General features: G+C 43.8%; 2 protein-coding genes and 1 gene segment (V, D, J or C); 2 read left to right on the forward strand and 1 right to left on the reverse strand.

Moving 5' to 3' along the window:
• Window positions 1-4,759: 4,759 nt before the first annotated feature.
• LOC115175813 (zinc finger protein 516) lies at window positions 4,760-41,716 on the reverse strand. Of its 4 annotated transcripts, none has more exons than XM_029735342.1 (6): window positions 41,613-41,716; window positions 41,027-41,305; window positions 13,146-14,845; window positions 10,460-11,848; window positions 8,126-8,190; window positions 4,760-7,321 (listed from the first exon to the last, which is right to left on the reverse strand). In XM_029735342.1, exons 3-6 carry the CDS (start codon window positions 14,647-14,649, stop codon window positions 7,271-7,273), a joined length of 3,009 nt encoding a protein of 1,002 aa, XP_029591202.1. In that variant the 5' UTR covers window positions 14,650-14,845; window positions 41,027-41,305; window positions 41,613-41,716; the 3' UTR covers window positions 4,760-7,270. The 4 variants fall into 4 exon arrangements, with proteins under 4 accessions (XP_029591202.1, XP_029591204.1, XP_029591205.1 ...); XM_029735344.1 differs by lacking the exon at window positions 41,613-41,716 and having other exon boundaries at window positions 41,027-41,075; window positions 41,188-41,405; XM_029735345.1 differs by lacking the exon at window positions 41,613-41,716 and having other exon boundaries at window positions 41,188-41,405.
• Window positions 41,717-59,660: 17,944 nt separating this feature from the next.
• Window positions 59,661-62,182, forward strand: LOC115175814 (zinc-binding protein A33). The gene is made up of 6 exons (XM_029735346.1): window positions 59,661-60,160; window positions 60,388-60,483; window positions 60,584-60,814; window positions 60,930-60,952; window positions 61,037-61,155; window positions 61,425-62,182. Exons 1-6 carry the CDS (start codon window positions 59,759-59,761, stop codon window positions 61,952-61,954), a joined length of 1,401 nt encoding a protein of 466 aa, XP_029591206.1. The 5' UTR covers window positions 59,661-59,758; the 3' UTR covers window positions 61,955-62,182.
• Window positions 62,183-71,775: 9,593 nt separating this feature from the next.
• The window catches only part of LOC115175815 (Ig kappa-b4 chain C region-like), a 2,461-nt gene continuing 2,147 nt past the window's right edge, over window positions 71,776-72,089 (forward strand). Inside the window, exon 1 of the C gene segment in view lies at window positions 71,776-71,916.

Below are 72,089 nucleotides of genomic sequence, written 5' to 3' on the forward strand. Positions count from 1 at the left end.
TTGACATTCCACACTTAACAATCTGTACTTCTATTAACATTGTTATGGCATTTATATTCCTTGTATTATGTATGTGGTGTGGTGACGTCATCTACATTGTGTCTATAATTATAATTGTGTCATTATTTCTCCTAAATGGACAGTAATACTATTTGATGTGTTTCATCCTTTGCAGCTGAACTCTTCTCCACCCAATCCTTGGTATTGTGCGCCATCTCCTGATAGAAATTGTACTTACACTATGACTACGTTTAGCAGTTTAGTATTGAACTGGGATGTGGACATGGAAGGTAGGGTTAAGGTTGAGGCTAGGGTTAGGGTTGAACTGGGAGCTGGACATGAAGTTAGGGTTAGGGTAGGATCCAACTGCACACAAATTAAAACAATTCCATATAGCTTAGTAGCTTAGACAGGGCGTAGACTCTTATGGGTTAACACACTACTCTCTCTTTGACAAGGTCTGACTTATTTGTGGATTTTGATGAGTGCTTGGGGTTATTGTCTTGCTGGAAGATCCACTTGCAGCTAGTTTCAGTCTCCTCGAATGGGCAACAAGGTTTTTGGATAAACTGTCCTAGTACTAGGTAAAGTTAATTATGCCGTTGATCTTAGAAAGGGCCCCAGGACCAGTGGAAGCAAAATATCCCCATAACATCAAAGATCCACCACCATATTTTACAGTAGGTACAGTGCCTCGCAAAATTATTCATCCTCCTTGGCGTTTTTCCTTTTTTGTTGCATTACAACCTGTAATTTAAATTGATTTTTATTTGGATTTCATGTGATGGACATACACAAAATAGTCCAAATTGGTGAAGTGAAATGAAAAAAAGAACTTGTTTAAAAATATATATATATATATATTTTAAAACAGAAAAGTAGTGCGTGCATATGTAATCACCCCTCTTTGCTATGAAGCCCCTAAATAAGATCTGGTGCAACCAATTATCTTCAGAAGTCACATAATTAGTTAAATAAAGTACACCTGTGTGCAATCTAATTGTCACATGATCTGTCACATGATCTCAGTATATATACACCTGTTCTGAAAGGCCCCCAGAGTCTGCAACATCACTAAGCAAGGGGCACCACAAAGCAAGCGGCACCATGAAGACCAAGGAGCTCTCCAAACAGGTCAGGGACAAAGTTGTGGAGAAGTACAGATCAGGGTTGGGTTATAAAAAAATATACAAAATGTTGAATAACCCACGGAGCACCATTAAATCCATTATTAAAAAATGGAAAGAATAACAACAAACCTGCCAAGAGTGGGCCGCCCACCAAAACTCACAGACCAGGCAAGGAGGGCATTAACCAGAGAGGCAACAAAGAGACCAAAGATAACCCTGAAGGAGCTGCAAAGCTCCACAGCTGAGATTGGAGTATCTGTCCATAGGACCACTTTAAGCCGTACACTCCACAGAGCAGGGCTTTACGGAAGAGTGACCAGAAAACATAAATTACTTCAAGAAAGAAATAACCAAACATGTTTGGTGTTCACCAAAAGGCATGTGGGAGACTCCCCAAACATATGGAAGAAGGTACTCTGGTCAGATGAGACTAAAATTGAGCTTATTAGCCATTAAGGAAAACGCTATGTCTGGTGCAAACCCAACACCTTTCATCACCCCAAGAACACCCTCCCCACAGTGAAGCATGGTGGTGGCAGCATCATGCTGTGGGGATGTTTTTCATCGGCAGGGACTGGGAAGCTGGTCAGAATTGAAGGAATGATGGATGGAGCTAAATACAGGGAAATTCTTGAGGGAAACCTGTTTCAGTCTTCCAGAGATTTGAGACTGGGACGAAGGTTCACCTTCCAGCAGGACAATGACCCTAAGCATACTGCTAAAGCAACACTTGAGTGGTATAGGGGGAAACATTTAAATGTCTTGGAATGGTCTAGTCAAAGCCCAGACCTCAATCCAATTGAAAATCTGTGGTATGACTTAAAGATTGCTGTACACCAGCGGAACCCATCCAACTTGAAGGAGCTGGAGCAGTTTTGCCTTGAAGGATGGGCAAAAATCCCAGTGGCTAGATGTGCCAAGCTTATAGAGACAAAACCCAAGAGACTTGCAGCTGTAATTGCTGCAAAAGGTGGCTCTACAAAGTATTGACTCTGGGGGGGTGAATAGTTATGCACGCTCAAGTTTTCCGTTTTCTTGTCTTATTTCTTGTTTGTTTCACAATAAATTATATTTTGTATCTTCGAAGTGGTAGGCATGTTGTGTAAATCAAATAATACAAACCCCCCAAAAATATATTTTAATTCCAGGTTGTGAGGCAACAAAATAGGAAAAATGCCAAGGGGGGTGAAAACTTTCAAGCCACTGTATTTGAGTTCTATTCTGCTCATGCATTCTCATTTCCACGCCAATCCCACAAGTGGTGTGTGTGACCAAAGAGCCACGCATACCAGTTCCATGGGATATATTTCAGATACACCGTGGGATTGATTGAAGTATTCCTTGTGCGCCCTGGTTGCCAAGACAGCTCAGATATGGGTGGACGGGGAGTTATCCCAGGCAGGGTGACGGCGGTTTCCAACCCAATAATTGTCCATAGACAGGATCAAGACACCTACGGCGCTGGATTTGAAGAGAAAAGTTGCTTCATGGTAAAACTCCCTGACGTGCACATGTGGAAATTTGTGCTCTCCCCTTGTGAAATCAATGCCTTCATGTTTGACTCCAGCTTTAAGCCAGGGAATATTATCAGCTGGCACAACCTCCAGCACACAATGGCAGGGAATGTGGTGTTAGAGAACATTGTGAAGTGTCATAGTGATAGTGGTGTGACCTGTGTAAAAGGTTAAATCCTTGCTGAATGCCATATGATTTTATCGCCAATGTATTTCTCTTCTTTTATGAAATTATGTTAATTATGTTAATTGTTAATGATTACCGGGGGTTGTTCCGATTATGATTATGACTTTTTAAATTAATTTGAACATGTTTTATCTTGGAACAAAGTATTCTCAGAAAGTATTCACAACCCTTACCTTTTTCCACATTTGGTTGTGTTACAACCTGATTTAAAAATTTGATTAACAAGACAGATAATACATTTCATGGACTAACATTGTAGTTACAATATTAACCTAAATGACAGTGAAAAAAGTAAGCCTATACAGACAAAAAATATTCCAAAACATGCATCATGTTTGCAATAAGGCACTAAATTAATACTTCAAAAAATGTGGCAAAGAAATTACTTTTTTTGTCTTAAATACAAAGCATTGTGTTTGGGGGAAATCCAACAAAACACGTCACTGAATACCACTCTTCATATTTTCAAGCATGGTGGCGGCTGCATCATGTTATTTTATTTTATTTAACCTTTATTTAACTAGGCAAGTCAGTTAAAAACAAATGATTGTTTACAATGATGCCCTCCCCTAACCCGGACACCGCTGAGCCTATTGTGCGCCGCCCTATGGGACTCCCGATCACGGCCAGTTGTGATACAGCCCGGGATCGAACCAGGGTCTGTAGTGACACCTCTAGCACTGAGATGAAATGCCTTAGACTGCTTCTCCAGTCGGGAGCCCATGTTATGGGTATGCTTGTCATTGGCAAGGACTAGGGAGTTTTTTAGGATAAAATGAAAAGGAATAGAGCTAAGCACAGGCAAAGTCCTTGAGGAAAATCTAGTTCAGACTGCTTCATGGCCAAATATACACTGGTTACTTACCAAGACGATATTGAATGTTCCTGAGTGGCCAAGATACAGTTTTGACTTAAAATCGTCTTGAAAATCTATGGCAAGACTTGAAAATGGCTGTCTAGCAATGATCAAAAACCAACTTGACAGAGCTTGAGGAATCATTTTTTTTGCAAAGCACTTGGAGACTTACCCAGAAAGACTCACAGCAGTAATCATTGCCAAAGGTGATTGTAACATGTATTGACTCAGGGGGTTGAATACTTATCTAATCAAAACATATCAATTTTATTTTCCATTCATTTATTTTTGATTTGATTTATTTTTTACTTTGACATTACAGAGTATTATGCATAGACTTACCAGGTGCATACATAGACTTACCAGGTGAAAGCTATAATCCCTTATTGATGTCAATTGTTATAGCCACTTGAATCAGTGTAGATGAAGGGGAGGAGACAAGTTAAAGAGGGATTTTTAAGCCTTGAGACATGGATTGTATGTGTGCCATTCAGAGGGTAAATGGGAAAATCTAAAGATTTCAGTGCCTTTGAACGGGGTACGGTAGTATGTGCCAGGCGCACCGGTTTTAGTGTGTCAAGAACTGCAACGCTGCTGCATTTTTCACGCTCAACAGTTTCCTGTGTGTATCAAGAAAGGTCCACCACCCAAAGAACATCCAGCCAACTTGACAACTATGGGAAGCATTGGAGTCAACATGGGCCAGCATCCCTGTGGAACACTTTTGACACCTTGTAGAGTCCATACCGCGACGAATTGAAGCTGTTCTGAGGGCAAAAGGAGGTGCAACTCAATTTAGGAAGGTGTCCCTAATGTTTTGTACACCTGGATTCTCTTCTCAAAAAAGGAATGTCAAATTCCTTCCATATTGCTTGGTAACACTTTTTACTTTCTAATAAAACAGCTAAATTAGAAATAATAATTGGTGTAAGGGCTTTACTAAGCCCTGTTAAACAATTATTGGATTAACTTTTCATGTTACATAATCACAATCATGTGTGTTTTGTCATAAACATATCACCTCAAAGGCTGATGAAAAAGCCTCAAGGATAACAAAATGACCAAAACCATGCCCATGTAAATATATCAAGTTTTATTTGTACTAACAGGTATTATGCAATAGAAATACTTTGAAAATACAACCCCATCATCTACAGTCCTAAAAGAATATCTGAGCACTTGCCATTAGCAAACATGAAGCATTCTGAGAAATACATCCCTCTAAGAACCAAATTGTTCTTATTACAAAAGTTTACTGTTTTATAATTCTGACTTCAAATCATGAATTATATATCTATTTTTTTACATACAACAATTGATCAAGGTGGATAACTATCATATACAATTCAATAAATAACGTAGTAATAACATCAGATTGGTACTGTTTAACATGGCTTTCTTTCCTTGTGGGCAGCTAAAATAACTTTAAAACACTGCAGAAGCCATTTCTAAGACAGAGATACCCAGTGATTCAGCAAAACACCAAAATAAAACACTGCAAAAAGAAACTAAACACAGACAAACCAAGACCGAACCCACAATCCTCCTCCATGAAGAGTAGTGATTTTCATCAAACTGCACATCTACCTTCTAAGGGACATTTTCTGTTCTCAAACCTCAAAAGTGGCCTTCTGTTCAAGTTCACAACCATTGGTTGTGTCGATCCAACTATATGTATGAAGCACTGCCAATCTGTAAGTTACATAGTGCTTTTCTTTTCCATTCATTCTGGATTCATTTTCAGTTCCAACTGGATCAGATGGCCTGGGACGTGGAATTATCTCAACAGAACACCATTTTCTGAGGTCTGAGAAATGTGTTCCGCATCGTCAGTGTTCCCTAGCGATGGAATCTCTTTCAGTTCAACACGGAGAAGCCAGTCTTTCAACGTTGGGATATCAACTTGAGTGGACATACAGACTTAACGCAACAGAACTAAAATAGAACATACATACTCCATCTAGGTGCTATTCAGAAGCTGTGATGTAGAGGTAAAAAAAGATGGTTAAACTATGAACTCCAGTGGGCGATCGAGATAAGACGAACAACCACCTATATAAACTATAACGTATGATATTTTTATAACTGTATTGTTTGCATTTTGATGGCATTTTAATGTAGGCCTATAGGGAAGGTAGGACATAGGGAAATATTGAACAATATATTTTTTGTTTTTAAATTTGTTTAATAAGATTAGTACAGATTTTCTCAGGGGACGCCACATAGGGCCCGGACCCCAAGTTTGGCAAACACTGTACTAACCTCTCTCTGCTTGCGTCCCCTGTTACTGGCCCAACAGTCTAACCTCGAGGCTACCTGCCGAGGCGACCTGCCGAGGCGACCTGTCGAGGCTACCTGCCGACGTTTACGTGCATTTACCCTCCACTACATCCCAGGTCAGCAGAGTCTAGCATGCTTGTTGTTCATGTAAACATGGCTGGAGATGGCTGGTAAGTCACAAACAGCTGCTTCATTATTGTCGCCCCACATCCTTTGTTATAGTTGTATTTTTTGGGGGACGAAGCACAGCCTGGGGAGCATCGCGCAATGATGTCCGAGGGAAAACTTCTTTGCTGTTTTAATATCACAAACGGACGTGGCTGTTTCACCATTAAGGATTCCAGCTTTAAAGGTAGGTGGTAACTTTGCTTGTGTGAGCTGGCTGACTTGACCAATTCAAACCGTTTCCAAATACCACAAAAAAGCGTCAAAAGCTCAAATAAACAGATGACTAAAGCACTAACACACATTCACAGTAAATACACATACCAATCCGATTACTTCACCATTTTCTAACAATTCTCTGGAGGGCCATAACATGAAAGTTTCAGTCTTTTCTTTTTTTCTCTGACATGGATTTAAAGGGTTTAAAGTTGACATAAAACATCCTGGGGGATCCTGGTTTCCTGCCCTTTAACAACTGATTTAGGATCAGTTATCTAACCCAACCTGACCTCAATCATCACGAGCTAAACAACTGCACCATCTCTAGATCAGTATACTACATAAACATCTAAGCTAGTGGAGGCTGCTGAGGGGAGGAGAGCTCATAATAAGGACTGGAGCAGAGCGAACAGAATGGCATCAAACACATGGAAATCATGTATTTGATGCATTTGATACCATTTCACTTATACTGCTCCAGCCATTACCACGAACCAGTCCATCTCAATTAAGGTGCCACCAACCTCCTGTGATCTAAGCCCAGTGTGTGATGTAGCAGATGGTTCAGTGCATCGCTACTGCCTTCCTGAGAAGTTCTGTCGCTCTGAATGCAGAAATGCCTTGGCCTTTCTGGGTCCGACGTATTGACGGTGCTTGTTGAGTTACAGTGCAGATGGTTGTGAGTTTACACTCCGGTTGGGGAAGAATTTCCACTCTGTCACATCCACATGTTATGGTAACTTCTTTAGTCCGGGTGGATTAGTTAGTTAGTTGTAAACAAAGAGTGTCCCTTGAGACAATTGGGCCCCTAAAGTGAAGAGCTCCTGTAGTCATGGCTTGGTTCCTGTGAGAGACTGCAGGCCTTTCATCTTGCAACAGTGCATTTTGGGAATTCGAGTTTTCAGGGCATGTGGCGTTTTCATGTCCCCTTCCTGAGAGAGGCTGTTGAAGTAGCAGAACAGCCGATCACCTGCAGAGGACAGAGACAAGGAGCAAAATGGAGTCAGATCACACGCTTGTGTGTGTGCGTGTTGCTGAGTGTCCGTTGTCTTTCTGTGAGTGTATTTGTGTGTGTGCAAGTATAACTCCGACCGTGTGTTTCTGAATGTGCAAAAATGTCAGTTTGTGCGAGAGTGCGTGAGTTCATCTTTCGGTGTGTGTCAGTGTGTCCTCACGTCTCACGCGTTACAAAGGCAACAGAAGAAGAAGAAAGTAAAGAGAACAGACAGGCAGGTAGAGAGTGTCCAGGAGGGCCTGCGTGTGGTCATGATTGGCAGGATGTTGACATGCCATATGGAGACGCACGACTGTTTACCCCGAGGGGGACGTCAAGAGGTTTTTATTTGTTGTTTTCCTGTCAGCTCCTCGTACCAAGCAGAGAAAGAGCCGTCTGACACAGACGCCCAAGTATCACTGCCTCGCCTTTAGTGTTTCAAACACTGATTTCTCTTTTGGATTCTCGGAGCTGGGAGCAGAAAGGAGTGGCGAGAGATTTTTTTTAAAGGTCTAAATACCTTTTAGTATTTTGTTATTGACAGGATAGGGGGAATGCAAAGAGAGAGAAAACACATAAAAAAGAAGCACAGACAGTAAGGAGACAGATTATATTTCTATGCATTGAATCCTATCCGATAGCTGAAAGCCAGATAGATAAATTGGGCCAGGGGGCATATAGGGGAGAATTAGCACTCAACCAGACTCTGGCACAGGTGAGGAATTATAAGGGGGAGAACGGTCACAGCAAAACAAAACCCAAACAAGGAAAGTACCATACTTGTTTGGAGGTGTCTGTGGAGGAATGGACTTCATTTTCAAAATGTCCGTTGTACTGCAGTATCCCTGTAGAAACAAGAGACAGAGCAACACTTTAGAACCCCAAGACCTTCACAACCAAAAAACTGAACCTGATAATATAACCATCAGTTAAGGTACTGTTCTATATTTCTAGGGCAATATTCCGTTTGGATTTCGGGGTAATATTGCCTTGGAGTGACATGCAGGGGAAAAAGTGATGGCTTTTCTGCTTGTTCTATTTTTTGGTCTCCCATTGAATTGTGGTCAAATTATAATATACGCCATTTAGCAGACACTTTTATCCAAAGCGACTTACAGTCATGCGTGCATACGTTTTACATATGGGTGGTCACGGGAATCAAACCCACTATCTCAGCTTTGCGAGCACCATGCTCTACCAACTGAGCTACAGAGGACCAATGGTCACTGTGCTGGTGGCCACACACCAATTACATCCCCATAACTGACATCTGATTAATAATGTATAAAACATTTCACAGGTCAGTGTCACAAGCAAATGTGTTTGTTCAAAGTTGAAGGGCAGACATGCATGCAAACACACACACAAAAAAAGCACTTCGTAAAGAAATGTAAATGACTTTTTTTATGGTTTTTCATCATTAGTGTGCGTGTGCAAATCTGTACTCGCACCAGGCCATTCAGCCTATGCTTGCACAAATCCAATTATTTGGAATTTGGGGGAGTGAATGAGTATAGACCAAATCAGAATGTTTATAAACAAAGCTGTCTGGTAGTTCAAGACCAGTCTCTTGCCTCTATTTTTCTAGGTTGATAGCTAGCTAGGTAGTTTACTTCATTTATGAAGGAAATGCTAGCTAGCTAGCTGACCTACATTGCAGCTGACCTGCTACAGTATGTTACAGATAACGAGCCAGCTAGCTCTAATTGCAGTGTTTGATAGGTAGCTAACCTGTTCCATTCATGAAAATAGTGACAATTATCTCACACTATTTTACGTTATCCAATCTTTACACACCGGCACTGTGCAGCGGGGATGTATTATGCAAAAAAAGTAGCTGGCTAGCTAGTTCATTGTGTTTTTCTTCCAGATTTGTATTGAACAGAATTAAGTCATATCGTGATAGCGTGGAAAGAATAGAAGTCAGTGTCAAGGGGCTGTGGGTCAGATTTGAATCCGCGCAGACACAGGTATACATGTGTGCTGGAAGCGGCGACGCCAACCGCTAGAACACCTAAGCCACAAAGTACAGGGCTCATTAGTACATCTGATGTGCCATTAAGATGGCGGGGCGGAGCTTCCTTCAGGGCAGTGGATGGCAACTTTCGTACCAAATCGTGGTGGCGTGCCTCCGACAGCCCTGACCCACCCCCTGGCTGCCTGGGAAGTAGCGCATAAATTACTGCAAATTAAATTGCCGGGCCTCTTTGATGTGCCCTTGGCCAGCGCTCCCGTGTCACATGTCAGGTGTACTCCTCTCGCTCTTTCTCTCTCTCTGTCTGTATATCTCTCTCACTAGGTCACTCTTTCACTGCCTGTTTTTCCCTGTCTTTCCCTGTACTTGCTTGCTGAGCTTCCCCCCGCTGTCACTCCAATTGTGTCAGGTCTCTCTGATGTCCTGGCCATGGAATTTACTGTGTGTGTGTGGACTTGCCACCTCTATCATTCTCTCTTTCTCTCTCTCAGACATGCACACACACACACACACACACACACACCCTTATCCTTGTCACACAGCACTGGGTGCCCCCTGCCCATCTGTGTCACTGTGATCCATGCATGCACATACTGACACACGCACACACACACACACACACACACACACACACACACACGCACACACACACACACACACACACACACACACACACACACACCACCCCAGGACCTACACACAGGTCAACACTAGACAGAGACCTATTCCTTGACTGGTACTATCACCGGCAGAAACATGTCCTTCTGTCGGCCTTGGTAAACATGTTTCCCCAAGCTATTAGCATTCATGCCAAAACACTCATAGAAAAAGAGAAAAGGTGGAGGACAAATATATATAAATATTTTTAAAGGTCACGTTATTAAATGTGACTCAAAGGGCTAAAGAGGACGATGATGATATCTACGACGACAAGCTGCAGGTTAGAGTTGCTACTCTCAAAATGACCTTAGTGTACAGTGTAAAGGACATGGTCAGTTTTGTGAATGTCTGTCTATCTTTCTCTCCCTCTCAGTGTGTCTGTGTACATGCTGAATTATGTAAGGCTGTGGTGAACATTATAAAACCATTTTCACTGCCAATTAATGGACTACATTACCCAACACTCAATCCCTCCTTACCTTGTGGGTCAAGCCTGGGATCTACAAAGCCCCAGTGCTGGTAGAGAGCTGCCAGGTCGTGGGGGTTGTAGTTCTTCAACAGACCCAGGATGCCCATGTCCATCGAGGTGTCTCTGCTGTCCCCAGCAGTCGACTCCCTCTTCCCGTGGCCGAGGAGGGTGGTGGGTGCCAGGTACCCGCTGCTGCCCTGCGCCCCAAACATGTTTGTGACTGACCAAAGGTCTTGACCTTTCAGGGCTGCAGGTGGATCCTGTGGATGGCTGTGCGGGTGTGGATGGGGCTGGGGGTGGAGGTGAGTTCTGTCTGGGGTAAGATGGGGCGCGTGGTCGGCCCTGCCATGGTTCCTGGCGAGAATAAAGCCGAGGCCCTCTTGTGGAAGCAGGCTTCCCTCGGCAGCCGCCCGATAATGTCCGGTTTTGGGGCTGCTTGTCGACTGCTGGGAGAAGCCTTGAATGCTGGTTGAGGCGGTGGTGGTGGCGGCAGGAGCTTTGGGGTGGGCTTTCGTTTTAGATCGGACGCTCTTATTTGCCACCTCCTCCGTATGGGTTGGGCGGCTCGACTTCTTTTTTTGAGGTAGGAGTGACTTCCCACCACCAGGGGGAGACCTTGTGGAGGTACGCGACGCTGACACCATGGCCTGGCTGGTGTTGGGCTGGGAAGTAGTAGTTGTGCTGCTTGTGTGGGTCTTTGGCCTCTTGGTGCCTCCACCTGAAGGTTGTGTGGCGGTGGAACCTGGGGCTTGTGTGCGCTGGGCCCGGGGGACTGAGAGTGCCGGGCAGTCTTTGCCCTCTAGAAAGGGCGGAGGCCCCGTGCGTCGCCCAGCAGCCTTGGGGCCCTTGAAGCCAGTGACGTAGGGGGCCCACTTGGGGGCCAGGGAGCTGCCACTATCCACCCTGTGGGCCACACGCTGGTGGATCCACAGCACCTCCAGGTAATGGGTTGTGTGGGCGCAGAACGGACACTGGTGTCTGACCAGCTTACCCTCAGACGCTGCTGCCACAGGGTTCACACCGCCATCCTCCTCCTGGCCCTCGGGCGGTGCAGACAGGTTGAGGAGGCTGGCGTAGATGATGGCATCCTGAGAGGATTGCCCTTTGACTTTTAGGCTCCTCGACTTCTCCGACTGGCAGCTCGATGCCGCCCTCTCCTCGCCAGGAGGACAGACGTAGGGATTTGTGTAGGGCTGGCTGAGCAGTGTGCTCTTCAGCCGGAGATATTCCACATAACCTGAGGCCTTGGGAGCGCCGTGGCTCGGGTCTTCCATAATAGCTCCCAGTATGTGATGATGTGCATCCCTGACGTCCTTGTGCTGCTTGTGCATGTGGGATGTGAAGGAAGAGGGGTCACTGGTGTGGAAGTCACAGTGCTCGCAGAAGTATGGCTTGGTATCTGTGGATTGCAGAGTACAGGTAGACTAAGCTCATATTGAAAAACAGACATTTTAAGAAAATGAGCTTCAGCAAAGTATGAAGATTTAATAAGTGCTAACATGATTTAACAAACACGTGGATGAGAGAGGAGGACATTGTCATGCTACTCTCCATTAGTCCTTTTTCAGTCATTTACCCTAACAACTAAACTATTTACCATATATGCTAAATTCAACTGTGTTCACATCCAACATACCTTTTAAGGTTTAAGGAAGTCATACAGAATAGTCCAGAAAACATTAATAAACAAATGTCAAGCTATATGAATGGTACCTTCATACCTGAATGGTTATGCTTCATTTAGCAAAGTACCAGACGTAAAGGCCTTTCATATTTCTTTATGTAGGATGAAGGGTGTAATGGGCAATCCATGCCACACGACAGTGCCATAACACCATTTAATTTGCAGTGGCAACCAAAAGGCAACTGCCAAACACACATTTTACCTGTATGAGTACTGCTCCATGGCAACTGAAGACCAGCTTTTAACTGGAAGACTGAACTAAAAGTGCTACAGAATTCATAATTATATCTATCACTTTTGCTTGTCAATGTCATGAGTGCAATTTCAAACATTAAAAGCCTATTACAAACTTCTGAGTTGCTCGATATGGGCATATTTACCATGTACTTACGGTTCTTGGTTAGTACTGTTATCTAGAGGACTCGGAAGGGAACCATTTATTATCCTATCACAGAGTTTAACAGTCAAAGCAGCATCACTTTTCAGACTTTCTTGTCTCCAATAATCAGTTGATGTACAAGAATACAGACAATTAAACCATAACATAAGGACAGGTCCCTGTTTGACATACTTCTCAATCTGCAGTCTACTATGTTAAGTGTGCTACAGCTCGGTAGAGACGTGCCCACATACACAGAGGCGTTTAGTTATGCTAAGATGTGTAAATTGATGAATCAACACATGAGGTGAGGTCTCCCTTTTACCATGTGAAAATAGATTGACCATAACTCAGGACTGAGTAGCAATAGAGACCAAAACAAACATGACTGAATCACTCTGAAAACTATGATTTACATCAAAGAATATAGTATGGGAATGAAATTTGGTATGGTAATGTCTGAACTTTGGGGGATATTCTTTCGTTGTTATTGCTGTAGTGGCAGTCTTTGCCCTCCAAAATGTTCCCTTTTCAATCAGGATTTTAAGTGTGAATACGACCAAGATGCCTTTTGTCATGTCATTTAAAGAAAATCTAATTCTTGTTGCTAATCTAGGTGTTTTTTTGTCTTACCTTCACAGGTTGGGTCCTTGATACTATTCCTCTTTATGGAAGAGGAAGATAGAGAATATTCTTGTCTTGGTGTGCTGGGCTGACTGGCAGAGTTTGATTTAGTGGCTTGCTTGCTGGACTGATGACCATCTTTCACCTTCTTTTTCTGCAATATCCCAAACGTCTCTGGGCTGAGCCCATTCAATAAGGTGCGGCTATTTCTACTGTCACCCTGCTGGTGGGAGATCCCACCGCTGCCACCATTAATGACAACATCCTGGGCCCCTTTCTTCTTCTTGCTTTGGGAGGAGTCCAGCTGCCTCTTCCGCTTCTCCTGTTTCAGAGGCACATACTCGCCCTTCTCCTGGTCAAACGCCACCTCGCCATCCACCAGCCTCTCCTCCCAGCCTAGGCTTTTATCTGTCACCTCCACCACACACCCTCTGGTGACCAACTGCCAGGCCTGGTAACTGCATACCGGGTCCAGCTCGGGGATCCGTCTTCCAAGACTCCCCTCCATAGCTGCCTCTCCAGCCCCGGTTGCCCTGAGGTTAAGGCATTCCAGGAAGCGCCTCTTGGCGGCAGGTGACGGCGAGCTGTTGTCGGGGTCTTGCTGCGGCGGCTTGCTGGGGGTGTGGCTCTGCTTGTGGACCCTCTCGTGCAGCCGGAGGGTCTTGCGGTCGTAGAAGAAGTTGCCGCAGCCGGCACACAGCTCGTAGAGACAGTCATTGTTCACCAGGGACGCCGGCTCCCGGGGGACCCCGTTGAGGGTGGTCTGGGACTCGCTGCTGTCGCCACTCCCACCCCGCAGCTGGCTCTTGGCCCGATGAATCCGCATGTGGCTCTGGAGGAACCAGGCCTGGCGGAAACGCCGGCCGCAGATGCGGCAACCGTGGTCCAGGGAGCCGCGGTGCTTCTTCATGTGGGCCTTGAGGAGCAGGGCCTGGGTGAAGACCTGGCTGCAAGAGCCGCAGGGAAAGGAACCCGCACCGTCCCCATTGTCCACCCAGAAGGTCCCTCCCGGAAGTGAGTCGCCCTCAGTCGTGGTTTGCGGCTCGTCCTCCTTGCCGTCATCCCGGACGACTGCTTCTTCGCCTTTCTTCTTGGAGCTTTTATTTTTTGTCTTGCCGTTGACTTTGTGCTTCTTAGCCGAGGTGCCATTGGCGAGGCTGTCGGCGGAACTATCCAGTTTCTTAGGGTCCCCCTGTGTTTGTCCTTGCTCCCCAACCCCCTCCTCACCGTCCAACTTGCCCAGGCTCCGGCTGAGCAGGCCCAGCTTGTGGCTGCGGATGTGGGCTTTCAGGCTGCCCTTCTGAGCAGCCCGGTGTTCACAGTAGGGACACTTGTAGGGCTTCTCCCCAGTGTGCCTGCGCATGTGCTGGGACAGCGAGCTCAGGAGAGGGAAGCCCCGTCCACAGAGGCCACAGGTGTGGCCAGAGGCCGTCGCATCGTCCTCCTCCTGGTCACTCTCGACAGCGTCGGCCTTGCTTTGGCCCGCCTGCTCCTGCTTCGGCTCCACCTCCATTTCCGGCCCCAGGGCTGTGGTAGCTCAAGTGTCTGTTGATCCCTGATGAAGAAAACTGACCCGTGTGTTCCAAAGTCATAAGGTTCTCATAGTGATTGCGATGGGGGACATGTTTGTAGATGTTGCTTTACTTCTGTTGTTGGAGGGATTGTCTTTAACCGTCATTAAGACTGAAGAGATGATCATTGAAAAACACCTGAAAACACAACAACAAAAAAGGATTAGAAAACATTTAGAATGTAATAATAGGTGATATGATAATCACACAACCAATGCAGTAACTGACATCTGGTAGGCTATATTTTCAACCCAGAGACAGAAAGAACCCAGTTGGCACAGTCACCAGGAGGTCAAGCAGAGAGGAAATGCTATCATGCCGCAGTCATCAACAACAAAGCAACTTTGTTTAAAAGACTAGCCTCTTTAGAATGATGGTTGCTAATAAATAGAAAATACACATCCCGTTCCCTGGTATGCTCCGTTAATAAAATCGTTTTTACCACACCCTAAACACAGTTTGCAATCATTTGAAAGAGCTTCTCCCACTGTTCCCCAGTGCAACGTGTTTAAGTATGAGCATTATTACTCAAAATCCTACTTTCTACATAGTCCGTTTCTCACTGTGTATGTTTCACTGTCACAATGTAAGAGGGTGTTACGTCTGTGCATATTTCAGTTTTATAAATGTAACAGTGTGTGTAAGAAAGAGGAGAGGGAGATAATTTGCATGACACTGATTTTGGAATGGCTATTGTCCCGAACAGGATGATTGACAGTTGTCCTTAAAAGAAGCTTTATACTGAAAGTGTGTGTGTGTGTGTGTGCGCTCGTGTTCTCTGTTCCCCATGCCTTAATTGAGTGTGTTTAGTGAAGCATGAAGAGGTGCATTCAGTCCTGACCAGTCAGGATGAGACCTCAGGGCCAGTCCATTCCAAACCCCATCAATACGCCATTATCAACAAACTACATTTATTTCTCTCCATCTCATACACACACACACACACACACACACACACACACACACACACACAGGCAGACTGAGACTCACACACACATACACACACACTCACACAATCCCAATACTGACAGTGAATGCCAAGGTCACATTGAGAGTGGTAGTAATATGAAGGGAAATGACTAAATGTGCCATCATCAACAAACAGTAGTTAACCTCACTCCTACAAGACACCCTGAGAGAAAAGCAAAGATAAAAAATAATGAAAAGGGGCAGGGGGCGTCAGTATAATCACGAGAATATATGATAAACCTGTTTTCGTAATCAACCTCCAGCACAATAGATACCCTAAAGTCAAATAAAACAAAATGTGTTCCTATATCAAACATCTTCAGAAAAAGTATTATTCATGTCAAAGATAAGTATTTATCTTTGTGAAGGGGCATCGGTTCCAAGCTGTTTTTTATTTTTGTGGATGATATACACACATCCATTACAGCCAAGTAATTGGCAGCAGGGAGGTGGTTTCCAGACCACAGCAGAAGATGTTGGTTTCCTTCTCGAAAACTACAACAGTGAGAAAAGTGCCCAGGCTCTCTTATAGCCAACGCAGGGCAGGCAGCCGCGGGAAAGAAACATCACTGTGTCAGCTGCACCAGAACTGTCACATTTCCTCACGTCTCGCTCTCCACCTATCACCAGGGGGTCCTTGGGGTCCTACGGTGGCCATTGTTGGACAATGGGCCCAGCGCCCTACACATCAGCGCCCTGCAAAAGATGTCTGGGGGTTGGAGGGCAGTGGAGTTGGGGGGGACGATGACAAAAGAGACCGTGTGCGTGCATGTATGTGTGTGTACCTGTGTGCGTGCGTGCATGCGTTCATGTGTGTGAGTCTCAGCATGTGTGTGTGTGTGCGCGCCACTTTGGCCTTTTTTCGCTGTGCGTGCTCTACCAGCGAAATAGAGAAGAAACTGGCATGGGCTCCAGAATGGGAGTTGAGTTAGACGAGTGTGGCGGCAGGTGTTAAGAGGGCAGACGCTGACAGATTAGTGCACAGGCCGAGTGGCACAGTGTCTCTGGGTGGGGGGGACAGGGAGGGGGGTGGTTAGTGGTAATTAAGAGGTTAAGGTGAAGGCCGGGTGATGAGGGGTTAACACAATAGGGGGATGGTGGGATGATGTCAGAGCGAAAGGAGGCAACAGATGGTAGTGGAGGCCATCAGTCCTGTGTGTGTTGGTTCTTCTACCCTTGTGGGGACCTAAAATCCCCAAAAGTCCACACAAGTATCGTAAAACAAGAAGAATTCTCCCTCGTCGGGACATTTCCCACGTCCCCATGAGGACAAAGGCTATTTTAAGCTTAGGGTTTAGGGTTAGGTTTACAATTAGGGTTAGAATTATGGTTAGGGTAAGGGGTTAGGTTTAGGGTTACGGGTTAGAGAAAATAGGATTTTGAATGGAAATACATTTAGGTCCCCACGAGGATAAAAGAACATAACGAGTGTGTGTATGTAGTATTTCCAACTAGGCACTCTTGAGGGAATTGTCAGGTCATGGATCTTAAAAATCCATATAGCAACCTCGACTAGCCTAATTGCTTCATCTTTTTTGAAACTCTCAAATTCAATTCGGCATAGTGCTCCCATCATTTTGGACCAATGAGAACAAGCTACAGAAATGTAAGACAGACATCTAGACATACTTAGAAACTAAACAACTCCACCAAACCTTCCTGAATAGAACACACACACACACTCAAACACCCACAAATACACACACACAAAACAAAAAAGGCTTTCTTTGAGGGGGTTTAAACACATGCTGTGTCATTTAGTGAGAAGGCTTCTGACAGAGTGTGATGTGTGTCCTGACCTCTGACATCTGGCTGTTCCTTTATTAGTCACTGTTCGTATGAATCTCTGTGTTCTTCAAAAGCCCAAACTAAACAGAAATGGGCCTCATACAGAAGACCATGATCTTGAATGATCATTGATTTGTGCAATAGACAACATGCCAATAGAAACTATGGGCAAAAAGTACAATCGGCAGTATTTACAATTCAAAACAAATGTAAGTGTGCCTCTAAAAATCTATTAACTCTATGTTGAACCTTTCAAAGAGGTAAGTTCTATTGAAGATGAGAGGGGCAGTGTTCCCTCAATTGGTCTACATGAAGGAAGGCAACATAGGCTAGGGGTTTCCAACCCTGTACCTGGAGAGCTACCCTCCTGTAGGTTTTCACTCCAACCCTGTCCCTGGAGAGCTACCCTCCTGTAGGTTTTCACTCCAACCCTGTACCTGGAGAGCTACCCTCCTGTAGGTTTTCACTCCAACCCTGTCCCTGGAGAGCTACCCTCCTGTAGGTTTTCACTCCAACCCTGTCCCTGGAGAGCTACCCTCCTGTAGGTTTTCACTCCAACCCTGTCCCTGGAGAGCTACCCTCCTGTAGGTTTTCACTCCAACCCTGTCCCTGGAGAGCTACCCTCCTGTAGGTTTTCACTCCAACCCTGTACCTGGAGAGCTACCCTCCTGTAGGTTTTCACTCCAACCCTGTCCCTGGAGAGCTACCCTCCTGTAGGTTTTCACTCCAACCCTGTCCCTGGAGAGCTACCCTCCTGTAGGTTTTCACTCCAACCCTGTCCCTGGAGAGCTACCCTCCTGTAGGTTTTCACTCCAACCCTGTACCTGGAGAGCCACCCTCCTGTAGGTTTTCACTCCAACCCTGTACCTGGAGAGCCACCCTCCTGTAGGTTTTCACTCCAACCCTGTACCTGGAGAGCCACCCTCCTGTAGGTTTTCACTCCAACCCTGTCCCTGGAGAGCTACCCTCCTGTAGGTTTTCACTCCAACCCTGTCCCTGGAGAGCTACCCTCCTGTAGGTTTTCACTCCAACCCTGTACCTGGAGAGCCACCCTCCTGTAGGTTTTCACTCCAACCCTGTACCTGGAGAGCCACCCTCCTGTAGGTTTTCACTCCAACCCTGTACCTGGAGAGCTACCCTCCTGTAGGTTTTCACTCCAACCCTGTCCCTGGAGAGCTACCCTCCTGTAGGTTTTCACTCCAACCCTGTACCTGGAGAGCTACCCTCCTGTAGGTTTTCACTCCAACCCTGTCCCTGGAGAGCTACCCTCCTGTAGGTTTTCACTCCAACCCTGTACCTGGAAAGCTACCCTCCTGTAGGTTTTCACTCCAACCCTGTCCCTGGAGAGCCACCCTCCTGTAGGTTTTCACTCCAACCCTGTACCTGGAGAGCTACCCTCCTGTAGGTTTTCACTCCAACCCTGTACCTGGAGAGCTACCCTCCTGTAGGTGTTCACTCCAACCCTGTCCCTGGAGAGCTACCCTCCTGTAGGTTTTCACTCCAACCCTGTCCCTGGAGAGCTACCCTCCTGTAGGTTTTCACTCCAACCCTGTCCCTGGAGAGCTACCCTCCTGTAGGTTTTCACTCCAACCCTGTCCCTGGAGAGCTACCCTCCTGTAGGTTTTCACTCCAACCCTGTCCCTGGAGAGCTACCCTCCTGTAGGTTTTCACTCCAACCCTGTCCCTGGAGAGCTACCCTCCTGTAGGTTTTCACTCCAACCCTGTCCCTGGAGAGCTACCCTCCTGTAGGTTTTCACTCCAACCCTAATCTAGCACACCTGATTCTAATAATTACCTGGTTGATAAACTGAATCAGGTTAGTTACAACTGGGGTTGGAGTGAAAACCTACAGCAGGGTAGTTCTCCAGGAACAGGGTTGGAGACCCCTGATATAGGCTATAGCTTAGCTAGATAACACATTCAATACAAAAATACTGGAAGTGTGATGCTTTAGACACACACACACACACACACACACACACACACACACACACACAGGAACAAAAAACAGGATAAACCGATGGAGGATACACACACAGGCGCAGATAGCCAAACATGTTGCTCTGGGCTGAATTTGTTCTTTACAGACCCTCTCTCCCTCTTTTTTTCTCCCCCTCTTTTCTTTGACAGATGAATAGCCATGTCCAGTCAGCTGTACTCACGTCCAAACCAGCTCAGCACAAACTCCCCATGGCCAGGGCTCTGCTGCTGAGCTAAGAGCCTGTGTATGTGTGTGTGTGTGTGTGTGGTGAGTGAGAGAAAGAGAGCGACAGTAAGTGAATACATGTATGTGTGTGGCTGTGTGCACGCACCAGTGTACCCATGTCTGAGTATGTGAGTACGTGATGAAGTCATCCACATATGCTCTCTCAACCAACCGCAAACTGTGCCAACGTAGACACTAGTGCTAGCATGTGACAGTTCCTATGCTAATGTTATGCTATACAGTGTGCTTCGGTCAGTGTTCCAAATGAGTGTTTTGCCCAATCCCAAATCAACCTCTAGCCCCCTACTCCAGGGTTTCCCAAACTCGGTCCTCGGGACCCCACGGGGTGCACGTTTTGGTTTTTGCCCTAGCACTACACAGCTGATTCAAATAATCAACTAAATATCAACCTTTGATCATTTGAATCAGCTGTGTAGTGCAAGGGCAAAAACCAAAACGGTCACCCCTTGGGGTCCCGAGGACCGAGTTTGGGAAACTCTGCCCTACTCCCTCCTAGATCTGTAAGGATTGGATAGGCGTACACAATGAGGTGGACATTCCTGTGAGTTTATCAAAGGGCAAGGTGCAGTTGTTATGATATTGCTTACACCTATCTAATTGTTTCGTTTCATAGAGGGTAGGGGTCAATCTGGGATTGGGTGAATGCATCCCAGTGTTACAATGTTTTTATTTGACCTTTATTTAACTAGGCAAGTCTGTTTAGAACAATTTCTTTTTTTTTTCTTCTTTTTTTTATCCACCTTTATTTAACCAGTTGAGAACAAGTTCTCATTTACAACTGTGACCTGGCCAAGATAAAGCAAAGCAGTGCGACAATAAACAACACAGAGTTACACATGGAATAAACAAAAGTACAGTCAATAACACAATATAAAAATCTATATACAGTGTGTGCAAATGGAGAAAGGAGGTAAGGCAATAAATAGGCCATAGTAGCGAAGTAATTACAATTTAGCAAATTAACACTGGAGTGATAGATGTGCAGATGATGATGTGCAAGTAGAAAAGAGCAACAAAAAAAGTAAATAAAAACAATATGGGGATGAGGTAGGTAGTTGGATGGGCAATTTACAGATGGGCTGTGTACAGCTGCAGCGATCGGTAAGCTGCTCAGACAGCTGATGCTTAAAGTTAGTGAGGGAGATATAAGTCTACCCTGGACGATGCTGGCCCAATTGGGACTCCCAATCATGGCCAGATGTGATGCAGCCTGGATTCAAACCAGGGACTGCAGTGACGCCTCTTGCACTAAGATGCAGTGTCTTAGACCGCTGCGCCCCTCGGGAGCCCAAGGTTTCACCATGATTGTTTTGTAGGTGGAAGGTATAGAATAGCAGACAAAACAGGAGACAAGACAACTTAAAATACAACAGAGAGCGATAGTAAATGAAGCAACAAGAGAGAGGCTGGGGGATGCCTCCACTTTGATAACCAAGGGAGCCTCTTTGGTCCCAAAATGCCCCTATTTTGTCTACAGAAGCGACGAGGGTGACAGACGTCTGTTGCGGTTAGGTCACAGTGTAGAGGCCGTTTAAATGAGGCTTTGTTTAGCAGGCCAGACTGCAGCTCGAGCGTCCGCCACACTGACTAATCCACATACCAGAGGCCCACTGTGTGAAGACGTGTCAGAAACACTATGTTATAGATGTATACAAAACACAGACTCGCTGTGTGTAGACGTGAAAGAAACACAGACTCGCTGTGTGTAGACGTGTAAGAAACACAGACTCGCTGTGTGTAGACGTGTAAGAAACACAGACTCGCTGTGTGTAGACGTGTAAGAAACACAGACTCGCTGTGTGTAGACGTGTAAGAAACACAGACTCACTGTGTGTAGACGTGTAAGAAACACAGACTCACTGTGTAGACGTGTAAGAAACACAGACTCACTGTGTGTAGACGTGTAAGAAACACAGACTCGCTGTGTGTAGACGTGTAAGAAACACAGACTCGCTGTGTGTAGACGTGTAAGAAACAGACTCACTGTGTGTAGACGTGTAAGAAACACAGACTCACTGTGTGTAGACGTGTAAGAAACACAGACTCACTGTGTGTAGACGTGTAAGAAACACAGACTCACTGTGTGTAGACGTGTAAGAAACACAGACTCACTGTGTAGACGTGTAAGAAACACAGACTCGCTGTGTGTAGACGTGTAAGAAACACAGACTCACTGTGTAGACGTGTAAGAAACACAGACTCACTGTGTGTAGACGTGTAAGAAACACAGACTCGCTGTGTGTAGACGTGTAAGAAACACAGACTCGCTGTGTGTAGACGTGTAAGAAACACAGACTCGCTGTGTGTAGACGTGTAAGAAACACAGACTCGCTGTGTGTAGACGTGTAAGAAACACAGACTCGCTGTGTGTAGACGTGTAAGAAACACAGACTCGCTGTGTGTAGACGTGTAAGAAACACAGACTCGCTGTGTGTAGACGTGTAAGAAACACAGACTCCCTGTGTGTAGACGTGTAAGAAAACATTGTGTGGAAACATGTCAGAAACACATATATGAAACACTATGTCTAGGTAAAAAAAACACTGTTTATAGATGTGTCAGAACAGTGTGTAGATATGTTACACACATTGTCTAACATCCTGCTTAATGACATAACACTGTCATGGATAGATACAGTACATAAGAAATACTGAAGAAAATACTGTAGATGTGTCTCAAACACTGTGTATACGGACGGGTAAGAAACACTTTGTACATTGGTACGAAAAACAGTGCAGTTGTGTAAGAAACGCTGTGTATAGATGTGTTACAGAAATTCACTTTGTATGGATGTGTTCCACACAATGGGAGTGTTAGAAATACTGTTTATAGATGTCAATCAGCTAAACAGAAGTCTCGTCACCATTCCCATAACACCACTCTCCCAAATCCACAAAAAAGTTCTAGTAATATATCCCACAAAAAAGGTGAAAGTAATTGTTAAAATAAGAGTAAGACATAGGATGAAGTCTCATGTTTATGCGTTGTTTAAGCATTCAGTTATGGCATAAGAGGTGACAAATGTGCACTCGTGCAAACACACAGCATGTCTGGCCCTTAAGGCTTCCGGCAGCTGGTGTGGTTATGCTGCTGCTGCCGCTGTGTGTGTGTGTGTGTGTGTGTGTGTGCGCGCACATTTTGGAGGCAAAGAAAGCAAGCACACATCATACTCCCATCGCCCTCCTTGTTCAACTCTCCCTCCCTGTTACACAACAAATACACAGGGAATACCCTTGATAGCATGTGATGAGCTGCTCAATGATCTGCCCTTTAACATTCTAGGCCTGCTACACCGCTGCAATGTGCTGGAGGTAAACCAGGGAGGGATCTTGAGCACGGAAGGTGAAGGAATGAAGAAAACACATGCAAAATGCACATTTAAAAAAATATATATATTTAACTAGGCAAGCCAGTTAAGAACAATTTCTTATTTACAATGACAGCCTACCGAAAGGCCTCCTGTGGGGACAAGGGCTGGGATTAAAACGTTTAATATAGGACAAAACATCCATCACGACAAGAGAGACAACACTACAGAAAGAGAGACCTAAGACAACAACATAGCATGGTAGCGACAACAACATGGTAGCAACACAACACAAACATTTTATTTATTGTCCCCGGTAAGTTGCCTGAGAACACATTCTCATTTGCAGCAACGACCTGGGGAATAGTTACAGGGGAAAGGGATGAACGAGCCAATTCTAAACTGGGGATGATTAGGTGACTGCAATAGTATGAGGGACAGATTGGGAATTTAGCCACAACACCAGGGTTAACACCCCTACTCTTACAATAAGTGCCATGGGATCTTTTGTGTCCACAGAGAGTCAGGACACCTGTTTAACATCCCATCCAAATGACAGCATCCTACAGAGGGCAGTATCCCCAATCACTACCCTGGGGTATTGGGATATTTTTTTAGACCAGAGGAAAGGGTGCCTCCTACTGGCCCTCCAACACCACTTCCAGCAGCATCTGGTCTCCCATCCAGGACCAACCCTGCTTAGTGTCAAAAGCAAGCCAGCAGTGGAATGCAGGGTGGTATGCTGCTGGCAAGCAACAGCACAAAGGCAAGAAGATAGAGACAACAATACATCACGTGAAGCAGCCACAACTGTCAGTAAGAGTGTCCATGATTGAATCTTTGAATGACGAAATGGAGACAAAACTGTCCAGTTTGAGTGTTTTTTGCAGCTGTTTTCCTGTCACTTGCTGCAGCGAACTGAAAAGAGGAATGTGTGTGCTTTGGGGACCTTTAACAGAATGTGCCTGGCAGAACGGGTGTTGTATGTGGAGGATGAGGGCTGCAGTAGGTATCTCAGATAGGGGGGAGTGAGGCCTAGGAGGGTTTTATAAATAAGCATCAACCAGTGGGTATTGTGTCCGATATACAGAGATTACCAGTTTACAGAGGAGTACAGAGTGCAGTAAGGAGCATTGGTGGCAAATCTAGCCCTCGAGAGCACCCTTACCTGCCGATCTATAAATGATGTCTCCGTAATCTAGCATGGGTAGGATGGTTATCTGAATCAGGGTTAGTTTGGCAGCTGTGGTGAAAGAAGAGCGATTACGATAGAGGAAACCTGCAGCTTTGATGTGTTGAGAGAAGGACATTGTACTGTCTAGCCATACTCCCAAGTAATTGTGTGATCTCTCTCCCTTTAAATAAAGGACGTAAAGTGGCTGTCTTCCAAGCAATGGGAACATCCCCAGAGAGGAGAGGCAGGTTAAAAAATGTCAGAGATAGGCTTGGCGATGATTGGGGCTGCAATACATTTTTGGGGGTCAAGTTTAAGGAGCTCCTTTAGCACCACAGACTCAGTGACCGCCTGCAGGGAGAAACTTTGTAGCGGGGCAAGGGAAAAAGGGGCTAGTCGCATTAGAAAGCGTGGGATATGAGGACATACAGTGCATTCGGAAAGTATTCAGACTAGGGATGCACGATATATCAGTGAACATATAGGAATCGATGTCTAGTTTAACGCCGATGTTAAAAACAGATGTCAAAGCTGCCGTGCATACCCATATAACGTAGATACATGACGTAATGACGCCACGCAAAATGTTGCGCTACACGTTCAACACAGCATCACTAACCTAGCCCACAATGTCTGCTGTGTGGATCGAGCAATCATTTGAAAGAGAAAGAGCATTTCAGCAAGACAACTCAAAGGCGAAACCCATTAAAGCCAAGATTATGGAATTCATTGTCCTTGACAATCAACCGTTCTTTGTCGTGGGTTTTGTTGGCTTTCGCCGACTGGTTGAGCACCGGTACACACTACCAAGTGCGTTATTTTTCAGATGTTGCCCTAACGGAGTTACACAGTAACAGCGTCACTGCTATTAGCTTCACGACATGCATACTATGGAACGCCGTTTGGGTCTTTGCGTGTTAAAAAGATGCAGTAGCACTGTCAAAGCTGTACAAAAAAGTCTGCAAACAAGCAAACACCGGCCACGAACGATGTGATTACAATACCGCATTGGTAATAAAAAATAATTAGTTTGACCGCAAATTCTGGGGTAGCTAGCTTTAGCTTGGTACCTAGCTAGCACCAATACAGCCTGCCTGAAAACAATGACCAGTAGAAACTGCAGTCATTTTCATTATTCTTAACAATGATTTAGGAATCCTTGTGAGTAAGTATTAGCTAGGTTGCCACTTGTTGTTCGCCTATTGAAATTGAACTTCAGTTCATGAAAATAAATAGCTAGCCAGCTACTTAACCCTGTTGCCCAAAGCTAATGTTATAAGCAGCCAGATATCTTCATCTGGCTAGTGAGGCTCAACCGGACTGGGTTATGTGTTGTGAAGCTAGCTACAATAAGGATTAGGCACAATAGTGGAATTTGCAGATGGCCTTCAAAATAAAAGTATGGCATTGACTGATGCAAATGAATACACATAGTAGAATTATGCCATACCTTTATTTTGAAGGCTAATCGCAAAGTCCACTATTGTGGCTAATCCTTATTGTGGCTAGCTTCACATAGATGTGTCCGACCACCATTAGTCAAATAAGAACTGTCTTATAAATTAGGGTTATTTTAGATGATGACACCTAGCTATATAGTTAACTAGCTTAGCTAGCTTAATAACAGATTATGTCGTTTTGCTATGTTTTTGGGGAAGAACATTGTTTGCATCCATTTTTTTATGACCAGCACTGTAGGTGCGCGAGACAACTTGACCAGCATCATAGCATACGTATCGATGAATCGTTGTGACATATGAAATACGAGTGATAGTGTAATCAATGTGTAATAACTAAGTAAAAAATGTATGAACGCGTTAAATTATTATGTGACGTGCAGTCATATTCAAGTCCTGATTGGTCAACAAGCATATTTGACACGTCAAATAGTGTTATTTGACATGTATCTTTTTTGACATGCAAAGACCCAAATGGCGTTCCATAGAAATCCTGGTTGAGAATGAAACGACTGAACAACAAAACAGCACAGCAAGTAAGTGAAAGAAATAGGTTTTGATTATGTTTTACTGGTAATGTGGACATATGTAAATGCCAACAAAATAATGTTTGGGTCAGTGTGGTGTGTGTAAGCTTTATTGAACTAGGCAAGTCAGCTAAGAACAAATTCTTATTTACAATGACGGCCTACCCCGGCTAAACCCGGACAACGCTGGGCCAATTGTGCGGCGCCCTATGGGACTCCCAATCACGGCCGGATGTGACAGAGTCTAGATTCGAACCAGGGACTGTAGTGACGCCTCTTGCACTGAGATGCAGTGCCTTAGACCGCTGCGTCCATGTGTGTGTGTTAACTATTTAACTGTACTAGAATGCTTAAAAGGCCGCTAAAATTTAGAATATCGGTTATCGTTGTCAGTATCGGTTTTTTTTTGGCAAGGAACATTTTGGTCATGGTATCGGCCAAAAATGTCATATAGGTGCATCACTAATTCAGACCCCTTGACTTTTTCAACATTTTGTTACATTACAGCCTTATTCTAAAACTGATTACATTGTTCTTTCCCCTCATCAATCGACACACAATACCCCATAATGACAAAGCAAAAACAGGTTGTTAGACATTTTTGCAAATGTATATAAAAAAACTGAAATATCACATTTACATAAGAATTCAGACCTTTTACTCAGTACTTTGTTGAAGGACCTTGGCATCGATTACAGCCTCGAGTTTTCTTGGGTATGACACTACAAGCTCAGCACACATGTATTTGGTGAGTTTCTCTCATTCTTCTCTGCAGATCCTCAAAAGCTCTGTCAGGTTGGATGGGGAGCGTCACTGCACAGCTATTTTCAGGTCTCTCTCGAGATGTTCCATCGGGTTCAAGTCCGGGCTCTGGCTCGGCCACTCAAGGACGTTCAGAGACTTGTCCCGAAGCCACTCCTGCGTTGTCTTGGCTGTGTGCTTAGGGTCGTTGTCCTTTCCTGAGTGCTCTGGAGCAGGTTTTCATCAAGGAACTTTGCTCTGTTTATCTTTCCCTCAATCCTGACTAGCCTCCCAGTCCGTGCTGCTGAAAAACATCCCCACAGCATGATGCTGCCACCGCCATGCTTCACCGTAGGGATGGTGCCAAGTTTCCTCCAGACGTGACGCTTGGCATTCAGGCCAAAGAGTTCAATCTTGGTTTCATCAGACCAAAGAATCTTGTTTCTCATGGTCTGAGAGTCCTTCAGGTGCCTTTTGGCAAACTCCAAGCGGGCTGTCATGTGCCTTTTACTGAGGAGTGGCTTCCGTCTGGCCACTCTACCATAAAGCTGCAGAGATGGTTGTCCTTCTGGAAGGTTCTCCCATCTCCACAGAGGAACTCTAGAGCTCTGTCAGAGTGACCATCGGGTTCTTGGTCACCTCCCTGACCAAGGCCATTCTCTCCCGATTGCTCAGTTTGGCCGGGCGGTCATCTCTAGGAAGAGTCTTGGCTGCTCCAAACTTCTTCCATTTAAGAATGATGGAGGCCACTGTGTTCTTGGGAACCTTCAATGCTGCAGACATTTTCTGGTACCTTTCTCCAGATCTGTGCCTCGACACAATCCTGTCTCAGAGTTCTACAGACAATTCCTTGGTTTGGTTTTTGCTTTGACATGCACTGTCAACTGTGGGACCTTATATAGACAGGTGTGTGCCTTTCCAAATCATGTCCAATCAATTGAATTTACCACAGGTGGATTCCAATCAAGTTGTAGAAACATCTCAACATTCCATAGCAATGGAAACATCATGCACCTGAGCTCAATTTCAAGTCTCATAGCAAAGAGTCTGAATACTTATATAAATAAAGTATTTGTTTTTATTTTTAATACATTTGCAAAAATTTCTAAAAACCTGTTTTCGCTATGTTGTATTTTGGTATTTTATTAGGATGCCCATTAGTTGTTGCAAAAGCAGCAGCTACTCTTCCTGGGGTCCACATGAAACATGAAACATACAGAATGACATAATACAGAACATCAATAGACAAGAGCAGTTCAAGGACAGAACAACATACATTGTTTAAGGGGATACTGTGTGTAGATTGAATCCATTTTAGAACAAGGCTGTAACATTAAAAAAAAACTAAAGGGGTCTGAATACTTTCCAAACGCATTGTATAGCTCCCCTACGTGAGTTTAAGGCACGATTTTGAGCAATTCCAGAATGTTGTGTATATGAGGTGGCGCTTCTTCTATTTTCCTGGTGGGCCTGACAATGGAACACAGACCTCTCTCTCTATCTCTGCAGCCTGGATTGGTTGGTGTGGGGGACACAGGAGTATAATCTGGTGGCATTAACTTGCTCTCTAAAAAAAGCACTCTCGACAGGGATTAGATTATCATGGTAAAGTCAGCTCAGACTCTCTCTCTCTCCATCCAACCCTCTGTCTGTTTCTCTGTCAAACGCAGTGTATGAAATAATCTGGAACGATACAAGGGTTAAAGACCAAAATGAGAGCATCTAAAGAAATACAGCCAACATGTCCAATACACACAATCCATCTCATCCAAGTCCATCTAATTTCACAGACAGCACATCTTTCAGATTTAATTAGTGGTAGCCTGCCAGGCTAATGTTTTGTAGATCAAACAATGATAGTGTCATTACACAGAGATTACAATAAGTATCAATTTGCTGATTGTATACTTTTAGTAGCATAAGTGTCAATTTGCTGATTGATACAATTGTAGGTGACATTGGTGGAACTTGATGATGAAATGACGGTAAACATGGTGATAATCCTAGTATCGTATAGCCTGGCAATAAGCACAATATTTCCAGATGCATCTCCATCACAGAAAGAGTAGAGTAAGGAAAGCTTATATAATTATGAAATGAAAGGCATGCAGTCTAAAGCCGGTAAAACGTATCGCCTAAGGCTGTGTAGGCTACATCTAAGCTATCACTCTTACGTAACTTTATCCAGAAAGTAACTACCCACATAGACAACAGATTAACATCCAATTTTGGTTGGCATTGGATTGAGTTGTCAACAAATGTGAATTCAACTTGAAATAAACCAAACCATGAAATCCTATTGTTGATATCTAGGACAAGAGTCTTTCAAATAGGATAAAAGGCCATATCTGAAACATTTGTACAGACAAATTCCCCATTAAAAACAATTACATCACCACCCAGTCTATCACCACCTTTCACAACAAACAGTATTTAGTCAGTAGTTAAACTGTTTTTAACAAGTAATTAGGCCTATCATTAAATCCTTTGCAGTCTATCAATCACTAAATAAAACCGATAGTTTGTAGAAAAAATAAGGAAGGGAAGCACTGCTAGGGTACACAATGGTAGGCATTTTTGTAAATAGAAGGTGCTCTTTGGTCAGGAAGTACAACATACATCTGTGTACTCCCTGACGAAGGCCAAGCTGCCGAAACACGTCAGAGTTTTTCATCTTTGCTCCATTGAACATGCCATACAAATAAAGGCATTTGAATTATATGAAGAGTTCCTTGGTCTCACTTGCTTTTAAAAAATAGATTGTTTGTTGACAGTTTGAGCATCTAGACATCATCCGTGAGGAAGTGCTATCCAATATGTCCTCATTTCCTGTGTGCAATTAATGACAGCTGGCAGAATCTCAACACCGACGCATTGGGAGACTACAGTATAGGCTATAGGTAACCGGACACCCTGAGACCCATCTAATCATGTCTTCTTCTCCCTGTCTCAGAGGGCTGAACAGAAGGGATCTGGGTCTGCCTTGCCTCCTCATCTCCCATCTGGACAAATTAACAATATTTCCCCTACAGATGTGAGATCTTAATTTGAGCCAGTTTGCTACAGCAGGAAAATAATCCTGCAGCAACAGGAAAATGTAATTATTTTTTGTGGATTATAATTAATAGACATTTTTGTAGGGGTTGATACATTTTTCATAAGGGTAAATTAAGTTAGAAATTTCAAAGTGGAAATTACAAACTTCAGAAGACTTTTTAAACCTAAAATACACTATAACTTTAAAATATCCTGCATTGCAGGACAGTTCTTCTGCAACCTGGTCAAATTAAGATCCTACATCTGTATATTGAAATGCCAACGAAGCGGGGTTCCCCGCTGGCTCAGAGAATTTGGTTTCAGTTGGTCTATCCACTTACATTTTTTATGTTGGCTGTAATGGATGGTGATTGTGAAAATAGGAATCTAAGGGCATTGCGACGATTCCGCCAGCACTGTCTCGTATTTCGCAAAGAGTAATGGGGTAGATGAAAAGTGGTTTGGCTACAATGTGCTATCTAATCTATAGAGACCCGACCGATATATCGGTTTATTAGCCAATTATGGCCTTTTACAGCTATATAGGTATCGGCCGATAATAAATAAGATGTGGCCATTCTCATGATGTGTCATTACTGTCAAAAATTTAAAAACTCTAAATTTGAAGCATAGTTATTGGACAACTGCTCTTTTGGATGGCAATTTATGAGAATTCATTATGGAACAATATTTGATTTCACGTTGTAAAACAGTATATCGGCAGATATCGGTATCAGTAAGTTTTGTCCCCTCAAAAAAACACATCAATCGGGCTCTACTAATCTAACATTCAAAAATGTCACCTAGGTGACATCGTCTGCTGAACCCCATTTCATCAATGCATCAAAGCTGGGACCGAAAGACAGAAGATATTTTTCAATATCAAGGCTATCAGACTGTTAAACAGCCATCACTAACACAGACAGGCTGCTGCCTACATAAAGACTTGAAATCATTGGCCACTCTAACAAATGGATCACTAGTCACTTTATTAATGGCACTTTAATAATGAGGTTTACATATCTTGCAATTCTCATCCCATATGTATATATTGTATGTTATACCATCTATTGCATCTTGCCTATGCCGCTTGGTCATTGCTCATCCATATATTTATATGTATATATTCTTATTCCATCCCTTTATTCAGATTTGTGTGTATTAGGTAGTTGTGGAAATTGTTAGATTACTTATATATTGCTGCACTGTCGGAACTAGAAGCATAAGCATTTAGCTACACTTGCAATAACATCTGCTAACCATGTGTATGTGACCAATACAATTTGATTTGATTTCTCCCTCAAAACCATCAGAATTAATCTAAGATAAACATTTGTAAGTCGCTCTGGATAAGAGCGTCTGCTAAATGACTTAAATGTAAATGTAATAAAAAAAATGCAATAATGTTGATGTTTTTTTGTGAGGAAGTCACACCATTTTACATCTAGCTAAGGATTATTTTGCTTCAATGATTTGACTATGGGTACTAAAGCTAGCATACATTTTTACAACAGCTTGCTATCTGAGCCAGTCAGTGAAATGATGCTGCTGACCAACCCACTACTAACTTAGTGCTGATCTACAGACTGATTTCTGATAACAGTCCCTCTTAAATTTGGGGCTGCAAGTCTACAACTTTAGGGTAATTTAAAAAGGCTAAGAAATGTTTATGCAGAGCTAGCTAGCTAGCCAGCTATGTCAGTAAGCTAGCTACAATAGTTAGCTAAGCAGCTGGTCACCGACATCCTGGCACAGAATGTTTGCAGGAGATAGCCACCGCCTTGTTTTTATTTTCTCACAATGGCAAACTATTAAATCACTGTCACAAAGTTTGTAATAATTTAGCTAGTAATTCTGCCTATTTCATGGAGAGTCATGCGAGAGGGCAGTGATATGTAATGAGTGTGCTGAGAGTCGGGAAGCAATTTCAGGGAGTGAGTGTTTTAATAAATAAAAGAAACAATGAACACGAAACACAAACACCACACCGACATGAGACCAGAGTCAATAACACCTGAGGAAAGAACCAAGGGGAGTGACAGATATAGGGAAGATAATCAAGGAGTTAATGGAGTCCAGGTGAGTGTCATGAGGAGCAGGACGATGGTGACAGGTGTGCGAGATAATCAGCAGCCTGATGACCTAGTGGCCAGAGAGGGAGTATACGTGACAGTACCCCCTCACCGAACGCGCGGCTCCAGCCGCAGGACGCCGTCAAAGGGGATGAACCCGGGGATCAGGAGTGGACTGGTCACCCCTGCTGATGCATCAGAACCTGCTGAGGAATGGGAACTTGTCGAGTCAGCTGGGGCGCGGGAACCTGACAGATCAGTTGAGGCAGGGGAGCCTGGCGATCCGTTTGAGGTATGAGAACCTGACGAGCCGGTGGAAGCAGGGGAGCCTGGCGATCCAGCTAAGGCATGAAAGCCCTTCGAGCCGGCTGAGGCAGGGGAGCCTGGCGATCCGGCTGAGGCATGAGAACCTGACGAGCAGGCTGACACAGGGAAGCATGGCGATCTGGTTGAGGTATGAGAGCCTGTAGCAGTTCGGACCCGACATCATTATTCTGACACAAAAAATGTAATTAAATAAACACTCCCTGATGCTTCCTTTAGGTGAGGTGTTATTCTGTAATGTCGGGAAGCAAGTTCAGGGAGTAGGTGTTTTAATAAATAAAAGAAACAATGAACACAAACAATGCACCAACATGAATAACACCTGAGGAAAGAACCAAGGGGAGTGACAGATAAAGGGAAGATAATCAAGGAGGTGATGGAGTCCAGGTGAGTGTCATGAGGAGCAGGTGCGCAAGATGATGGTGACAGGTGTGCGGGATGATCAGCAGCCTGATGACCTGGAGGCCGGAAAGGGAGTATACGTGACGTGATATCACAAATTAGTAACTATGTTTTCATTTTTGAATGGCTGACGCTCTGGAATACAAACATTTTAGGATGAGTTTGAGTGATCATGGAAAAATCGATACAGTTACATATCGGGATATCATTTTGATATTTCATCTTGTATTGTTTTGACAAAACCAATGACTGAAGACTCCAGTATTTTCTCCATTATAGCTTGTTCTCCATCTTCATTTTAAATAGGGAGCCAATTTGTTTTCAGCGCTTTTATTTCCATGACAGATCAAAACTAATTTTCTCATGGCTCGCTCATCCCTCTGCAGCAGACATATGGTGAGCAATATGTTTGGAACATCGAATAGCAATAAAATCCCAGTATCGAATCGCAAATTAATATAGAATCGCGAGCATCGCATATTGTACTGGCACATAAGTATTGTGATAATATCGTATCGTAAGGTCCCTGACAATTCCGAGAACTAATGAGTTCCACGTCCTACAAGACGGGTCGTTTGAAGTACTAGCATCGCGTAGGAGTGACGCCACCTTTTGGAAGACAATGAAGGGGTCACTACTACAGCAAGAGTGGGAGGAGGAGAGCGGAGAACCATGGGAGTATGAGTTTTCCCAGCAGATCAATCATTAAAGAAAAACTCCACCCAAAAACTTTTGGTATTTATTTAATTTGTCAATTCTTGATATACTCCCAAAATGTCTCCCAATTTAGTTTACTTAAATTAATAGGCCTAATTTGAGGAATAAACACATGGAAAAACACATTGGCACCTACATTACCAGTCAAAAGTTTGGACACACATTGTAGAATAATAGGTAAGACATCAAAACTATGAAATAACACATATGGAATCATGTAGTAACCAAAAAAAGTGTCAAACAAATCAAAATATATTTTATATTTGAGATTCTTCAAAGTAGCCACGCTTTGCCTTGATGACAGCTTTGCACACTCTTGGCATTCTCTCAACCAGCTTCACCTGGAATGCTTTTCCAACAGTCTTGAAGGAGTTCCCACATATGCTGAGCACTTGTTGGTTGCTTTTCCTTCACTCTTTGGTTCAACTCATCCCAAACCATCTCAATTGGGTTGATGTCGGGGGATTGTGGAGGCCAGGTCATCTGATGCAGCATTCCATCACTCTCCTTCTTGGTCAAATAGCCCTTACACAGCCTAGCGGTGTGTTGGGTCATTGTCCTGCTGAAAAACAAATGATAGTCCCACTAAGCCCAAACCAGATGGGATGGCGTATCACTGCAGAATGCTGTGCTAGCCAATTATGGTTCAGTGTGCCTTGAATTCTAAATAAATCACTGACAGGGTCACCAAAGCACCCCCACACCATCACACCTCCTGCATGCTTCACAGTGGGAACCACACATGCAGAGATCATTGGTTCACCTACTCTGCATCTCACAAAGACACAGTTGGAACCAAAAATCTCAAATTTGGACTCATCAGACCAAAGGTCAATTTCCACCAAAGGTCCATTGCTAGTGTTTCTTTTTGGTGTCCTTTAGTAGTGGTTTCTTTGCAGCAATTCGACCACGAAGGCCTGATTCACGCAGTCTCCTCTGAACAGTTGATGTTGAGATGTGTCTGTTATTTGAAGGCTGGTAACTCTAATAAACTTATCCTCTGCATCAGAGGTAACTTTGGGTCTTCCTTTCCTGTGGCGGTCCTCATGAGAGCCAGTTTCATCATAGCGCTTGATGGTTTTTGCGACTGCACTAGAAGAAACTTTCAAAGTTCTTGAAATGTTCTGCATTGACTGACCTTCATGTCTTAAAGTAATAGACTGTCATTTCTCTTTGCTTATTTCAGCTGTTCTTGACATAATATGGACTTGGTCTAACCAAATATAGCTATCTTCTGTATACCGTCCCTACCTTGTCACAACACATCTGAGTGTCTCAAACGCATTTAGAAGGAAAGAAATTCCACAAATTAACAAGGTACACCTATTAATTGAAATGCATTCCAGGTGACTACCTCATGAAGCTGGTTGAGAGAATTCCAAGAGTGTGCAAAGCTGTCAAGGCAATGGGTGGCTACTTTGAGAATCCAAAATATAAAATATATTTTGATTTGTTTAACACTTTTTTGGTTTATACATGATTCCATATGTGTTATTTCATAGTTTTCATGTCTTCACTATTATTCTACAATGTAGAAAATAGTACAAATAAAGAAAAACCCTGGAATGAGCAGTTGTGTCCAAACTTTTGACTGGTACTGTATATCCATTCACTAATCAGGCAACATGTTTCCCATCTGTATAGAGTGGGAGACTTTAGTGAAAATGTTTTATTAAAGATGCCTAATATTGGCCCTTAAGTGCTGTTATGTACTGTATACACATTTTGTTCAAACCCATTTGTTATTTGCTTAGCCTGATTGATTGCTCTTCATTTGAAGCATGGTTATGCTCAAACTATCCCCAAATTAGAAAGCCAACAACAGGGACAGTAGGCATACTGTATGCTGGCAAGACAGTCACATGAACAGCCTCTATGGTTAGATAGTAGATCCTCCTGTGTCGCTCTGTTTAATACCAACATCCAAAGAGAAGATGCACATTCAGCAAAATGTCTCTCTCATGCACACACACTGACCGGATACAAACAAATACACACACACCATGCCAGAACAGAGTCCTTTGCCCACATTGCTCTCAGCTGTGGCATTGCCAACTGACCAGAGCCAAGCTCTTCACCAGACACCAGCATGTGTGTTCTAAACACAGCTACCGCAATTGAGCACTCTCCACACACACACACACATCAAAACCACTCTTATTTCCTCTACAGCCTTTACACACATTATCACACAAAGAACTTTAAGCAAAAGCACACTCACATTGAGTGTGAAGCATTTCAACAATATTATGCTCAACTGTCATTCTTGACTATGAATAGTGTTTTTCAGTTAGTCGTCCACAGTTGCACAGCAGCTGTGAAAACAGTGTATTTGCATACTACTGAGGATGCCACTACAGTACCCTGCATCTGACACGTGAGGAATGTCATTCAATAAAACTATCCCTACAGTAAAGTGCAGTACATTTCTACATCTTTTTCAAAAGTAGTAAAAAGGTATATTGTAGATTGGATTCTACTTCTATTTAGCATAGTAACAATGCCTTAGATGGTGGTTAACCATTCCTATCAGGCTATAGATTATATGAGGTATTTAGCAATGGCTGTCCTGTACCATAGCAGGTTGTCCTGTACCATAGCAGGTTGTCCTGTACCATAGCAGGTTGTCCTGTACCATAGCAAGTTGTCCTGTACCATAGCAGGTTGTCCTGTAGCATAGCAGGTTGTCCTGTACCATAGCAGGTTGTCCTGTACCATAGCAGGTTGTCCTGTACCATAGCAGGTTGTCCTGTAGCATAGCAGGTTGTCCTGTAGCATAGCAGGTTGTCCTGTAGCATAGCAGGTTGTCCTGTACCATAGCAGGTTGTCCTGTACCATAGCAAGTTGTCCTGTAGCATAGCAGGTTGTCCTGTAGCATAGCAGGTTGTCCTGTACCATAGCAGGTTGTCCTGTACCATAGCAGGTTGTCCTGTACCATAGCAAGTTGTCCTATACCATAGCAGGTTGTCCTGTACCATAGCAGGTTGTCCGGTAGCATAGCAGGTTGTCCTGTACCATAGCAGGTTGTCCTGTACCATAGCAGGTTGTCCTGTAGCATAGCAGGTTGTCCTGTAGCATAGCAGGTTGTCCTGTACCATAGCAAGTTGTCCTGTAGCATAGCAGGTTGTCCTGTAGCATAGCAGGTTGTCCTGTACCATAGCAGGTTGTCCTGTACCATAGCAGGTTGTCCTGTACCATAGCAAGTTGTCCTGTACCATAGCAGGTTGTCCTGTACCATAGCAGGTTGTCCGGTAGCATAGCAGGTTGTCCTGTACCATAGCAGGTTGTCCTGTACCATAGCAGGTTGTCCTGTACCATAGCAGGTTGTCCTGTAGCATAGCAGGTTGTCCTGTAGCATAGCAGGTTGTCCTGTACCCTAGCAAGTTGTCCTGTACCATAGAAGGTTGTCCTGTACCATAGCAGGTTGTCTGGTAGCATAGCAGGTTGTCCTGTACCATAGCAGGTTGTCCTGTACCATAGCAGGTTGTCTGGTAGCATAGCAGGTTGTCCTGTACCATAGCAGGTTGTCCTGTACCATAGCAGGTTGTCCTGTACCATAGCAGGTTGTCCTGTACCATAGCAGGTTGTCCTGTAGCATAGCAGGTTGTCCTGTAGCATAGCAGGTTGTCCTGTACCATAGCAGGTTGTGTCTTGTAGCATAGCAAGTTGTCCTGTACCATAGCAGGTTGTCCTGTAGCATAGCAGGTTGTCCTGTAGCATAGCAGGTTGTCCTGTAGCATAGCAGGTTGTCCTGTAGCATAGCAGGTTGTCCTGTAGCATAGCAGGTTATCCTGTAGCATAGCAAGTTGTCTTGTAGCATAGCAAGTTGTCTTGTAGCATAGCAAGTTGTCCTGTAGCATAGCAAGTTGTCCTGTAGCATAGCAAGTTGTCCTGTAGCATAGCAAGTTGTCCTGTAGCATAGCAGGTTGTCCTTTAGCATAGCAAGTTGTCCTATAGCATAGCAAGTTGTCCTGTGCATAGCAGTTTGTCCTGTAGCATAGCAGGTTGTCCTGTAGCATACATTGACCGCAGCACTAAGCGTCATGAATACCCCCATCATGGGAATAACACATGATTTCAAGATCCTACCTTCCTACATGATTTCAAGAGCCTACCTTACTACATTATAAAAAAAAAACTTTTTCAAGATAAACCATATAACTGAAAAATCTCAACAAACAACCTCTGTCCGCCATGTCTCACCCCCCCCCCCCCCCCCATGTCTCTCCCACTTAATCTGTATGATTAAATCATTTTTCCTTGGCCCTAATTTTGTCGGGGATGACGATACACTGCCTGCCGGATAGTTGCTGAGCATACTCCCCATTGATGGCCATGCTGAGAAGATTACCCTAATAGCAGCGGATTACCTCCCCACATGTTGGCCACACGGGGGGATGGTGTGTGTGTGTGTGTGTGTGTGTGTGTGTGTGTGTGTGTGTGTGTGTGTGTGTGTGTGTGTGTGTATGTGTAGGGAGCGGTGGTAGTAGAATATCTCTCGCTAGCTATATATCTGCCTGCATGTCTACCTACAATATTGGTCTAAATCTGTCTGTCTAAAATATCTGTCTGTCTTTGTCTGTCAATTCAAATAAAATGTTATTGATCGCATACACATATTTGCAGATGTTATCACAGGTGCAGCGAAATACTAACAGTGAAGTAATACCTAACAATACAAACAAATCAAAAAAGAATAAGAAAGTAATTAAGAAATATCATAAGGAGCAATGTCAGAGTCCAGAATATAAATATATAACCTCAGCAAAAAAAGAAACGTCCCTTTTTCAGGACCCTGTCTTTCAAAGATAATTCGTAAAAATCCAAATAACTTCACAGATCTTCATTGTAAAGGGTTTAAACACTGTTTCCCATGCTTATTCAATGAACCATGAACAATTAATGAACATGCACCTGTGGAACAATCATGCACCTGAAGACACTAACAGCTTACAGACGGTAGGCAATTAAGGTCACAGTTATGAAAACTTAGGACACTAAAGAGGCCTTTCTACTGACTCTGAAAAGGACCAAAAAAAAGATGCCCAGGGTCCTTGCTCATCTGCGTGAACGTGCCTTAGGCATGCTGCAAGGAGGCATGAGGACTGCAGATGTGGCCAGGGCAATATTTACAATGTCCGTACTGTGAGACGCCTGAGACAGCGCTACAGGGAGACAGGACGGACAGCTGATCATCCTCGCAGGGGCAGACCACGTGTAACAACACCTGCACATGATCGGTACATCCGAATATCACACCTGCGGGACAGGTACAGGATGGCAACAACAACTGCCCGAGTTACACCCAGGAATGCACAATCCCTCCATCAGTGCTCAGACTATCCACAATAGGCTGAGATAGGCTGGACTGAGGGCTTGTAGGCCTGTTGTAAGGCAGGTCCTCACCAGACATCACCGGCAACAATGTCGCCTATGGGCACAAACCGTCGCTGGACCAGACAGGACTGGCAAAAAGTGCTCTCTCTGACGATTTGCGGTTTTGTCTCACCAGGGGTGATGGTCGGATTCACGTTTATCGTCAAAGGAATGAGCGTTACACCGAGGCCTGTACTCTGGAGTGGGATCGATTTGGAGGTGGAGGGTCTGTCATTGTCTTGGGGTGGTGTGTCACAGCATCATCGGACTGAGCTTGTTGTCATTGCAGGCAATCTCAACGCTGTGCGTTACAGGGAAGACATCCTCCTCCCTATGTGGTACCCTTCCTGCAGGCTCATCCTGACATGACCATCCAGCATGACAATGCTACCAGCCATACTACTCATTCTGTGCGTGATTTCCTGCAAGACAGGAATGTCAGTGTTCTGCCATGAACAGCGAAGAGCCCGGATCTCAATCCCATTGAGCACGTCTGGGACCTGTTGGATCGGAAGGTGAGGGCTAGGGCCATTCCCCCTAGAAATGTCCGGGAACTTGCAGGTGCCTTGGTGGAAGAGTGGGGTAACATCTCACAGCAAGAACTGGCAAATCTGGTGCAGACCATGAGGAGGAGATGCACTGCAGTACTTAATGCAGCTGGTGGCCACACCAGATACTGACTTTTACTTTTGATTTTGACCCCCCCTTTGTTCAGGGACACATTATTCCATTTCTGTTAGTCACATATCTGTGGAACTTGTTCAGTTTGTCTCAGTTGTTGAATCTTATTTTCATACAAATATTTACACATGTTAAGTTTGCTGAAAATAAACACAGTTGACAGTGAGAGGACGTTTCTTTTTTTGCTGAGTTTATGTATATGATGGTGTATATAGACATTATGGACAGTATATGAATAGAAATAGTGTGTACAGCAGTAGTTATTAAGGATGAGCCTTGACTAGAATACAGTATATACATAAGAAGTGGGTAAAACAGTATGTAAACATTATTAAAGTGACCAGTGTTCAATGAGGTGCATGGTAGACTACCGGGTGGCAGCCAGCTTGTAACAGTGACTAAGTTCAGGGCAGGGTACTGGGCGGAGGCTGGCTTGTGGTGACTATTTAACAGTCTGATGGCCGGGAGATAGTCTGTCTGTCTGTCTTTTCAACCATCCAGATTCATCTACAGATATCTCTCCATCTATATACACATCATTACTATTACAGACCTCTAAACATCAGATCCCATTCTGCCAAGCTTGATTTCGACTGCGTCAGGCCTACACTGTTATGCTTTCTTTCAAAGTGTAGGCCTATCCAGGAGGCAAGTCATCCAAACCATTTTTATTTGACAAGACTTAGATTTGATAGTGGGGTTTTTGTGTCCCTGGCCTACCATTCCACAGCATGCTGTGTGGATACACATCTGCAATACAGAAATACAACTCAGGATGGAGATGGTCTAACTGTCTATTGCCCAACTGTCCATATCTTCTCTATAGGTCTCCAACATACTGTGGTGAGAAGGTTGAACAGCAGCAACGGCTGAAGAATGAAAAAGGCATACAAATATTATTGCCACTGCTAGTGTGGGTTTTTAGGCAGTCCAGATGGAGTAGACTAAGAAGCCATTGAGCGAGTGGAGAGAAAAGGAATTCTAGTAATCTGCTGCTGATCCTGTACAATAGACGCCTTGTCTCTTTTGTTAGGGCCACTCACAAACACAAGTTTGCACTGACAATGATAGCACCAATAGTCTGCCTTCGGAATGGAAAAAGAAAGAAAGATAAGTGTGAAAAGGATAAGATAGGTTTACAGGAAGAAACCAATGGGAAGCAATTGTGTGCCAGCAGAGTGAGCCTGTTTTCGTTATCTGAGAAGGCAAGTAAAAAATGAAATTCTATGTCTCTAATCAAGTCAAGTGTAGCCTAGAATAGACATTATAGAACTAGATATTATTGCGCCTTCTAAAATGCCTGTTGAACATTACATTCGCACTGTGAATTAATTAACCATTGAAGGACTGTTTATCCCCTCTCCTCTTCACCACAATGCACTGTCCTCCTCAAACGTTTTGGTGGCACCATGAAAAGCAATCATTAAAACAATGGCAAATATTTGCATATGAACTGTCGTTTATGTTATACAGATGTATATTTATACAGTAGTAAAAGAGGCTTAAAAAAAAGTCCCTTACCTCAAGACCTAAACGAATTTGTTGTGTCCTCCAGTAGCCTAACAACACACTTCAATAAAAAAATGTTTTTTTTAAAACACGATGACAGTAGCATGCATCCGTACAAAGTTGTCAAATTATTTTATCGGGAACAGTCCTCCAATTACACGTTAATAGCTTACTGCTTGCTCCCCGATGAATTCCTGGCGTGATTTCTTACTGCTCTCAATGTGCCCAGGGTGCAAAGTTTCCGTCGGGTCGTTTAATCATGGTCTCGATGTCCCGTTTCGACTCTCCACCCTTGAAATAGAATCGGCTTAGTACTCGACAGACTACAAGCAATAGGCTTCCAGACCAAAAATGCATCAAAACAAAAAAAGTAGGCGCTAAAGCTCCGCCCTGTGTTTCCAGCAGAGCGCAGTTTCTGTAGGTAGCCTAGATACAGAAACATGTCGTGAAAACAATATGCTATATTTGATCCAATTTCTTAATTTGAATTGGCTGTTGAAATAATCCCTGCACACTGCCTGTACACGGACATCCACCGCCAATAAATACAAAAATAACGCTTGGTTGCTAGGTTGCCTATAAGCGTTCTCTTACCTACCTGTACTTTGTTAAAACCCCAAGGGCAGAGTAAATTAGATGCTGTGCATCGATGGCATGCATCAAAGTGAAGATGTCTAAGTGACGCCACCTCCACTGTGGCGGATAGTTACGTTATCTCTGTTTTGAATGTGTAATAAAGTAGGCTAGCTACCCACTCACGTAACATAGTAACAACTCACAGCAAGCCTATACAGTGCATTCGGGAAGTATTCAGACCCCTTGACTTTTTCCACATTTTGTTACGTTAGCCTTATTGTAAAATTGATTAAATAGTTTCCCCCCTCATTAATCTACACACAATGCCCCATAATGACAAAACGAAAACAGGCTTTTAGTTTTTATTGCGAAGTTATACAAAAAAACCTTTACTCAGTACTTTGTTGATACACCTTTAGCAGCTTTAGTCTTCTTGGGTATGACGCTACAACCCTGGCAAACCTGTATTTAGGGAGTTTCTCTCATTCTTCTCTGCAGATCCTCTCAAGGTCTGTCAGGTTGGATGGGGAGCGTTGATGCACAGCTATTTTTAAGTCTCTCCAGAGATGTTCGATCGGGTTAAAATCCGGGCTCTGGCTCGGCCACTCAAGGACATTCAGAGACTTGTCCCAAAGCCACTCCTGCGTTGTCTTGGCTGTGTGCTTAGGGTTGTTGTCCTGTTCGAAGGTGAACCTTCGCCCCCAGTCTGAGGTCCTGAGCGTTCTGGAGCAGGTTTTCATTAAGGATTTCTCTGTACTTTGCTCCGTTCAACATTGCCTCGATACTGACTAGTCTCCCAGTCCCTGCCGCTGAAAAACATCCCCACAGCATGATGCTGCCACCACCATGCTTCACCGTAGGGATGGTGTCAGGTTTCCTCCAGACGTGACGCTTGGCATTCAGGCCAAAGAGTTCAATCTTGGTTTCATCAGACCAGAGAATCTTGTTTATCATGGTCTGAGAGTCTTTAGATGCCTTTTGGCAAACTCCAAGCGGGCTGTCATGTGCCTTTTACTGAGGGGTGGCTTCTGTCTGGCCACTCTACCATAAAGGCCTGATTGTTGGAGTGCTGCAGAGATGGTTGTCCTTCTGGAAGGTTCTCCCATCTCCACAGAGGAACTCTAGAGCTCCGTCGGGTTCTTGGTCACCTCCTTGACCAAAGCCCTTCTCCCCCGATTGCTCAGTTTGGCTGGGCTGACAGCTCTAGGAAGAGCCTTGGTGGTTACAAACTTCTTCCATTTAAGAATGATGGAGGCCACTGTGTTCTTGGGTACCTTGAATGCTGCAGAAATATTTTGGTACCCTTCCCAGATCGGTGCCTTGACATAATCCTGTCTCGCAGCTCTACAGACAATTCCTTCCACCTCATGGCTTGGTTTTTGCTCTGACATGCACTGTCAATTGTGGGACCTTATATAGACAGGTTTGTGCCTTTCCAAATCATGTCCAATCAATTGAATTTACCACAGGTGGACTTCAATCAAGTTGTAGAAGGAACTCAAGGATGATCAATGGAAACAGGATGCACCTGAGCTCAATTTCGAGCCTCATAGCAAAGGTTCTTATGTAAATAAAGTATTTCTGTTTTTATTTTTAATACATTTGCAAAAATTTCAAAACATCTGTTTTCGCTTTGTCTTTATGGGGTATTGTGTGTAGATTGCGGAGGATTTAAAAAAAATCAATTTTAGAATAAGGCTGTAAAGTAACAACATTTTGAAAAAGTCAAGTGATTTGAATACTTTCTGAAGGCACTGTACAGTATTTAGGGGTGGCTTTTACAGAATCTCCCTGGCAAGGACATTGTCGGACTAATTTCCAGCGTGTGTGTCGTTGTTTATGTTTGTCTAGCGCTGGTAGTCTAGTTCTCCCCCTCACGTGAGAGATATCGTTCACCTCCAGCTCATGGCTTCAGCCAATCAGACTATCCCCATGCACTCATAGCGTGGGTGGACATAGGTGCATGTGATGCATGATTACAAAGTAAGTTGTCCCTGTTGTTACCAGTGTAGAAGGAGCTAGAGGAGCAGTATTCTATGCATTTCTCATTCGTGTTATTATGTTACTACTGATATTGTCTACAATGATTATTCACTGTTTACTACTTCCTATATATTTAAACAGTCCTTGCGCTTGTGTTTTGCTTTGCAATAGTTTACTATTTGTATAATATACAGTCCTTGCCATTATTCTTACTGTGCTTTTGTCATGCTAGTTATTAATCCGGTGTTACTATGTAATACATGGTTATTAGGTCATCATTAGATACAGTCCTTGTTGTTCTATCCCATACACTCTTAGAAAAAAAGGTACTATCTAGAACCAAAAGGGGTTCTTTGGCTGTCCCCATAGGAGAACCCTTTAAACAACCACTTTTGGTTCCAGGTAGAACCCTTTTGGTTCAAGGTAGAACCCTTTTTGGTTCCATATAGAACCCTATCCACAGAGAGTTCTACCTGGAACCTAAAAGGGTTGTAACTGGAACCAAAAATGGTTGTTCTATGGGAACAGCCGCAGAACCCTTTTGGAACCCTTTTTTCTGAGTGTATCCCATATTATCGTACTCTATCAGTGGTTGTCGCCGTTTAAGATGAGGGAGGATGATAATTTTTTTAATGAGCATGGCCTTATTTCAATTACAGCATATTGGATGACTGTCATTTGTATTCCATTCATCCAGCTCAATGTAACATCGATAGGTTTAGGCTACTACATGATACTAAAATGTCCCCTGTACCAATCATGAGGTTGCTACAACCCAGCCTGTGAATGTAAGTTCGCGAGAAATTTGAGTATGACAAAGTGACAGACATTGACACATTCAATACCGCCTTGCACAATCTTGCCTGCATCTAGCTGATCTAGGGTGTAATCATTAGTCCAGTTGCAAGCAAGAGTTTCAATTTGACAAATTCATGTATATTTATCCCCCGTTTCGTTTGCTTCCGTTTAAGAAACATTTTTCAACAGAATCAGCATAATTAATACACCCCTGATCACATGCAAACACAGTTCACTTGGGCTCCCGAATGGCGCAGAGGTCTAAGGTACTGCATCTCAGTGCTAGAGGTGTCACTACAAACCCTGGTTCGATTCCAGGCTGTATCACAACCGGCTGTGATTGGGTGTCCCATAGGGTGGCGCACAATTGGCCCAGCGTGGTTAGGGTTTGGCAGGGGTAGGCCGTCATTGTAAATAAGAATTTGTTTTTAACTGACTTGCCTAGTTAAATAAAGGATTAATAAATACACTTTCATGGCAGCCACATACAAACAGCTTGATCCCTGGATAAATCATTCTGGCATCTACAGTCGTAAGTTTACATACACCTTAGCCAAATAAATTTAAACTCAGTTTTTCACAATTCCTGACATTTAATCCTTGTAAAAATTCCCTGTCTTAGGTCAGTTAGGATCACCACTTTATTTAAAAAATGTGAAATGTCAGAATAATAGTAAAGAGAATGATTTACTTAATCTTTTATTACATTCCCAGTGGGTCAGAAGTTTACATACACTCAATTAGTATTTGGTAGCATTGCCTTCAAATGGTTTAACTTGGATCAAACATTTCAGGTAGCCTTCCACAAGCTTCCCACAATAAGCTGGGTGAATTTTGGGCCATTCCTCCTGACAGAGCTGGTGTAACAGAGTCAGTTTTGTAGGCCTCCTTGCTCGCACATGCTTTTTCAGTTCTGCCTACACATTTTCTATAGGATTGAGGTCAGGGCTTTGTGATGGCCACTCCAATACCTTGACTTTGTTGTCCTGAAGCCATTTTGCCACAACTTTGGAAGTATGCTTGGGGTCATTGTCCATTTGGAAGACCCATTTGCTACCAAGCTTTAACTTCCCGACTGATGTCTTGAGATGTTGTTCAATATATCCACATCATTTTCCTCCCTCATGATGCAATCTATTTTGTGAAATGCATTAGTCCCCCCTGCAGCAAAGCAACCCCACAACATGATGCTGCCACTCCCGTGCTTCACGGTTGGGATGGTGTTCTTCGGCTTGCAAGCCTCCCCCTTTTTCCTCCAAACATAACGATGATCATTCTGGCCAAACAGTTCTATTTTTGTTTCATCAGACCAGAGGACATTTCTCAAAAAAGTACCATCTTTGTCCCTATGTGCAGTTGCAAACTGTAGTCTGGCTTTTTTTATGGCGGTTTTGGAGCAGTGGCTTCTTCCTTGCTGAGCGGCCTTTCAGGTTATGTCGATTATAGGACTCGTTTTTCTGTGGATATCGATACTTTTGTACCCGTTTCCTCCAGCATCTTCACAGGGTCCTTTGCTGTTGTTCTGGGATTGATTTGCACTTTTCGCTCCAAAGTACGTTCATGTCTAGGAGACAGAACACCTCCTTCCTGAGCGGTATGATGGCTGCGTGTTCCCATGGTGTTTATACTTGCGTACTATTGTTTGCACAGATGAACGTGGTACCTTCAGGCGTTTGGAAATTGCTCCCAAGGATGAACCAGACTTGTGGAGGTCTACAATTTTTTTCTGAGGTCTTGGCTGATTTCTTTTGATTTTCCCGTTATGCCAAGCAAATAGGAATTTAGTTTGAAGGTAGGCCTTGAAATACATCCACAGGTACACCTCCAAATGACTCAAATGATGTCAATTAGCCTATCAGAAACTTCTAAAGCCATTACATAATTTTCCAAGTTGTTTAAAGGCACAGTCAACTTAGTGTTTGTAAACTTCTGACCCACTGGAGTTGTGATACAGTGAAATAATCTGTCTGTAAACAATTGTTGGAAAACTTACTTGTGTCATGCACAAAGTAGATGTCCTAACCGACTTAACAAAACTATAGTTTGTTAACAAGAAATGTGTGGAGTGGTTGAAAAATGAGTTTTAATGACTCCAACCTAAGTGTATGTAAACTTCTGACTTCAACTGCAGTATAGTTTTATCTAAAAAGGCTAACTTTTTTTATGATTCACTATTTCTATTTTTCTGAAATTCACTGAGGAGGATGGTCCTCCCCTTCCTCCTCTGAGGAGCCTCATCTGGTATATTCTAGCCTGTATGTGAATATTCTTTATTCCTTCATTCTCTGTATCTTTACAGAACCATCCCCATGTTCACCTCCATGTTCATCTCCAGTGTGTATAAATAAAGTTCATGTGTGTGTCAACTCTCGGGTTGCCTTATTCCCCTCTAACCGGGGCGGTGTCAGTGGGTCACAAACCAGCAAACACGTAGAGCCGGGTCACTCTCTTTCAGTAATATCAACACTAAACGAAGTTGATTGATTCATGAAAAGGGATGAACTAAGTTCAGATTTCAGAATAAGACAAGTTAGTTAGGCATGCTTGGCATACGTTGTTATTATATGCTGTTGAATACTAGCTTTTGGTTATACAGTTGGACAACTATCATATACTGTACTGTTGAAGGCCTATACAGATCTCACACCAAGTGCGGAGATGCATATCCATAACTTTTGAATGCAAAGTAGAGAAGAGATTTCTCTTATGTTTTAAGTCTTACCCCATAACTGGATGATCCTGGACAACAATGGAATGCTCTATGTGGGTGGGGGATGGGAAAGGTCCCGGGATGTTAATTAAAATATTAAAAGTCTAAATCTGTACTGAACAAAAATATAAACGCAACATGTGAAGTTTTGGTCCCATGTTTCATGAGCTGAAATAAAATACCCCAGAAATTTTACGTGCATACAAAAAAGCTTATTTCTCTCCAATTCTGTGCAGAAATTAGTTTACATCCCTGTTAGTGAGCATTTCTTCTTTGCAAAGATAATCCATCCATGTGACTGGTGTGGAATATCAAGAAGCTGATTTAACAGCATGACCATTACACAGGTGCACCTTGTGCTGGGGACAATACAAGGCCACTCTTAAATGTGCAGTTTCGTGAAACAACACAATGTGTCTAAGTCTTGGGGGAGCGTGAAATTGGCATGCTGACTGCAGGAATGTCGAGCAGAGCTGTTGCCAGATAATTTAATGTTCATTTCTGTACCATAAGCCGCCGCCGTCATTTTAGAGTGGCAGAACGTCCAACCGGCCTCAGAACCGCAGACCATGTATAACCACGCCAGCCCAAGAACTCCACATCTGGGTTCTTCACCTGCAGGATCGTCTGAGACCAGCCACCTGGACAGCTGATGAAACTGAGGAGTATTTATGTCTGTAATAAAGCCCTTTTGTGGGGAAATACTAATTCTGATTGGCTGGGCCGGGCTCCCCAGTGGGTGGGCTTATGCCTTCCCAGGACCACCCATGGCTGAGCCCCTGCCCAGTCATGTGAAATCCAAAGAGTACGCCTAGTCAATTTATTTCAATTGACTGATTTCCTTATGAACAGTAACTCAGTAAAATCTTTGAAATTGTTGTATGTGTATAGTATTGACTACTTACGAGGAACACTCAGTTTGGTTCTTCCACCAAAAGTCCACCACAGTGATTGAGTTTGACTTACTTGCTGTACAAAGACCCTCACACACATTTCGTATACACCTTTTCTATGAATAATACTGTCCATACACACCATCATACACATATATATTTATATTCCGGACACAATATCAGGAAGGTATTCTTACGTTTCTTTTCCCTGATCTCATTACCTTGTCAGGTAAAACTCTGGGTCCTATCTGGAGGCTATGACAATTTAAAACAAATTATAGATAGCTTCCCTTTTCATCTGTGCAATGACTATAGGGCTGGGTTTTTTCTTGTCGGATCATGTGAATTGGAAACACTCCTGGCCTAAGGTGAATCAAACCTTTTCAAACTACCACAAATCTTGTTATTATTCATTCTGAATCTGATATCAAAAGGTCCTGAGACACATGAGGCAACAACAACTTAAATTACTTAACCTTTATTTTATCAGGGAGTCACACTGAGACCAAGGTTTCTTTTACAGATGAGCCCTGAATTACAGAAATTACAAAAAAATATATACATCAATATAAATACAAAAAGCAAGCAGAAAGAAAAACACGGACATAAAAAACAAACGCATTCATCTGTCACGCCCTGATCTGTTTCACCCGTCTTTGTGATTGTCTCCACCCTCCTCCAGGTGTCTCCCATCTTCCCCATTATCCCCTGTGTTCTCTGTCTGTCTGTTGCCAGTTCGTCTTGTTTGTCAAGCTTACCAGCGTTTGTCCTCTCAGCTCCTATTTTTTCCTAGTCTCTTTTTCTTGCCCTCCTGGTTTTGACCCTCGCCTGTCCCGTCTCTGTACCAGCCTGCCTGACCACTCTGCCTGCCCCCGACCCTGCCTGCCGACCTGTACCCTTGCCCAGTCTCTGGATTATTGACCCCTGCCTGCCTTGACCTGTCTCTTGCCTGCCCCTTGGACTATTAAACCATTGTTTATTCACCGTGTCTGCGTCTGGGTTTTTAATGCTTTAATGTACCCAACTCAGTAGAGAACAAACTAATTTCCAGACTTATCCATCCCTGAGACAGGGTGTGGTAACTCATATGTCTAAAGTTTAGTAATGATGTTAGGTACAGTGGGACTTTTTGTAAAAGGGCTTTATACATGAAAACATAGCAATGTATTAACCTACGTGACATCAAAGAGGGCATTCCAACTTTCTGGTGGAGAATGCAGTGATGAGTACCAAAATTGTCGCCCGTAATAAAGCACAGTGCACGATGATAAACTGCATCTAATGGCTTTAATGAAGTGGCAGCTGCATTCATATCGATGATGTCGCCATTGTGTAGGACCGATAGGAACGTCAACTGAATAATCTGCTTTCTAGTATTTAGTGAGAGGCAGAACCTATTTCTATAGCAGAAGCCCCTTTCTATTAACATCTTTTTAACTAACTCATCTATATGCTTTTAAAAAGACAGCTTTTCATTTATCCAGATGCCCCGATATTTGCAAGCAGGGACACGATCAATATGGATACCATCCAAAGTAGAAATGCTTTTTTTTAAAGCGCTCTAGAGAACAACATATAAACTCCGCAAAAAAAGAAACGTCCTCTCACTGTCAACTGAGTTAATTTTCAGCAAACTTAACATGTGTAAATATTTGTATGAAAATAAGATTCAACAACTGAGACAAACTGAACAAGTTCCACAGATATGTGACTAACAGAAATGGAATAATGTGTCCCTGAACAAAGGGAGGGGACAAAATGAAAGGTAACAGTCAGTATCTGGTCTGGCCACCAGCTGCATTAAGTACCACAGTGCATCTCCTCCTCATGGACTGCACCAGATTGGCCAGTTCTTGCTGTGAGATGTTACCCCACTCTTCCACTAAGGCACCTGGGGAGAATGGCCCTAGCCCTCACCCTCCGATCCAACAGGTCCCAGACGTGCTCAATGGGATTGAGATCCGGGCTCTTCGCTGTTCATGGCAGAACACTGACATTCCTGTCTTGCAGGAAATCACGCACAGAACGAGCAGTATGGCTGGTGGCATTGTCATGCTGGATGGTCATATCAGGATGAGCCTGCAGGAAGGGTACCACATAGGGAGGAGGATGTCTTCCCTGTAACGCACAGCGTTGAGATTGCCTGCAATCAGGCTCAGTCCGATGATGCTGTGACACACTGCCCCAGACCATGACGGACCCTCCACCTCCAAATCGATCCCACTCCAGAGTACAGGCCTCGGTGTAACGCTCATTCCTTCAGCGATAAACGTGAATCCGACCATCACCCCTGGTGAGACAAAACCGCAAGTCATCAGTGAAGAGCACTTTTTGCCAGTCCTGTCTGGTCCAGCGACGGTGGGTTTGTGCCCATAGGCGACGTTGTTGCTGGTGATGTCTGGTGAGGACCTGCCTTACAACAGGCATACAAGCCCTCAGTCCAGCATCTCTCAGCCTATTGCGGACAGTCTGAGCAGTGATGGAGGGATTGTGCGTTCCTGGTGTAGCTCGGGCAGTTGTTGTTGCCATCCTTTACCTGTCCCGCAGGTGTGATGTTCAGATGTACCGATCCTGTGCAGGTGTTGTTACATGTGGTCTGCCACTGCGAGGACGTTAAGCTGTCCGTCCTGTCTCTCTGTAGCTCTGTCTCAGGCATCTCACAGTACGGGCAATTTATTGGCCTGGCCACATCTGCAGTCCTCATGCCTCCTTACAGCATGCCTAAGGCACGTTCACACAGATGAGCAGGGACCTAGGGCATCTTTATTTTGGTGTTTTTCAGAGTCAGTAGAAAGATCTCTTTAGTGTCCTAAGTTTTCTTAACTGTGACCTTAATTGCCTACCGTCTGTAAGCTGTTAGTGTCTTAACGACCGTTCCACAGGTGCATGTTCATTATTTGTGGGAAACAGTGTTAAAACCCTTTAGAATGAAGATGTTTACGAATTATCTTTGAACGACAGGGTGCTGAAAAAGGGACGTTTCTTTTTTTGCTGAGTTTACTTAGTTTTACCTGCATTCAATACTAATTTCAAATCAATAAAGTTTTTCTGTAATATAATGAAGGCAGACTGTAGTTCAGATAGAGCCTGGTAAACCGTGGGGGAAATAGCATACGCAACAGTATCATTGGCATACAAGTACAGGTTAAAATGTTTTACAGACAAGTTGATACTGTTAATGTAAACAGTAAAAAGTACAGGACCCAGAATCGACCCCTGCGGGACACCTTTCGTAATATCCAGGAAACCTGATTAAACACCATCAGTAGATACATAGAGTTATCTGTCAAGTAATTTTTAAACCAGTTACATACACTCTGGTCTAGGCCAATTGAGTAAAGCCTCTGAATTAGCAATAAGTGACTAGTAGTATCAAAAGCCTTTGACAGGTCAATGAAGAGGGCAGCACAATGTTGCTTTTAATCCATACAGTTAACCACCTCATTTATAACTAGGGATGCAGCAGAGATGATGCTATGACCTGGTCTAAAACCCAACTGATGTACATTTACAGTACATATCAAAGATTTAAAAAATATCTAAGCTGAGAATTAATCAAGGATTCTAATATTTTAGCTAGGCAAGAAAGTTTAGAAATATTGCGATAATTATTTAGGTCACAAGGGTCACCACCTTCGTGAAGGGGGAGTACATGGGCCACCTTTCAAACCTTGGGGATAGTACCAGACATAATCGTCAGGTAATATGGGTTAATGATTCAGCATTTAGGGGGTCAGAGAGCTTCAGAAAAAAATGGATCAAGCATGTAAGCCCCAATCTTAAGGCATCTAGCACATCACAGATAGTAAACTGTTAAAATGAAAACAAAGATTTACTAGAAGTTGACAGGTTAACCGTCGAGTCAGCTAGAGGCTGGCAGAGGAAAGAGCAGTCGAATGACTGACCAGGGTCAATTAAACCACCGTTTCTCTCAAATAAAAAGCCTGCCGAGATAAAATGATGTTTACAAGCATCACTTATCCAGTTCTTCTCAGTTATGGTACCAAAGTCAGACAGAACTTGCTTAGGCAGGGAAGAAGAGGAATTTATAGCCTTCAGTGCATTTGCTGTTTTCCAACATTTTGAAGGATCACCAGCAGTATCAGAGATGGAGCTTAAAAAGTAGCTTGATTTAGCTTTCTTAATCGATGTAGTAAATCTGTTTCTCAATCGTCTGAAAGATTGCTAGTCTGCTACAGAGTCCATTTTCTTTGCTTTGGCCCAGGCCTGATTTGGACAGCATAGTTTAGTAAACTACTATAGCTGGACTGAGCGTTATGCAAAGAATGGCTATAATGTCTTTAAATATGAATTTCACTCTAAACACACACAATGTTAAACAGTGGACTTTGATCATTCTATCACAGTCTATTCTAACCAAACCTGCCTTACTGAATTTCAAACAAAAACTGTACTATTCAGATCTCTACTCAGGCTCAGGAACCTGGAAGAGGTGAACCTCTTCATTCAGTGCTCCCTGTAACATTCCGGCTGTAAAGTCCTGGAGATACAGACATCTATTTGCCGCCTTCACAATGTCTAGCTTCTTCAATTTTTTATTAATTTGACTAGTGCAATTTAGAATTTGCGCTATAAACGGAACAAATTCTATCTTCTTATTAGTATGATGGGATCCTTCTCCTGCATGTCATACACTGCAGACTGTGGGACATCCACTACCATCTCCTCTCTACTCACCCCTACAGCTATTTTCACTGCCTCCACATAGGAGACCTGCTGGATGGCCCTGCTCTTAGTTACTGCGACCTCCTTCATCCGTACTGGGCATTCCGGGAACTCGGGAACGTGATTCCCATCACAATTAAAACAACATGCTTCAACTGACTCTTCAACTACTACATATTTATTACTTCGACCAACACTTGCCACGTAAACAAAAATTTTACAATTTGTGTCACGAATGTCTAGGACCAGTAGATATGTGAAATCAGGAGCAGGAGACAGAGGGCCGGAGCAACTGAGTTTTAATAATAAATACCAGACGCAATAGCCGTTGGGCACAGGGCGCGTGGCGAAGTCCGCCAGGAGAAAACACTTTTCTCAAAACAAATAAGCGCACTGGAAAACAAACAGCGCGCGGGGCGCAGCCCGGCAATATAATGTCTTCTTAATCGGATATAATTACAACTGTCCTTAGTGAACAAATGAACAATCCCGCATGAGAACCCCAACTGAAAATACACATTAAATAACCCCCCACTAATGACAAACACAAAACAGGTGCGGGATAGACAGACAAAACCAAAAGACACAGAAACAACGATCGGTGGCAGCTAATAGGCCGGCGACGACGACCGGCGAGCGCCGCCCGACCGAGGAGGGGCGCCACCTTCGTTAGATACTGTGACAATTTGTGACTGTGCTTTTTACAACACTGCAACGGCTTCTGTACATACGGTCTCTCACCGCATATCTCACATACCCAAGTTTTACACAAGTTGGGAGAACCACTTCATCAAGCGACAGTAATACTGATAGGCTTCCTTCCTTCAATTAAATTGACATGTGTCTACCACTCCTGGAATGTTATCCCTAAACCACACAGCCTCTATGTCCAACGAACACCAGAGATGACACAACCAGTGCCCTACTCTGAAAATCCCAGCGTGGCTGGCCCTTGGATGTAAACAGAGAGCTAATAATAATATGCATGTCAATCCACACAACTGAACATGTTCCAAGCAGACCACCATAGTCCCTGTGTCCAAAAACACTAAGGTAACCTACCTAAATGACTACCGACCCGTAGCACTCACGTCTGCAGCCATGAAGTGCTTTGAAAGGATGGTCATGGCTCACATCTACACCATTATCTCAGAAACACTAGACCAATTTGCATATAACACCAACAGATGATGCAATCTCTATTGCACTCCACACTGCCCTTTCCCACCTGGACAAAAGGAACACCTATGTGAGAATGCTATTCATTGACTACAGCTCAGCGTTCAACACCATAGTGCCCCCAAAGCTCGACCCTGCGACTAAACACCTCCCTCTGCAACTGGATCCTGGACTTCCTGACGGGCTCAGCCCCCTCCTGTACTCCCTGTTCACCCACGACTGCATGGCCAGGCACGACTCCAACACCATCATTACGTTTGCTGATTACACAACAGCGGTAGGCTTGATCACCGACAATGATGAGACAGCCTATAGGGAGAAGGTCAGAGACCCGACCGTGTGGTGCAAGGACACCAACCTCTCCCTCAACGTGATCAAGACAAAGATGATTGTGGACTACAGGAAAAGGAGGCCCGAGCACACCCCCATTCTCATTGACGGGGCTGTAGTGGATGGAGCAGGTTGAGAGCTTCAAGTTCCTTGGCGTCCACATCACCAACAAACGAACATGGTCCAAGCACAACAAGACAGTCGTGAAGAGGGCACGACAAAACACATTCCCCTTCAGGAGACTGAAAAGATTTGGCATGGGTCCTCAGATCCTCAAAAGGATTTAGTACTGTAGATGTGTGGTAGTGGTGGAGTAGGGGCCTGAGGGCACTCAGTATGTTGGGAAATCTGTGAATGTATTGTAATATTTTTTAAATTGCATAAACTGCCTTAATTTTGCAGGACCCCAGGAAGAGTAGCTTCTGCCTGGTCAAATACCGCTCCTGGTCAATCGAACAGATTCCCCTTTACCCAATTCGTCCTTCTCCATCTTTGAGACCGCAAACAGGTCACCCAAATAAACATCCTTGCTCGTGAGTCACACTCCAACCATAAACTGCTGTTAATTTCCAACTTTAGCCCCTTTCACTCCACTCTTCACCATCGTCCACTCATTCTCACCAACTGTACTTGAGCCAAGAGAATCGCACAATACTTCCACCATTGCTCCTCCAGTCTTCCTCGCTCTTTGTTATGAAAGATGCGAGAGTTTGGGTTCTCGAAGTAGCACCCATATTGTTAGCATTCCAGCACAGCTGTTGCTTCACCAACATTTCCTCAATTTCGTCCATTTTAATATAGTCAACTGGATTGGACTTCCAACTTCATTGGTTGATCCCTCCTGGTGATCCGGTTTGATTCATGTCCAAACGGGTCATCAGGATGGATAAGCCAATCGCAAATAAGAAAATTGACTACTTCAACATGGAGAGCACCTCAATGGCACCGCCCATGCTGTCACATTCTATGTCACAGATACAAAGATGAGTCCTCCATCTCTATGGTGCAACCAGAAATAGTTGATGAGGCTCTGTAGGCCAGTGTTTCCCAACCCTGGTCCTTGAATACCCCCAACAGTACGCCGTTTTGTTGTAGCCCTTGTCAAACATGCCTCATTCAACTCATTGAGGGCTTGATGATTAGTTGACAAGTTGAATCAGGTGTGCTTGTCCAGGGTTACATAAAAAAATGTGTACTGTTGGGATACTTGAGGACCTGGGTTGGGAAACACTGCTGTAGGCTGTAGCTAAGAGACCACTGTGAATGACAAGTGAATCCACCTGTCACAGAGAGCATGGGGGTTACCACGTGAAATCCCAGGCACAAGATTGTATTCACTAGACAGTGTTGGAGGTAATGTTAAATGATTAACGGAGGAAAGTAACACTTTACCCAATTTTAAAAAGTAATTGTTACTGTGTCAATTAAAAGCGTGTTTGCATGATCCGATCTCCACATTTAGTTCTCCAACCAGTGGAGAAAGGCTGGTTGGAGAAATGTTGACAGATGATTGCTTCTGTTTTAGCTCATTGAGGGCTTTCCTGTCTAGTGGCAAGTGTGCTCTCTATACATCGCTATAGGTCTGGGTAGCCTATGTGCGGTCGTTAACCAGAACTGGCAGCTTGAGATTTTGAATGAAAAGATAGGAAATCTGTACAGATGTTTGGCTTACAGTATGGCTAATTAACCAGCCCATAATAGTGTGCAGGACTTGTAGACTAGCGCAGGCAGCGCCAAAGATGAAAGGCGAAACTAGTGATCAAACCTGAGTTAGTAAGTAGCCTCTCTTTGGTAGAGCGTGCTCGGCTCGCATTGCTCCCTCCGACAGTCAAACAAAGTGGTATTAAGATTTCTCATGAAAGTAACAGTATTATAACATGTAACTTTCCACACAAAGTAATGCATAATACGTTTAAGTAACTAATCCCAACACTGATAGACAAAACAGAGGCGACGTACTACGCCTATTTACTTTTTCCATTGCAAAATGCTTTGAAAGTGGTGTAGCTCGCCACATGTTTTCCAGCAGCTCTGTCTCAAAGTGAATTTTAACAATTATGCATTTTGTTTTTAGTGGATCTAGGCAATTTTGCAATGTCCCCAGGTGCTATTCAATTTCTATGAGAAGTATAACCCATTAAAAGTATTCAAAATCTCATTATTTTTACAATCCTACCTAAAATATCTCAGCAGTGCAGGCGAATATATTGATAAAAGTCACCTTGTTATCACGTTTCAGGTAAGACCAAAATGCAGCCTGTGTTGAAGTAACAATGTTTATTACAGCAACAGGGGCAGGCAAACAGGTCAAGGCAGGCAGGGATCAATAATCCAGAGTAGCGTCAAAGGCACCGGACGGCAGGCGGGCTCAGGCAGAGTGGTCAGGCAGGTGGGCTCAGAGTCAGGACAGGCAAAGGTTAAAACCAGGAGAGTGAGGAAAAAGCGAGACTGTGTAAAAGCAGGAGCTGAGACAAACAACTGGTTGACTTGACAAACTGGCACAGACAGACAGAAAACACAGGTATAAATACCCAGGGGATAAGTGGGGAAGATGGGTAAAACCTGGAGGGGGTGGAGACAAGCATAAAGACAGGTGAAACAGATCAGGGCGTGACACTTGTCCTAGAGAGATTTAAACGGTTATCAAAATGTCACACCAGGGTAAGCCTACACAAAACACAACCCTTATTTTAAGTGTTTCTAAAATCACCTTTGGGAAAAATTAATGGTGCAAAAACGATTGGAAACATTTTGTTGTTTGAAGGCTAGATTTTATGAGTATTATGGCTCATACTGTGGTACTCTATAGAGAGCAGATGTTACTTCTCAAGGTATCTCTACCTGAACATACATGATCTAACTGATTGATAGCTGGTATTCAACGGTCATAAACGTATGCCTTATTTACTTTGAAGAACTAAAAAGTCATTATTTTTTCAGACAGCATAGGCAGCAGCTCTATCGAGATGAGATGATGACTTGGAATGAAATAATAAAGTCATCAAATAAAATAAAAAGATTATACTCTACAACTTAAATATTTTAGTAAAGTAAAAGAATGTGAATAAATGATGGTTACTAAGTGATAAGCAGTAAAGGTCAGTCACTCTCATCATGGGACTTTTATTCATTGTTTTATTCTGTGTTACAGCATTCAACCCAAAGAATCTAAACCGAAAAATAAAACCGTGATTCTTTTTTAATAATCAAAATGAAACCGAACCAACCTCAAAAAGCACTAATCACTCAGCACTAGTCTCGAACAGGGTGTAAATGTGTCATGGTCCATTTGTGAACAATCCACCTATTATTATTAGGATTTAAGTGCCTGAGCTTGACCAACATGTTTTTTTGAAAGTCAAACATGTTATTTTTCTGATAGAGTAACCCCCCCCCCCCCCAAAAAAAAAGGTCCACGCATGGTAGGTATGACCCAGCTGTCTAAATACTGCTTTGTAACTGATGCACCCTGCTGGTATATTATAGAACTTCAGCATATTGGACACATTCAAGTTTCCCAGTATGAAAACTGTTGTGAACTATGTTTATGCAGTAACAATCAAAAGTTTGGACACACTTACTCATTCAAGGGTTTTCTTTATTTTTTACGATTTTCAACATGGTACTGTAATAGTGAAGACATCAAAACTATTAAATAACACATATGGAATCATGTAGTAATCAAAAAAGTGTTTAACACATTTTTATTATTATTTTTATCTTGGATTCTTCAAAGTAGCCACCCTTGCCTTGATGACAGCTTTGCACACTCTTGGCATTCTCTCAACCAGCTTCACCTGGAATGCTTTTTCAATAGACTTGAAGTAGTTCCCACATATGCTGAGCACTAGTTGGCTGCTTTTCCTTCACTCTGTGGTCCAACTCATCCCAAACCATCTCAAATGGATTGAGGTCAGGTGATTGTGGAGGCCAGGTTATCTGATGAAGCACTTCATCACTCTCCTTGGTCAAATAGCCCTTACACCGCTTGGAGGTGTGTTGGGTCATTGTCCTGTTGAAAAACAAATGATAGTCCCACTAAGCGCAAACCAGATGGGATGGCGTATCGCTGCAGAATTCTGTGGTAGCCATGCTGGTTAAGTGTGCCTTGAATTTCAAATAAATCACCAGCAAAGCACCCCCACACCATCACACTTCCTCCTCCATGATTCACGGTGGGAACCAAGCAAGTCTCTTCTTACTATCGGTGTCCTTTAGTAGTGGTTTCTTTGCAGTCATTCGACCATGAAGGCCTGATTCACTCAGTCTCCACTGAACAGTTGATGTTGAGATGTGTCTGTTACTTAAGAAGATAATTGCTTTGTGAGATGCAGAGTAGGTTCACCTACACTGCGTCTCACAAAGACAAGGCGGTTCTGAGACTAGTAGTGGTTTCTTTGCAGCAATTCGACCATGAAGGCCTGATTCACTCAGTCTACTCTGAGCAGTTGATGTTGAGATGTGTCTGTTACTTGAACTCTGTGAAGCATTTATTTGGGCTGCAATTTCTGAGGCTGGAAACTCTAATGAACTTTTACTCTGCAGCAGAGGTAACTCTGGGTCTTCCTTTCCTGTGGCGGTCCTCATGAGAACCAGTTGCATTATAGTGCTTGATGGTTTTTGCGACTGCACTTGAAGAAACTTTCAAAGTTCTTGACATTTTCCGGATTGACTGACCTTCATATCTTAAAGTAATGATGGACTGTCATTTGTCTTTGCTTATTTGAGCTGTTCTTGCAATAATTTGGACTTGGTCTTTTACCAAATAGGGCTATCTTCTGTATACCACCCCTACCTTGTCATAACACAACTGATTGGCTCATGAGTAGATGTGTCCAAACGATTTTATTAGATGTGTCCAAACAGATTTTATTATGGGACCATATCAAATATATGAATATCAGTCCCAACTCGGGTACATCAAATCATCAAAATGATGCAGCCACACAGAATGTCCATCACTAAAACATTATTATGTTGGGCACGGTCAACTTTATGAGTTCTAAAAGGGGCAGGCCACAATGTCGCTCAAACCTTCCCCCTGTGATGCTGCAGTGTTCTAGATCTCTGCAATAAATACACACCCAGAGCCATGTATATAGAATCTAACTGCATGGCTATGCACACACCAAAGGTACCTGGTCATGAAAGGGTTACCTGTCCTCAATAAACGCTACTCAGATGGTTTCCTTGTTGTGTCTTTTCTTTTGCAGTCTGGTGACATTTCGACCTTCCCTGTTAGTTAGTTTCCGATTTCTGTCCCTTAGTTTAGATAGCTCAGTTGATAGGAGAATGATGCGAGACAGGTAACACCAGGAATAAGGAATAAGGACAGGAAATACATTTTTTGATAGCACTGGGGCATAAAGTGACTGTGAATCAAGCCATGAAGTGGTTAAGACAGTGGTGGACTTGGAGCTTGGAGTTGGAACTTGGAGACAAGCCATGACAATTAAGAACACACACACACCTCAACCTGTATTGTTAGGGTGCAAAGTTCAGTGCAGGACTCGGCAGAAGGATTTTACATTAACACTGATATTCTAAACTGGCAATCATACAGGCTTTGTGCGATGTGATTTCCTTAAAATGGCTTCCATAGCATCTCTCCCAGAGGGGAATCTCTCCTGTTCTGTGTGTCGTGACATCTTCAGGGACCCGGTCATCCTGTCATGTAGACACAGCATCTGTAAAGTCTGCTTGTTGGAACTGTGGAAACATAACGACGTGCTGGAATGCCCTCTCTGTAGAAGAAGATCATCGCTGGAGCTTCCATTTGATCTGAATCTGAAAAGGCAGTGTGAGGCTGTCTTACAGGAGAGGAGTCGGGAAGACACGACTGAGTCTGAGGTGCTCTGCAATCTGCATAATGAGAAGCTTATGCTCTTCTGTCTGGAGGATAAACAGCTACTGTGTTTAAAGTGTAAGGCCTTAAAAAAAAACACCAACGACGGCCTTTGTCAGATCGATAAAGCTGCTAAGAATTATAAGGTATGAAAACTTGGATGGTTTAAGCTGGTCACTGGCAGTTAATTGTGTTTTGTGGGAAATTGCATTGATAGAAATGTTTTTTTGAAGGTGTACAATTTTATATTTTCAAGTTTATATTTGAGGTCAGAAAGTTCAAAGGTCCATTTCATGAAAATGTGTAAAACAAGTTGTCCGTGTTTCATGTGGCTATTTCAAAAATAGCTCACTACAACTACTACCAATTTTAGGAGAAACTCCAGACTGCACTAAAACCCTTACAGGGAAACCTGAAGGCCTTTAACAAAGTTATACAATCCTGTGATCAAGCAGCAGAAAATATTAAGGTAAGAATGCTGAGTAATATATTAACAATGTTAAACTACAGTAACCTACCCCTTCACATAAACGCTGTGGTCTATCAAATATCCCTCTTACTGTCTCCAGAGCCAGGCTCAGCACACAGAGAAGCAGATTAAGAAGGAGTTTGAAAAGCTTCATCAGTTTCTAAGAGATGAAGAGGCAGAGAGTATAGCTGCGCTGTGGGAGGAAGAGGAGCAGAAGAATAAGACGGTGAAGGAGAAGATTGAAGAGATGTGCAGAGAGATATCATCACTGTCTGAAACAATCAGAGCCATAGAAGAGGAGCTGAGAGCTGAAGACATCTCATTCTTGCAGGTAAGGACTAATTATCCATGTATACATTATTTGTGATACTTGATTAACTAAATTGATCTCATTGATTTTAGTGATTACATTGATTGGTAATTTGCTACTTTTTTTTCTTCTACAGAACTACAAGGTCACAGTGAAAAGGCAAGTTAGTCGTGTCCTTTCTCTATCTTCTCTGTGGTTCTGAACCCAATCCCACACTATCAATTACTCTTGAATGTTTAACAGAACCCAGTACACAGTGCCGGATCTAGAGATGGTTTCAGGTCCACTGATCAATGTGGCAAAGCACCTGGGCAACCTGCAGTTCAAAGTCTGGGAGAAGATGCAAGAGATTGTTCAATATAGTAAGTAATTAAACAATAAAATGTTGGCCCAATGAACACAACTTCTATAAGACTTTGGCCAGGATTCAAATCAAAGACAATAACAAATAAACAAAATATCTCTCTCTGTGAATCCTGATGCATTACTATATTTGTATGGGGCAACGTTTCCAGTTATTTTACAAGCTAGATGGCGCTGTGGTGTTATTTAAAATGTAAAAAACACTGAAAGCAGAAACCCAGCCCTTGTCAATTTTAATCTGTAGTTGTAATCTAATCTCTATGTTCAGCTCCTGTGACTCTGGACCCCAATACTGCCCACCCGCGTCTCCGCCTGTCTGAAGATCTGACCAGCGTGAGAGACTGTGATGCTATACAGTGGCTTCCTGTCAACCCAGAGAGGTTTGATCACCTTCAGTTTGTCCTAGCCTCTGAGGGCTTTATCTCAGGGACACACAGCTGGCTTGTTGAGGTTGGGGAGAGTGAAAACTGGACCATAGGTGTGATCACAGACTCCGTCCAGAGGTCTGGATTGATAAAGAGTGGGTACTGGAGTGTCGGATATTATGAAGGTAAATACTGGGCATTATTCCCACCTGTTCCACCCACTGATATCACATTGAGACAGAAACCTAAGCAGATCAGAGTGCATCTGGACTGTGACAGAGGAAAGCTGTCATTCTCTGACCCTGACAATAACACACGTCTACACACGTTCACACAACATTTCACAGAGAGAGTCTCACCATTTATTGGTAATTACTGTGAACTCCACTCTCTAAAGATCTTACCACTGAAGGTCTCTGTAACAGTGGTTTAGCAGAGTTAGATGGTACTGCAACCGTCTAAATCAGTGATCAAATTCACTACAGGTAATCAATCTCATTACTATAGAGAAATAATGTTTTCAATGGAATGGACCATTTCGCTTGTGAATGGACCATTTCACATTTCCACTATTGAGAATCAATACTGATGTTTTTAGCTCATTAACTATTTGCATCTTTGCCACCATTCATTTCTAATAAACTGATTGAATTCGCTCTCGTGTGCATTCTTCAGAACTGTTGTCAATGATTCAAGCAAACACTTTTAACAGCTTAGTCCGTCATAACATAATACATTTGATCAGGAGTTTAGGAGCTTCTCCAGACGTCTGATGGTACCAGGCCAGGTAATACAGTGAGCCAGAGTATTGAGTAACTTTACTACTGGTGCTACATTCAATAGAGACAGTTTGACCCGGCTGGACTGATTGAGCTGCAGACTGAGTCGAGACAACCTGCCCCTAAGACCCTGCAGAGAGAGAAGGACTGAAGCATTCACTGCCAATGCAAAGCTGCTCTCTATGGAAATGTCCCTTCAGGGCAAAGCATTGCCCTGTAATATAGAAAACTTCTGAAACCCACCTCCATGTGTAGTCTGAAAGTCATCACAAAAACATATATTTACTGACACATTACCTCATTGCTGTATCACATTTAAGATACTTTTGATGATTTGATCTACCTGAGTGAGTTTGAATTTATATTAATTGATGTGATATGGTCCTCATAATGAAATAGTATGTTTAGATGATACAATATGATGAGATATACAGTATCAACATTAGAGGTCGACCGATTATGATTTTTCAACGCCGATACCGATTATTGGAGGACCAAAAAAGCCGATACCGATTAATCGGATGATTTTAGTATATATTTGTAATAATGACAATTACAACAATACTGAATGAACAATGAACACTTTTATTTTAACTTAATATAATACATCAATAAAATCAATTTAGTCTCAAATAAATAATGAAACATGTTCAATTTGGTTTAAATAATAATAATAATTGGAGAAGAAAGTAAAAGTGCAATATGTGCCATGTAAAAAAGCTAACGTTTAAGTTCCTTGCTCAGAACAGGATAACATATGAAAGCTGGTGGTTCCTTTTAACATGAATTTTCAATATTCCCAGGTAAGAAGTTTTAGGTTGTAGTTATTATAGGACTATTTCTCTCTATACCATTTGTATTTCATATACCTTTGACTATTGGATGTTCTAATAGGTACTTTAGTATTGCCAGCTTAATTTTGGGAGTTGATAGGCTTGAAGTCATAAACAGCGCAATGCTTGAAGCATTGCGAAGAGCTGCTGGCAAACGCAGTAAAGTGCTGTTTGAATGAATTGGGCTTTTTTCGCAAATGCGCTTTTGTTAAATCATCCCCCGTTTGGCGAAGTTGGCTGTCTTTGTTAGGAATAAATAGTCTTCACACAGTTCGCAACGAGCCAGGCGGCCCAAACTGCTGCATATACCCTGACTCTTTTGCACAGAACGCAAGAGAAGTGACACAATTTCCCTAGTTAAAAGAAATTCATGTTAGCAGGCAATATTAACTAAATATGCAGGTTTAAAAATATATACTTGTGTATTGATTTTAAGAAAGACGTTGATGTTTATGGTTAGGTACACATTGGTGCAATGATAGTGCTTTTTTCGCGAATGCGTTTGTTAAATCACCCGTTTGGCAAAGTAGGCTGTGATTCAATGATAAATTAACAGGCACCGCATCGATTATATGCAACGCAGGACAAGCTAGATAAACTAGTAATATCATCAACCATGTGTAGTTAACTAGTGATTATGTTAAAATTGATAGTTTTTTTATAAGATACGTTTAATGCTAGCTAGCACCTTACCTTGGCTCCTTGCTGCACTCGCATAACAGGTAGTCAGCCTGCCACACAGTCTCCTCGTGGAGTGCAATATAATCGGCCAGGATCGGTGTCCAAAAATGCCAATTACCGATTGTTATGAAAACTTGAATTCGGCCCTAATTAATCGGCCATTCCGATTAATCGGTCGACCTCTAATCAACATAGTCAACATCAATTTTCATACTGTTGACAGTGCAATGTCTGACATGTTCTGAAAGATTGTTGCATAGATCTCTAGAGTGTGTTTTTCCATTGTGCTCACTGCTCAAATACATGTCAAGATTTTGACATACAATGAGGCAATGTCAGAAGTATGACAAAATAGTCCAACAGTGTCACGACTTCCGCCGAAATCGGTTCCTCTCCTTGTTCTGGCGGCGTTCGGCGGTCGACGTCACCGGTTTTCTAGCCATCGCTGATCCACCTTTCATTTTTCCATTTGTCTTGTCTTGTTTTCCTACACACCTGGTTTCAATTCCCTCAGTATTAGACATGTATATAACCCTCTGTTCCCCCCCATGTCTGTGTATGGAATTGTTTGTTGTTTCGTGTATGTACACGCTAGACTGGTTTGCACTGGGTTATGTCAACCCATATTGTGTTGAGTGTTCTTAGTGCCATGTGTTTTGTTCGCCGAAATAAAAGGCTCCTTTGGCTACCCAACTTCTGCTCTCCTGCACCTGACTCCCTTACAGCCAGTTACGCATACCTAACAGAATTCCACACCACACCATGGAGTCAGCAGGAGCAGGTACCCTGGTTATAGGAGTCGAGGAGCGTGTCAGAGAACACTTTGGCGATGCTACAACATCTCGGCGTCGCAATGGACCATGTCGTCCATACCATGATCCGCTGGGAGAGACAGAGAGTCCCTCCAGCGTCTCCACCAGCACAACAGGGGTTACCACTACTCGTCCCTCCTGTACCCGGTCCCAGTGGGATGCGTCTCGCCCTTCCCGGGAAGTATGATGGGACGGCGGGAAAGGGGACCAGGGTTTCCTGGTCCAGCTGGACCTATACCTGGGCACCGTTTACCCGGCTCCCTCGGGAATGGAGATGGTGTCCGCCCTCGTCTCATGCCTCTCAGGGAGAGCTCTGGAGTGGGCTGTGGGGTGAAGGAGATGCAGCGTTGGACAACTTCAAGGAGTTCACCCGCCGCTTCCGAGCAGTCTTCGACCACCCGCCCGAGGGTAGAGCGGTGGGTGAACATCTTTTCCACCTGAGGCAGGGGACGAGGAGCGCCCAGGAGTTCGCCCTGGAATTTCGGACCCTGGCCGCAGGAGCGGGATGGAACGACAGGGCCCTTATTGACCACTACCGGTGCAGCCTGCGTGAGGATATCGGTCGGGAGTTGGCCTGCAGGGATACCACCCTCACCTTCGACCAGCTGGTGGACCTGTCCATAACCTGCTGGTCACCCACGGATGTCCAGAAACGGCTATGTCTATTCCCTCTCCCAGCACCACCGCTCCGGTGCCTATGGAGCTGAAGGAGATGCTGCGCTCAGGGAGGCCGGAGGAGGGACTTTCACGTGTACCATCTGTGGCCGCAGAGGTCACACTGCTGGTTGGTGCCGGGTTGGTTCCTCTAGGGGTCGAGGCAGCAGGCAGGGCACTCTGGCATCACCCCAGGTTAGCCTGCACCCTTCTCATCTAGAGCCCTCTGTTTTACCCTTGTTTGTGCATGTTTACTTTCCTGAGTTTTCCCCGCATTCCCAGCATAAGGTGCTCGTCGATTCATGCGCGTCTGGGAATTTTATCGACAAAGCATTTGCCCATAGGTTAGGGATCCCTATTGTTCCAGTGGTTAGGCCTTTCCCTGTTCATGCTCTGGACAGTCGGCCATTAGGGTCCGGGTTAATTAGGGAAGCTACCATCCCCCTGAGCATGGTGACGCAGGGGGTTCACGAGTTGAGAATCAGTCTCTTCCTCATTGACTCTCCTGTGTTTCCCGTGGTACTAGGCCTTCCTTAGCTCGTCATGACCCCACCATTTCATGGCAACAGAGGGCTCTCACAGGGTGGTCGCGAGAGTGCTCAGGGAGGTGTTTAAGGGTTTCCGTTGGTGCTACTACGGTGGAAAGTCCAGACCAGGTCTCCACCATGCACATTCCCCCCGAATATGTCGTTTTGTCTCTCACCTTTTCCAAAAAGAAGGCGACTCAATTACCACCCCATCGATGGGGGGGTAGACGCTGCACTTCCCAGGAGTCACGTGTATCCCCTGTCACAGGCGGAGATGGTGGCTATGGAAACATATGTCTCCGAATCCCTGCATCAGGGGTACATTCGGTCCTCCACTTCACCCGCCTCCTCAAGTTTCTTTTTTGTGAAGAAGAAGGAGGGGGGTCTGCACCCGTGTATTGACTACCGAGGCCTAAATCAGATCACGGTGAGGTACAGTTACTCGCTACCTCTTATCGTCACTGCGATTGAGTCAATGCATGGGGTGCGCTTCTTCACCAAACTAGATCTCAGGAGCACTTACAACCTGGTGCGTACCCGGGAGGGAGACGAGTGGAAGACGGCTTTTAGTACCACCTCAGGGCACTATGAGTACCTCGTCATTCCGTACACATGCTCCATCATTCTTCCAGGCCTTTGTAGACAAGATTTTCAGGGACCTGCATGGGCAGGGTGTAGTGGTGTATATTGATGACATTCTGATATACTCCGCTACATGCGTCGAGCATGTGTCCCTGGTGCGCAGGGTGGTTGGTCGACTGTTGGAGCATGACCTGGACGTCAAGGCTGAGAAATGTCTGTTCTTTAAACAGTCCGTCTCCTTCCTAGGGTAACGCATTTCCACTTCAGGGGTGGAGATGGAGAGTGACTGCATTTCAGCCGTGCATAATTGGCCGACTCCCACCACGGTAAAGGAAGTCCGGCGGTTTCTAGGGTTTGCCAACTACTACCGAAGGTTTATCCGGGGCTTTGGTCAGGTAGTGGTTCCCATTACCTCACTTCTGAAGGGGGTGGCGGTGCGTTTACAGTGGTCGGCTGAGGCGGACAGGGCTTTGCTGGATGCGGACATCGAGCGGGCATTACGTGCAGAGCCCACTCCCCTCCATTGTCCAGCTGGGCGTCTGTACGTTCCGACTGCTGTCCGCGACCGTTTCATCTATTGGGCCCACATGTCACCCTCCTCTGGTCATCCGGACATCGGTCGGACAGTGCGCTGTCTTAGTGGGAAGTACTGGTGTTCCACCTTGGCTAAGGACGTGAGGGTTTATGTTTCCTCCTGCTCGGTGTGCGCCCAGTGCAAGGCCCCTTGGCACCTGCCCAGAGGGAAGTTACAACCCTTACCCATTCCACAACGGCCATGGTCGTTGTGGATCGATTTTCTAAGTCCTGCCGTCTCCTCCCTTTGCCCGGTCTCCCTACGGCCCTACAGACTGTGGATGCCCTGCTCACACACATCTTCCGGCACTACGGGTTGCCTGAGGACATAGGATCTGGTCAAGGTCCCCAGTTCACGTCTAGGGTCTGGAGGGCGTTCATGCAACGTCTGGGGGTCTCGGTCAGCCTTACCTCAGGTTTTCACTCCAAGAGTAACGGGCAGGTGGAGAGAGTGAACCAGGATGTGGGTAGGTTTCTGTGGTCTTATTGCCAGGACTGGCTGGGGAGTGGGCGGCATTCATACCCTGGGCAGAGATGGCCCAAAACTCGCTCCGCCACTCCTCCACTAACCTCTCGCGCTTCCAGTGCGTACTGGGGTAACAGACGGTTCTGGCGCCTTGGCGTCAGAGCCAGATCGAGGCTCCTGCGGTGGACGACTGGTTTAGGCGCTCGGAGGAGACATGGGACGCCGCTCATGTGCACCTTCAGCGGGCCGTGAGGCGTCAGAAAGCAAGCGCAGACCACCACCGCAGTGAGGTCCTGGTGTTCGCACCGGAGGACCGGGTCTGGCTCTCGACTCGAAACCTGCCCCTCCGCCTGCCCTGACGGAAGCTGGGCCTGCGGTTTGTGGGCCATTCAAAGTCCTGAGGAGACTGAACGAGGTTTGTTACAGGTTACAGCTTCCCCCCGATTATCGTATTAACCCCTCAGTCCATGTGTCTCCCTTCAGGCCGGTGGTGGCTGGCCCATCCAGGAGTCTGGGGTGCGGGAGGTTCCTCCGCCCCCTCTGGACATCGAGGAGGCCCCGGCGTATGCAGGTCGAGCCATACTGGACTCGAGGCGTCGGGTTATGTATTTACGCCTGTTATTTTTGAGTGACCGGTATTTCTTAGAGTATTGTCTGTATACTGGTGCTGTCGTGGAATGAAATACCTTATACACTCATTTCTGCTCTCCTGCGCCTGATTCACTGCACCAGTTAACCACCGCCTAAAAGGTCTCCATGATATTACTAATACTGAAGCCATTGGCTATAAAATCACTGGTCTAAATTATATTTCCAATACAGAAGCTATGTGCTATAAACCCACTGGTCTTCATGATGTTACTAATACTGAAGCCATGTGCTCTAAAAACACTGAAACTCTCTGGGGACAGGTGAACATCTGGCTATGGTGCTGCTCTATTCTGGGAGCGTGGCAGTTCCCTGCCCATGCAAATCTGAGTTTCAACCCGACCACAGCTCACAATCTCACAGCCTCAATCTTCTGGGACTGTGGCAGCTGTGTGTTTGACTACAGAACTGAACATGGGCTGGGGAAGCAGATATTACACTGGACTTTGCATAATGTTGAAATAGAGGACTTCACTTAAAGGTCTTTTTATGGCTTTCTATATGTAAACTAAATGTATTTGTGACAGATACAGTTGAAGTTGGAAGTTTACATACGCTTAGGTTGGAGTCATTAAAACTTATTTTTCAAACATTCCACAAATGTCTTCTTAACAAACTATAGTTTTGGTAAGTCGGTTAAGACATCTACTTTGTGTATGACACAAGTATTTTTTCCAACAATTGTTTACAGACAGATTAATTCACTTATAATTCACTGTATCACAGGAGTTTACATACAGAAGTTTACATACACTAAGTTGACTGTGCCTTTAAACAGCTTGGAAAATGATGTCATGGCTTTAGAAGCTTCTGATAGGCTAATTGACCTCATTTGAGTCAATTGGAGGTGTACCTGTGGATGTATTTCAAGGCCTACCTTCAAACTCAGTGCGTCTTTGCTTGACATCATGGGAAAATCGAAATAAATCAGTCAAGACCTCAGAAAAAAAAATGTACATCTCCACAAGTCTGGCTCATGCTTGGGAGCAATTTCCAAATGCCTGAAGGTACTAAGTTGATCTGTACAAACAATAGTACGCAAGTATAAACACCATGGGACCACGCAGTCGTCATTCCGCTCAGGAAGGAGACGTGTTCTGTCTCCTACAGATGAATGTACTTTGGTGCGAGAAGTGCAAATCAATCCCAGAACAACAGCAAAGGACATTGTGAAGATGCTGGAAGAAACAGGTACAAAAGTATCTATATCCACAGTAAAACGAGTCCTATATCGACATAACCTGAAAGGCCGCTCAGCAAGGAAGAAGCCACTGCTCCAAAACCGCCATAAAAAAAGCCAGACCACGGTTTTCAACTGCACATGGGGACAAAGTTCGTACTTTTTTGAGAAATGTCCTCTGGTCTGATGAAACAAAAATATAACTTTTTGGCCATAATGACCATCGTTATGTTTGGAGAAAAACGTGGGAGGCTTGCAAGCCGAAGAACAGCAACATCTCAAGACATCAGTCAGGAAGTTAAAGCTTGGTCGCAAATGGGTCTTCCAAATGGACAATGACCCCAAGAATACTTCCAAAGTTGTGGCAAAATGGCTTAAGGACAAGTAAGTCAAGGTATTGCAGTGGCCATCACAAAGCCCTGACCTGAATCCCATAGAACATTTGTGGGCAGAACTAAAAAAGCATGTGCGAGCAAGGAGGCCTACAGACCTGACTCAGTTACACCAGCTCTGTCAGGAGGAATGGGCCAAAATTCACCCAACTTATTGTGGGCAGCTTGTGGAAGGCTTCCCGAAACGTTTCACCAAAGTTAAACAATTTAAATGCAATGCTACCAAATACTAATTGAGTGTATGTAATCTTCTGACCCACTGGGAATGTGATGAAAGAAATAAAAGCTGAAACAAATCATTCTCTCTACTATTATTCTGACATTTCACATTCTTAAAATAAAGTGGTGATCCCAACTGACCTAAGACAGGGAATTTTTACTAGGATTAAATGTCAGGAATTGTGAAAAACTGAGTATAAATGTATTTGGCTAAGGTTTATGTAAACTTCCAACTTTAACTGTATGTATTGCTGTTCCAGTAGCAGCTGGAGGAGAGCAGCAGCAGCACAGACTGAAGAGAGACGTTTATTGACGTGTTATTGTTAGTGTTTCCCAGCATCACCAGAGCGGGCCCTCCTCCACAGAGGAACACTATTGTCTCCATGACCATCACCACCAAGAGATGACGTCATTCTCTATGGGCTTAACATCCTCTCTGACTCTACAATCCCAGGTTCATCATTTGAATGACAGAGAACATTTATAGTGAAGCTAAATGTTAGTTGTATTTGGTGGAAGGGGTTTCTTGCAGGTTTGCTTCAGATCTATAGATATCATGTAATACTGGCTACTAATGGCACATAGTGTTTAGATGACTGTGTGTGAGGAGGCTTGTGTTTATAATGGGAGCACTAGTTGCACTGTCTGTCTATAGGCTTTTCACTGTATATTTACTGTACAAGATGGAGACCACAGTGGTGCTGTATCATACTATAGTGGGGTAATATCTGATACAATACTCCTGTGGTCACAGTGTATAATGAATGGTAGGTTCACACTGGGCACAGACAACAGTTCAACATCTAGTTGAGATTTACATTTGGTTGAGTTGTCAACTAACCGTGAATTCAACATGAAATCAACAACAAATGTTACCATGTCATTATATTTAGGTTAAAAGTTGGGTAAAAAAAGACAAAATGCTCTTACGCCGACGACTTTTTGCAAATCCAATTGGTTTTCCATGTTGATTCAACTTTATCACAAAGATTTGTTTGGTTTAATTGATGTGGAAACAGCCTTGATTCATCCAGTTTCTGCCCAGTGAGTTGAGTGTTTGTACAGTAGTACTCAGTGACGCATGTCATTGTCTTCGCCCTCAGCACCTGCAGTAAGTCCCAGCTGCAGCAGTGGACACTGACTGAGGGAGGTTTTTGTGCGGCTCTAAATCACTGTGTGAACACAGGACCACTGTGGTGACTCTGACAGTAGTAATCTCCTGTATCCTCAGCCTGGACTTTACTGATGGTCAGAGTGAAGTCAACACCATTTCCTCTCCCACTGCCACTGAACCTGGTGGAAACTCCTGTGAACCTGTCTGATGTGAGATAGATCAGGAGTTTAGGAGCTTCTCCAGACGTCTGATGGTACCAGGCCAGGTAATACTGTGAGCCAGAGTACTGAGTAACTGTACTACTGGCACTACAGTCAATAGAGACAGTTTGACCCGGCTGGACTGATTGAGCTGCAGACTGAGTCAATACATACTGGCCCCAAGACCCTGCAGAGAGAAAGAAGGAAAATATCACATTTAGGAAGGTAAAATATTTGGAAGATTATAACCGTAATTCCTCATTTACAACATGATGCTTGCATTCTGAAAATGTTCAAAATGTCTCTCACCTTGTGTGTAACAGACCAGAGTCCAGATGAAGATGGCGATGAAAGTCATGGTTGCCCTGGGTTCTGTTTAAATGAAACACAGCTCTCACATGAAGTGTTCAACTCACAGGGCTATAAACACTCCCAGAGCACTGAAGCATGTGATGCCAATGCAAAGTGTCTCTCTATGGAAATGTTCCTCCTGGGCAAATCACTGCACTGTCATTAAGAAAAGTTCTGAAATCCTCCTCCATGTGTTGTCTGAAAGTCATTACAAAAAAGTATTTATACTGACACATTCCTTCATTGCTCTGTCAAGCTCTTCTTACGATTACTTGATACAATATGATTAACTATTATCAACATAGTGCACAGCAGTTTCCATACTGTTGAAAGTCCAATCTCCTGGAGTTCCAGAGTGTACCAGTAGGGGGCATCAGTGGCAAAGTAAGATTCATTGATCAGTTCCATGTTGTGTTAATAATGTTCCCCTCTGTGTCTGTCTGGAGGTTTTTGTACAGCGAGTCAGTCAGACTCTATCACTGTGGTTGACTTTTGGTGGAGGGACCAAACTGAGTGTTGGTAGTAAGTATTCCATTTTCGATCTTGACCTCTGTTAT

This window comes from Salmo trutta, chromosome 36 (genome assembly GCF_901001165.1).
Source record: "Salmo trutta chromosome 36, fSalTru1.1, whole genome shotgun sequence".
NCBI lineage: Eukaryota > Metazoa > Chordata > Actinopteri > Salmoniformes > Salmonidae > Salmo > Salmo trutta.

Excerpts from the sequence above, each read along its gene's own strand:
- LOC115175814 (XM_029735346.1), top strand. The coding sequence starts at position 59,759 with ATGGCTTCCATAGCATCTCTCCCAGAGGGGAATCTCTCCTGTTCTGTG. Across the intron at positions 60,161-60,387 it reads AAGCTGCTAAGAATTATAAG|GAGAAACTCCAGACTGCACT; the intron begins GTATGAAAACTT and ends TACCAATTTTAG. Across the intron at positions 60,953-61,036 it reads TACAAGGTCACAGTGAAAAG|AACCCAGTACACAGTGCCGG; the intron begins GCAAGTTAGTCG and ends AATGTTTAACAG.
- LOC115175813 (XM_029735342.1), bottom strand. The coding sequence starts at position 14,649 with ATGGAGGTGGAGCCGAAGCAGGAGCAGGCGGGCCAAAGCAAGGCCGAC. Across the intron at positions 11,849-13,145 it reads CAAGGACCCAACCTGTGAAG|ATACCAAGCCATACTTCTGC; the intron begins GTAAGACAAAAA and ends TGCAATCCACAG. Across the intron at positions 7,322-8,125 it reads CCACAGACACCTCCAAACAA|GTGATCGGCTGTTCTGCTAC; the intron begins GTATGGTACTTT and ends TGTCCTCTGCAG.